The sequence below is a fragment of the Gnatocerus cornutus genome, chromosome 1 (genome assembly GCF_029298725.1).
Source record: "Gnatocerus cornutus isolate USDA-ARS CGAHR chromosome 1, icGnaCorn1.1, whole genome shotgun sequence".
NCBI lineage: Eukaryota > Metazoa > Arthropoda > Insecta > Coleoptera > Tenebrionidae > Gnatocerus > Gnatocerus cornutus.
The window spans coordinates 23,952,353-24,005,477 of NC_142233.1; the positions used below are offsets into that span (position 1 = coordinate 23,952,353).

Here is a 53,125-nt window from a genome sequence, read left to right on the forward strand (position 1 = left end):
AAAGCGACAATTAACCGGTCCTCTCATACTCCTTCTTCCCCATCCTCCTCACCAAGCAAACTCCCAACTTTCATCCCGTCTTCGATCAACACTACAATAAAACTGTACGTTTTTAATTGAATCAATTCGGTTCCAGATGACTTTTTTAAAAAAGGGGATTGAAAAAATGATTGGCTTTAATAAGGCGGCCATGTCTGTATTTGGAAGGGTGTGGGGGTGGATGCGAGGTCGCCCCCGGCAGCCATTTGTCTAACTGCCCCACTCCGTGCTACACTTTTAATTAACAGAGCTAAATCGTTTAATGTGTCCCCAGACATTACTTTAATCTGGTGCTAATTATAACATCCCTTCTGCTTCTCTCCCCGCGACGACCGTATATAGCGCACATACAACCACCTTTGTTCCATCCTAAAACGGTTGGCTGTGTGTTGAATATAGATAGGGTACAAACAAATAAATAGATGATTAGAAGAGAGGGATATGAATGGACAAGGCATCCTTAAAGGACGAAAAATTCAAAACATCAAACAACAAAAATTTATTAAATCATGTTAATCATTACTTTAAAGGAAATAAGTACCTAATTTGCATCTTGAAAACTATACAGGAGTAACTTAAATAATCTAACACAAAAAATAGGTTACTTGTGGGTTTTAAGTTTTTTATTTTATGAAGTAGATGAATGTTAATTAAATTTCTGAATATTTTTAGAATGGGCTTACAGAAGCTTATTAATTAAATCTTTAGTTCAAATTAAATATTTAATACAATGTTAACGTGACATGTAACTTTTTCCGCGAATCAAATGTCAGCAATTGTCAAATTTGATACAACATTTTCTTTGAACATCTTTACCGATCTTCTCATTTTTGGATTCTTCAAATTGGAATTTCTTTGTATTTTTGCCTTTTTTTATTTTTTTTTGTATGGAATAATGTCGTTCAAATGTCGTATTATACAGGGTCCGGCAACACTTGTGTCCACCCCCAAAATCGTCTTTAATTTTGAAGATAAAATTTTAAAAATTTGCATATGCTCACAGTTGACAAAACTCTAGAAGCTGACGCAAAAATTTGATTTTTATCACTGATAGTTTTGGCGTCGCGACGTTTTAAAAATGTAATTTTTAGTTAATTGTGAGGGTTTGTGATATCAACTTCTAACTTAATTTTTTTTTAATATAAATGTGTTAAAAATATCTCAGGTGTTAGGTATTTTAGATTCAATGCAAATTGTCTTCAAAATTTGAGAAAAAAATGCTGTTTTTTATCAAGTTAGTTTCCAATTTCATTACGTCAAAATTGGGAACAACGTTTACACCCATCTGTCAACATCTTGTGTCACAAATGACATCTATCCTTTGGCTCGCTTTAGATTGTAACAAAAGTGTTAATTGGTTGAATTGTCGCTGTGTCGATGTTAATTAACGATTTCGGGTGTCCATAAAGTGCAACATGCCCGTGTTAATCAAAATTAACCTTTATAAGAGTGAATAAATTGACTTGTAAAATTTTGGTGTAAACGTAGTTTGCCGCTGCGCTGTCAAAATTTTGAAAACTAACTTGATAAAACAGCGTTTCAAATAAAAACTCAGATATTTGTATCACAGTTATGTTAAAAAAAAATTAATTCGCGAGTATTTCCGCAAAAACTGGCGACGCCAACCAAACCGTGATAAAACACAAATTTTTACGTCAGCTTCTAGAGATTTGTCAACTATGAGCGTATGCAAATTTTCAAAATTGTAACTTTAAAATTAAAGACGATTTTGGGGGTGGACACAAGTGTTGCCGGATCCTGTAGAAGTGATATTTCTCAAATATCGAAATAATATGTCAAACAAACATAAAAAATAAATAAAAAAAAAATGGCCAATTTTAGTCTAAAACTACAACAAAAAATAACGTAACAAATTTTAGCTAATTAAGTTACAGATATGCATCGTGAAGTACTTATTTAAAAAAATTCACAAAGATTGCTTTTCAAATTATTATAGTACTCCACCTGGAAACAAAATTCTTTCGGCTAATAAATAAAAATTATATATTTTTTGAATAAAAAAACTAAACAAAGGAGTAAATAAAGATTTAAAGACATTTTACAAGTTGTTTCAATTTTTCATATCATTGACATTGTCAGGATCGATTTAAATCTATAAAAAAAGTAATTACTAAGCAAATTTTTATATATGAACGTTGTTGACAGTTTGGTATAAACGTAGTATCCAACTGTGACGTCATGAGTTTGGAAACTAACTTGATAAAACAGTATTTTTCCTCAATTAGCATAAAATTTAATATAAAAATAATGAAATATTTTTAACATAATTATATTGAAATAAATTTGAACTGGCATTTGTTTCATAAAATCTCGAAAATCGACAAAATTACATTTGTCACGATGACAAACTATCGGTTATAAAAAAACAAATTTTTGCATAAGGTTCTAGAGCTTTTCCGATTATAAGCGTATCTAAATAAAAAAATTGAATGATTACATGATATTATTTAATAATACAATGAAATATTGTTAAAACTACATTTGATTGTCGATAGTTTCATTGCTTCAATGACTTCATTTTTTACTTGCCCCCGAACAGATGATCAATCATAATTATTATCGAGATTAACGTCTATCAAAATAGAATAAACTGCGTTGTAATTTTTGTACAAAAATGCCGTGTCAATTAAAAAATTATCACTTACCAAAATATCAGTTGCTGATTCGATACGTGGTTGTCCAGTAACAATGTTAAATACGGAAAATTAAAAATAATATCTCTATTTATTATATTGTAATAATTCTAAACCTTGTTAGTGAGTTGCGATGTCTAAGGACAAGAAGCACTACTTTCTGTTTATTTAAACTAATCAAACAAAATTATCACCCTTCCGTCAAAACTGATTTGTAGTTTACACATCAAACTAGGTACATTAAAACTTTAATACTGTTATCAGTGCAGAGATAGTTTCCCACGCAATTCTATGAAAATTTTTCAACGTTCTCCGTGTTCAATACAGACGGTACACAAAATGCAGCTTTTATCCAGGATTAGCAACAAAATAATGCCAGTTAAGTAATAAACAATGCTTTTGCCACCGATTTTTATCCTGATTTTCAAGTGGCAGTAAATTATTTCTATTAAAATAATTTTAATGTGACAGATGGATAGCCCCAACTGTCAACAGTACATCATATGCTACTGTACACATAAAGCAAATCAGTTGGAAGAGTGCTGAAAATAAATCTGTCATCCAGAGTGAAACTTTACATGGGTCTCTGTACATATCGATAATTGATAAAGTGTTGCAGTTAAATAACACTTATGTTTTAATATAGCCATATTACTGATTATGTCGTGTAAATATTTTTAAAAGCATTAAATTATGTTTCACACGATGGGAGTTTTGTGGGAAATGCACGTCATTTTCGGGCATTTACCTCAAATATCAGAGCGTTAAATAAATAGACAATTGATTGTATCAAATTCGTAAAAAAAATCGAAGTATGTATTAGTTAATGAGCACGATTGGTAATATTAGCCTAAAAACAGAAATTAACTTATAGTGTAAATACTGAATTACATACTTATTTATGTATCTACTAATGAAAAATGCTAGTGGTGAAAATATTTTACTATAAATGACACACCCAATTTTTGGTAAGTAAAAGTATGGCAACGAGCTTAGGATTAGAATGAACAATAAGATTGCTTAGCCATAATACTACAGCTTACAAAATATTGTTTTTTTGACTTATAAGATAAGATTTGCTGTAAATAGGCTGAGATGGAAATATGGAGATGAAATATGAGATTGAATATTCAAATGAATTTTAAATAAAACAAAATCACGTATTTCGTCGTCTAAGTGGCAACTGCCTCTATCTCAATTTTGACGATTTTTCGTTTTTGCTTGTTTTCGAATTGTTTCTTCGTAGGGAATGTCGTGACGGAGTCTGTTTTTTGAATTTCGCTACATTTATGCTCTACGCGAAAATTTGACAACATCCGCTATCTCAATACGTAAGGCAACATACGCTATTTCATTCTCAATTCAAAATAAGGTAGAATAAAAGTGTATGTCAGATTGAGTTAAAAGTGTGTTAAGCGAGAAGAAAAGTGTTTGATAGTGCTTTCTACATAAATCATCCTATGTTCCTTCATATTAAGCAAATATCGTAAGTTAACAATACCTCTTATAAAAAATTAGTAATTCGATTTAAAATAATCCACTCATAGCATCAATAACCATAAGATTTCTATTTTGAAGTAATAAATATACAGATCATTAAATAATATTAAAAAAAACAATTTTTTAAAGCAATGTAATTAATTCGAAAAAAAGGTCAGCTCAAGGGTTTGAACACACATGAAAAAAGTGTCTACCTTTTTTATTATTACAACAATATTAACATATCATGGTAAATGTCATAATTTTTAACATACGGCGAGTTTGTAAAATTATACCTAATCTAATTGCCTAATTGAACATCCACAAAAATGGAAGTTAGCGAAGGCTCTTTATATTATGTTCCAAGTGAACTAATACGTTCTTTTTCACTCATTTTAATTTAATTAGGATCTACAGAAGACACAGTGAAAAAAAATGGCCAACCAATTAACGCTTATAGCTTTTTCTGTCACATAAAATTGGATGTACTTTAAGGTTTATTGTGATTATGACTGATGTTTAAAATAATTTGGAATAAGTTGTCTATTTATGTTATGCTCTCCATCGATGCCAGAAGGTTGTCGATGTCGACGGTGGTCCATTCATAAATTACAGCAATACCCGAAATTCCATGCTCGCAACTGTATTCACAATTGAAATGGTTAAAAGGATGAGATTTGTCATTTAACACAAAAAAGTAGTTTGTTGTTTGTATAGTATTGAAAACGTAAACTGCAACTTGCTCTATCTCCGGCAAAAATTAAGGCAACACCCTCTATCTCAAGCATTTCTTCAGAAAATTGTTTTATTTTATTGAAACTTTTAATAATTGTTTGAAACAAAATAAAAAACAAATGTAGAGGATTACTATTCCAAAAATGTATTTAATCGAAAAAAAAAAAACAGTTTTTTTTATTGTCCTGTAAAAGTTGCAAAAATTGAGATTGCGTAAGTTGCCACTTAGACGACGATTTATCTGTTTCAAAACGTCAGAGTGTATCTGAATAAAGTGCAAAGATTTTAACCCCAATATCAGACACCGCTGTAGATAATGATTCTGCAAATAAAAAATCGAAATTCGAATGGGGCAAAATCTTCTACGATTACCTGTTATTCGACGCTTTTAATTACCGGTTAAAAAAAATAATTTTCAAAAGTGCCTGTTGCGAAAAATTAATTTGTTTGAAGTAAATTGAGCCCTGAAAAGGGCCAATATTTATTTTCATTGGTTTAGAAGGTAATTTTTTTCGAATTGCTTTGTCGATCAAACTGAAATTTTAATTAGGAACGAAGTAATGAAAAAGTTATCCTAAAATAATTACGAAAATTGATCAAATGCCTTCCATTGGATGATCCAATTCAGTTTTATCCATAAAGAAAACACTTTGTAAAACTTTAGGTTCCTCACACCACTTTTGAAGAAACCAGTTACAAAAAAAAATCTAACTCAAAATAATCCAAATTTGAACAATTTGGCACTGTAAAACCCACATTTCTCTATCACAAATAATGTTAAACTGACTGAAACTCCGATAAAGACATTTTTGCTACTTGTTTTTATTCCCAACTCTTCGATGGCCTGGACTGAACTTACTTTGAACCACTGTACTTTGAACTGGCCTACCCTAATAATAAAACAAGACGTCATTGGCGCGTCACCAATTCTGCCTAAAACTTTAATAATTTTTTTCTATTTCGCGTTCATAATGAAGATATTTCGATACGCGTTTGAGCGGTATCGTAATGAACCAATCCCGTGCCAATATTCCCAGGAACATATATTTTTCTTAGGTTTGCAGCAGACAAACCGTCAACCTACCGTCAACGTTGACAATTTAGATTTTGGTTTTGTTAAACCTTGATAAATCGATCAATACACTATTATTTCTTGTTTACTTGACTTAATAATTCATCTGAGAAAAACTCTTTGGTTGCAAGAGAACCATCATGATCATGATCAACATCTTCGCTCTCTTGGCTCCCTTGCGCTCCAGTAACCTCAAAACGTCACACCTGTCAAACTGACTGAAATTGGATTTGGCTACTTCGAATTTTTTCCCGAACATTTAGCAAATGCCAACTACTCTAAAATTCCCTAGATTTCGAAATCAAGTTTTTTCGTTTAAAATAAGGCGAAATAGAAAAAATAGCGTATGATACTTGTTCATAATGCATTTTGCCGCACTTACTACTTTATGACACTACTCGCTGCGCTCGTCGTGTCCTAAAAACGTGCGTGCGGCAAAATGTTCATTATGAAAGGCGTTTCATAATATACTATTTTTTTCCGAAACGGTGACGTTTTGGGACGCGAAATTTGGTCATTATGTCAAACTGCGTTGTCTAATATTGGGGTTAAAATCTTTGCACTTTATTTTGGTTTACCCTGTATTTTATCCATATTTTACTTGCTCATTTGAGACCGATAATAATAGATACAGTTGAACTTCCATACCTAGAACTTCTATTAAACGAATTTTTCTATATATCGAAATTTATTTGATTCCGCTTTCTCTAAAACTTACATACAGGGTGAACCCAAATAAAATAAAAAGATTTTAACCACAATATCAGAGATCGCTGTAGATAATCATTCTGCAAAAAAAAATCGAAATTCGAATAGGGCAAAAACCCCCTGGTCTACCCGTTATACGACGCTTATGGAACTGAATTTCCCAAAGACCGCAAAAATCATTCGAACAAAAAACGTTTACGTTCGCTCTTATCTATCATACCTGTTTAACATGTTATTAAAAACATTTTCAAAAGTGCTTGCTGCAAAAAATTAATTTGTTTTAAATAAAATGTTCCCTCAACAGGACCAATTTTTATATCGATTGGTGGTAACTTTTCCCGATTCGCTTTGTGGATCAAACTAAAATTTTAATTAGAAACGAAATAATAAAAAATTACCTGAAGTTATTAAGAATAAGGACCAAATGCCCTTCATTAGACAATCCACAATGTTATCATGCGTATAAATTTAGTATCAGCAGTAAACAAAACACTTTTTATAACTCTAGGTTTATCACAACATCATAACACTTTTGAAGAAACCATAAGCAAATTTGTTAAAATGGTTCTTAACTCAATTTAAAAAAACAAACCACAAAAGACTGCCAACACAACTGTGAAAAGCTAAAAATTCGGACATTTCAAAAACACCCTGTATTTACCAAAAATCACAAGTTAAAGTAAAAGTAAAAATAAGTACATTTTAGAAATCTAGAATTAATAATAGTACAAAAAATTAAGTTTCGTTGTCTAACACCCTGTAAACAAGAGATGATCAGTAAACGGCACAACCATCTTCAAATGAAATAAGTATAAATATTGCAATTAGCTACTTAGAAAATGAAACCTTGTACAACATTACGCACGTCATGTCATTATTTTTACCTAGAATTCCCTTTATCTCTCCATTGTTTTCAGTGATTGATATTAGTTTATAATTAACACTTAAAGGTAAATCATATGATCACTGAACATACCTGAATTCTCATTTGCCACAATCATCGAATACATCTTAGTCATTCAACACCGACAAAACCACACATGCTACCTTTTCAAGTCCCCCTTCAATCGTAGGTAAATACGCGTCACCTGCATGGAAGATTCTTTAAATCGAATCAATTAACCAGAATATTTACTTTTAACAAGACACTAATAGGTTCTCGAACCCATCGTTGTTGATGTACGTGTCCAAGTGGCAGCATCCCAGAAACGAAACCACTTCTTTATTCCAAACAAAAAATCTCGCAAGATTTCAATCAAAACTTAATCCTTGGTCTTATCCATTTCATTATTTTACAATCAAAACAAACAGATCTGTTAAACTTATCGATAATGTGCGGATTTATTTTTATCGAAACATGTTATCATAGTCAAGCCATCAATCAATTTAAACTAATATAGATCTTTGTTTGATAAACGGATAATACTTAAGAAGCTTCTCGTTGGTGGCAATTAATCTTGTAATTACTTGTAATTGACAAATAAACACTTAGTTGAGTGAGATGATTGCACAAACATGGCCTCAAATCATACACGTTTCGTAACATTTCAACTTATCGCTTCTCAATACAAATTTCAGTGGTTTGAATGTGAAAATCTCAGTTCTTATTTAAAATAAAAGTTACCTTCCGCCATTAAGCACATTGCCTAATTTGTTGATTTTCCTTTCCCACAAATCATTCTTCTAACCTATTAGGAAAGTAATTGAAGTTGCTGCTACAAGTGTATCTCAAATATCATCAAGTGCATTTCATACATAAGAACTCCATTAGTTGAAGGTTTAACTAGTGTTAATTTGTTTGCAGGAGACATGTTATGCCAATAGCCGCATAATTATCAGTGGATTAGTTAAATAATTAGCGACAGTTAAGAGCTTGATGGAACGTAAATATCAGGTCGAATTTACAATATTGTTCGGCTACCGTTTACCAGATGTATTTCAATAACGTTGTTTAAACCGCTGACATTTAAATAAAAAGGTAGGTACGACGACAAATTAAATTTAAAAATAATGTAAATAGTGAATTGGATAGTTAGCGCTGTCAATGACCAGCAAATTGATACGTTTATCTGCAGGAATTTCAATTTGGGTTTTTATTTGAATGCCAATTACAAAAAACGTTTCTAATGATAATGAAATGAACGACTGAATTGGGAAAAAGCACAACATTTAATAAACATACTGTATTGATTGGAAGTAAAGTTTGTTTGCTTAGTTCGTTTATTTCAAATATTATTTTCTCTTATCAGATGCTTAAGGTGCAAATTTCATTATAAACGTTTCTTAAAAAGAAAGTTTTGGCCACTTGCGTTGGCTGTGTCAACAACTTTAATTAATTAAATATGAGATCCTACATTTTTGAAAGTGGGACAAGTGGTTTATTGACAATTTTTTAAAATGATGTCAAAAATCAGGTGGATGATTTTTTATTGATGCTTCAAAATATGAAAACAATAGATCATATTATTTTATCATTTTTATAGTTGCAAAATTTTTTGTTACGGAACAAATAACAATGTAGATTTACAATAAGTAATTACATAGTAGATATGTAATATAAGAAAAGTCTTAAAATAGTTATTTTTCCAGGAATTCTAAAAACTTTTTATAAAAATTTTATTTAGTTTCGGATAAATTGGTGAATAAGTCACTTCCCAAACAACAGAAAAAAATAGTCTATTCCATAACGATTTGGAATGGCTCATATTTTGCACAAGTGTGGCGAATTCACGAGTGGAGAATTGCCAGTTGAACCGAGTCAGCATAGTACCATACTTTTTCTATGACCAAATGATAAAACTCTACAAATACAATGACATGGAATATATTTCATCATCAGTTTTATAGAATCATTGTGGTTCCGTAACCTAAAACTATCACAGACTGTCAATATTTTGTACCTAATAGTCGTAGAAAAAATTGTTTTAATTAGTTCAAGGTGGGAGTCTTTACCATTTTTTAAAAATGACTTAAATTACAGTGACGACCAAAATGGACTAGAACAAGTCTTGAAAGCAATTTTTTCTATACCTATCGGTGTGAGTCTCATTAAATGGAACACCCTATACATATTTTATTTCACTTTAAAATTCTATATGCAAATTGAAGATCAGTGTCTGTATAATGTGCTATACCTAAATTGTATCATTTCTAAAGTATCTAAATTTTTCAAAAAAAAAATAAATATTTCCACACATTTTTTTTCTTCATTTTTATTTTTATTAGACTACCAAATTTGTTTATAAAAAATCCATATAAAATTATTACATTCCAAAGCATGCTTAAAAAAATTGAAAACAAAAGAGTAAAAACACCTTTTTTCCGCATTTTTAGTAGGAAATAGGTAAAGTTAACACTTAATTTTATTGTACGTTTGTATTGATTATTTTCCAATTGACGTGGCAATTTTAAAATAAATTATAGGTTACATATCTCACATTATACTTTAAGTCACCCTTAATTTGGATGTAGAATCTGAAAATGCAATAATATATAGGGTGTTTTATTTTAAACAAGCAAGTTGACTACTACTTCCGGCATAACCGTAAGTGTCACGAATATGTGAATATTGTCATTCGATTTGTCTCATTCGCTTATTTTTGTTTCCAAAATTTCAAATTCTCATCTTTTGTAGTTTATGAGTCAAATGTCAAAACGTATACAGGTGTCCCAGAACTCGTCACCCAGAGAAAAAAGACTTTTGGAGGCAACAGTGCTATACCAAAATTTTAAAACAAAAATTTTTTAGCTCAAAAAATAATCGATTTAAGACGAAAAATGGTCCGATGAACATTACACTCTCGTTGCCTAGGATAATTTACTCCATCTCTAGAATAAGCTTCCGGGATTGGTTGTTAATTTTTTATCCTTTCGCGAATACCATTAAACTTAATCAATTTTTGTTTTAAAATTTGCCATCTGTTTAGCTGTCGGCACCATCCCTGGCTCTATGGGTCATGACTTCTGGGACACCTGTATAAGAGTGTAAAGACGCAAATAATTAAGATTAATATTTTTGGAGTGAATAATTTGTCACTCAAATATAATAGTAGATTTTATCTAAAGCCTTTGTTGGTTGGTAGTACGTGTCCATCCGATTTTCAAATGCAGTTCTGCTTCGGCATTGGCTACCATTTATTTTGTCTTAACTCGATTATTTTTCGAGCAAAAAATTTTTTGTTTTAAAATTTTCGTTCAGAATTGTGGCCTCCATAAGCCTTTTTTCTCTGCGTCACGGTTCTGGGACAGCCCTGTATAATAAATATGTATTATTTGTCTAAAATGAGTGAATAAGTACTACTTTATTAGTGCATTTTGAATAAATTTTGTTTATTTACTTGCATCATACATGATTTTTCTCAATTTTGCAGAATTTTTCAAAAAAGTATTGTTTCTTAGGTAATCCATTTTAAATTTAACCTGGAAAATAAGCATTTTATTAATATAAAATGGATTTTTTTTGCCACAAATAGGTGTCTACTTATCACAAATTGCATGAAAAATGAGGGAGGCGCCGTTTTTTATCTTTAGATTCGGGTTGTGAAAATTTAGTCGTCTATTTTTTAAACACTTTCTAAATAATATAAAATTAGGTAGGTATCTAATAAAAAAGAATATAATATTTCGTTGATGTTAAATAGGTTTCTTTGAAAATTACACGACAAAAATACTTATTATCCTCATTATATGGTATAAAAATAAAAGTTGCTGGAATAAAAATAAAAGTTATTGAAGGCCCTTTGACAATAATCCCGCCAGCATCTCCTCTGCTTCATCCGGCAAATTAATTCGTCTCCCTGTCGTAATAAAAGTAATTTTTCCTGCACCATTCCAAACCCCATCATAACTCATCAGTTTTATCGACAGAGAAAATAACTTTCCAACACATTCAGCCTTACATAAAGGCCGAAAAAACAAGCTACAATTAACCCAAATCGAAACAACTTGCAAAAACCACAAAAATAAATTACCTCTCACCGAAATATATCCCGAATCGGGTGCAAGTTTGTCACGTTTATAGGATATGGAAACAAAAGTCCCAACACAGAAGGCTGTAAGTCCTCTGAAACAAACGAAGTGGTTGCCACGCAACTACGGGGGGTAAAAGGCGTGGTCTGAAACTTTCCAGCCAATCATTGGTGTGAGTTTCCGCGCACTGCTCGAGTGTGTGTAATGTATCGTCTAATGTCGCTGTAATGCATGATATTATTAGGATAATACATTTCAAATCGGTTAGTCTATGTACAGCTCGGCTGCTGCTAAGTTGGCGTTGGAGCGAATTAACACCTCAGGGGTATTTGAAATTTCAACCCTCGTTGATGTGACAACTACTCTCCTGGCAAATGCCAATCATGGACAAGTCAATAGCTTAATGATTATTTAACTGATTTTCATTAGTGTGTGAGAGGTGATTTTGTGACTTTTTCGACACTATGGCTCAATATGTGGAAGAACCTCATTTAGTGCATCATCAGGACTCTTATCAATCGAAACCTCTCAATATGGATACAAAAATCCAAGAAAACAAAGGCTCTTTCTGTATAGATGCTTTACTTTCCCGCACTGACGACCGTCCGACGTCTCCCGATACGTCCCGAAGTATATCTCCTACGTCTACAAGAAGTCGAAGTCCTCCGATATCACCAGGAAGCGAAGAAGTGCCCCAAACAGCTTTTGTGCCGAGACCTGGACTTTTGAACCATATTTATCCAAACGGTGGTAACTTTTATGGATACCAAGCGCAACCACCGGCATCGGCGTTTCATAGTCTGGATGGTGCCATGATCCAGAAGGTTCAATTACCAGTTAACCATCACAACCATAATCAATTACACCAGATGCAGTTGGAGTGGCTAGCAAGAACGGGGATGTTCTATCCAAGATTGCCAGATTTAACAGGTAGGATAAAAAGATGAAAACTTAGTTTAACAAAAAAAAATAATTAAAAGTATCAAAAATATGTCTTACTGCAAGCAATGTCAGCTGTTTCGAGATCATCAAAATTGTTTGTGACAAGAATTATGTAGAATTTTATTAAAATTTGTTAGAACATCTACAGTTAAGAGCAGAAGAAAAACAAAATGTTCTCATTTCTTCAAGCTTTACAAACTATTTCAACACTGATAAGCAAATTTGTTAATATCTAATTCAACCCAATTGTAAGATTATTAACAAATAGAAAAGTAAGATTATTATTACACATACAGGTGTTCCAAAATTGATGCAAAAAATGACAAAGCTGTGTTACTGTTATGTGATTCAACATAATTTCTCGCTAGTTTTAACAAAATTTCTTAAGTCAATTGGTTGAATTTTACCAACTTTACAGCACTATAACTTTTTAAACAAGACAAATATTACTTTCTATTTTACAGTTTGTTTTTTGCGGCAATTGGGGACATCTGTACAATATAATAATTTTTATAATGTATGAGGGTTTATTTGGTCAAGTTTAACTCAATTTACGTGTACCAATGGAAAATTTGGAACCACTTATTAAATTTTATTCTCTATCTAAATACTTTCTAAGATAGGTACATTTATCAAGATAATGATAGCTATGACTAGAAATGATGCAAACGGCCCTCAAATAATTTTGAAAATCAATATAAATTATCCAGAAATGATAGATTATCTTGGAACAGAACAAATAAACATTTCAATAAATCATACTTTTTGCACCAAATTGGTACTAGGCCATCGGATCAGTTAATCAAAGCTGTCAAATTTTATCTCAACTATTTATCAATTAATTAGTGACAGTTTGTCCCAGTTATTAACTTAGAAATAGCTTTGTTACGTCATGATGATACCACAAAAGATCAACAAACTTTTCGTACTTTTTGCCTTACATTTTTCGGTTTTTTTGTCTACTGATTTCCAATTCTAAAAATAGAAAAATGCTAAGGTAAACTTTTCCGTGTCCGTGTGTGGAACATGCGATTATTTTAAAACAAAAATAATACAAATTTAAATTTTCTATACGCAAATGTTGGCTTTTCAAAGTCTCTTAAAAAAATAAAACTAAGTAAAACATTAATCTTGTCTCTTTGACCATTATTAACTTTGACATATGTTTTATCGTTACTAACTTCGGGTAGGATACAAATATTTAATATATTGTAGGTATCAAATCTCCAAATTATTAGAAATTGATTTATGACACTTTATCATTACAAGTTTGATTAAACACTTTATCGGGTGGTTAGAAAAATTTCTAATTAAAATAGGTACTGGAAAATAAAATCATCTCAAATATAACTCATTTACATCTAAGATTAGAAGCTCAAAAATTTAAACAATTTCTTCATTTCAATTAGCTGAACTACTTTTTCGTGCAGTTAATCACGCAGCAGTATTGATTTTAGGTTACTTATTTTGATCAATCTTTTAAGTACTTCAAGTTGGAAGTGCCATCGATAAGTTTGTTTCATAAAAATCAAAAAAGATGTTTAGTAATTGAGCTCAAGTGCTTTAACTTATTGATTTTTATACTAAGCTTCAAGGCGTTTGTTTTTTTTCCCTAATTGTAGGTGTCTTCTTTAATATATCTACAATTAAGTAAATACAATAAATGCATCAAATCGTCGCCTAACTTCATCTAGGTATATCCTGTATATCTGAATAGGTTAAACCTTTAGCTCAATTTGATAACGAGTAATTATTCGGAAAACATACTTTTTGGTCTCAGGAATTGTAAACGTCAAATCAAAATGACATCTTCGGGAACAATATATTTACAAGCGCTCTCGACACTCTTTCCGTACTTGTCTATACTGTGTTTAAAGAACAGATTTTTCTGCAATCTTATATAAAAGTGTGATTAATGACTCTGAAAGTTGATGTTTTTGAACATTTATTTACAAAATTATAAGTCACACAGCTTTGTTAAAATTAACTTGCACTCGGCTCGGGGATCTACATTCACATTCGTGCGAAATTTGGCACTTTCTGCATTGTTATGTAAACATCTATTTTGTACTCACACGTAACCTTGTAAAAATTGAGAGATTAAGGAAATCTATTATACTTTGACTTAACAAAGCCATCCACATGTTTCAATTACAAAAAAGAACCACACTAAAAGATTATATTTCGCTACATCGTAATCTTAAAAAATGTATCTTTTAATCCTTATAAAATCTTCAATTTCTTTGGAAAACCAACAAAACAAAGAATCAGATTATTCATCATCCCTGATCTTTAATCAGCTAATATGCTTTCGCCCTTTCGAACCAGAAAAACAAATTTAATCCATCCGAGGTTTCAGAATCCACTGAAGTAAATTAAAGCTCTCTGAAAATTGCCCCGAAAGCACATCATTACAGTTAAAACGAACGACTTTCAGTAAAATTACTCGCATTATTACTACAAGTGTTTTTGTTACCTCGAATCCTGGCCTTAATTTGATTGACAAGATTATCAATTTCGTACGACTGATAAACGATAATAGCTTTTTGATTGATTAATTGCCAATTCGGACAAGATTTGTTTGTCTTTTTATAGAATCATTTATCGTAATTGTGAAAGTACATTTCTGAAGCACCGATATCGATCTTTTAACTAGTGTATTTCTGTTGCTAATTACTAATCTTTAATTCAAATCGCGTCGTGTGCTGAAAACAAAGCACAAATTTTCGTGGAGTAATCAAGTTAGCTCCGAACTAAAGGAATAAAGACGCAGCGGAACAAAACATTGACAACACATTGTGAACAGATCCCCGGAAAGGGATCTCCCAAATCAAGTTAGCTAATTGCAGGGGCAGAACGAAGCAGCGGTGCTAAAATTTGACAGAAAGAGAGAAGGGGAATGAGGGAGAGAGAAATAACCATTGGCGTAGACACAAATTCCTAGCAAGTGGTTATGTTACATAACAGAATGTTATTAGTCTATTCGTAATTGACAAGTTGAGTTAACATCTTAAGACATTTTGAAACCAACGTTGGCCCATAGTACGTCTCCCCTACATGTTTCTTGATCCGGATTTATTGTCCCCATTTCTCACCTGCTCGTGTCGCCCCTGCTCTAAGACAATGCTCGTAATATCATGTAAATCATTTCAAAATGGACGGATGAATGTGAAATTGTGAAACTCCAGGATTTGCGTAATCCTCTTGAAATATTGTTTATTTTCGTCTCGCCTCTTTCCTTGTCTGTTTCCGCGTCTAAATGATCCATCTTTTTGTTTCAACCGTCAAGACTTAGGATCGATGTTGATGGTGATGGCGCGTTTTTGAGTATGCAGTGGGTGGAGTGTTGCGAGCGAGAGGAGGATCCCGGAGTTTTCCGGTTAGTTTAGCAGCGTAACAGAGACGCCCGGACCTAATGTAGTGCTGATCATGTTAGAATGTGTTTACAAGCCCAATTTACAATCGTCGTCCTCGCCTTGCGACGGCTCGTCAGCGGGTTTGTTTGTCTTACCAATAAGGTGACGCATACTCTGATGGCTGAGGGAGGCTAAATTGAACCACTGCTGGAAGGTCACTTTTTACCAAAAATGGATGCTATTGTTTCAACGTCATAATAAAAACGAACACAAGACTTTTCAAAATGATAAAATTTTTGGGATTTTTTTCTATTCTTTTTTACTATTTAATATTTATATTTGCTTAGAACAATATTTTTTACCAAAATTAGTTCAGCCGACTTGTTTAACTTGATCTTAGATTATGTAAGATGTAAACCACCCGTTTAAAATTCAAGCCTGCCAACCAAAGCTCTACGCCACCATCACAACACCAATCCCCTTTCTAAAATCTGAATGTCAGTAGAACGATGGAAATTACAAATTCAAATCCTCGTCGAGGTCCGATTTCACGGTTACGCGAACTGCTAGCACACGGGCCGTTTAATGCGCATTATATGTGATAATTAAATGCAAATTGCAGCTCATCTAAGCGGCATTGCTGAAAACAGCGCACTCTTGATGAAGTGTAATCAAATTACAGCTAACAATGAACGCGACGCTCGTTCCGGGCTCCGGATCAGCCTTTGCCGCCATCACAAGCCTCGTTCACAAGACACTTAAATCGAAACGAATATGCCGCAATCGTAAAGTTGCGGCAATGTCGTTAAAAAGTTTTTATTCGTTGAAAAGAGCAATAAAGTACGGAGTACTGTTCGAAAATGAAAGACAAGATAAGAAAGAGGGCCGATAATCGATTGGGAGATTGAAAGCCGCGGTAATTTTCTGCAATGTATTGAAAGAATATGATGTTATATTCAGAAGACTATTCTACAAATTACATAATTTTAACTGAGGATATTTTGACTTTATTGACTAAAAAAGAGATAGTCTGCATATTATAGTTTCTCAAAAAAAAATAATGGGGTTTTCCCAAGACAACATGTCGGTATAAAACACCGTTATAAATAAACACGTGGATAATATTTTTATCAAGGGATTTATTGTACTCAGTAGCACTTTTATCACAACACAGAATACTTTGTTTTTTTCTTCTTGAGTTTCTTCTTCACTTCCAGATTTATATACAGAATGTTTTATAAACAAACGACAATTTGTAAACTAGTAGGTCTTTGAAGTACCAAAACGTACCAAAACTTATTTACTATTTGGTGGTAAAGATTCGACGAACAAGACTGGTTTTACGTTTAAGAAAAACTGCTAATTCAAAATGACTAGATTCTTTTCTTTAACTCAACGGTTCTCTAGATCTTAAACAAAAAACGTTATATGTATTTCCAATATAAGGTAAATTAGGGCAAGTTCGAACGTAATTTAGATAAGTTAAGATATTTCAGTCTCTACTGAATAGAATTATGTATCAATTTTAACTAAATTTAAGCAATGATAACTTTGATGTGTACAAAGATTACTTAAAATACTAATATGCTGCACCCATTTATACAGGATCCGGCAACACTATTTGTGTTCACCTCCAAAATCGTCTTTAATTTTAAAGATAAAAATTTGAAAATGAACATACGCTCATAGCTAAGCTCTAGAAGCTGACTCAAAATTTAAATTTTTATTATTGATAGTTTTAGTCGCGACGCCTTAAAAATGTAATTTTTTGCTAATTGTGAGAGAATTTTTTTTCAATATAACTGTTTTATCATGTCAGTTTCCAATTTCATTGCGTGTTTCCACAAAAACTTAAAAATCGCTAAAAATTATATTTCTTAGGCGTCGCGACGCTAAGCAAACCGTGATAAAATATCAAATTTTTATATCAGCTTCTAGAACTTTGTCAACTATGAGCGTATGCAAATTTTCAAAATTTTGTCTTTAAAATTAAAGACGATTTTGGGGGTAGAAACAAGTGTTGCCGGACCCTGTATAAATTGAAAGTTTTTATTATTGCAAAATCGGTGGAAATTATTACTTGAGGCAAATCGAAATTTCTTTTTGCAACTAAAAAACAACAAAATATTAATTGTGATACAAAGAACTTCTTAGTAGAATTGCATTTAAGAGGGTACATGTGGCTGCAACTAGCCTCGTTCGGTTTTACCCACGTTCGGATTTACCCCAAATCACCCTATATAAATTAGGAGTATGTATTTGATATTTTCTTTTGTTCACACCTGTTTATGATTTATTTATACTTATTATTTTATGTATAAACTTTAATATTCTACAATACATCTATATTTTCCATATAAAATGCGAACATCTAAATCTAAATCTAAAAATAGCACAACTGCATTTTTAGATCACACCGGTATGTGTACATTTTTTGTTTTTTGTTGTGACAAATTCAGTAGCAATGACATAACATGATTTAAACCCATCGACACCAGTTTAGATAGCGTTTTAAATGCAAACAAATTTTTAGATAAAAGCTGCAAAAAACATTCCTGGAAAACCTCTAAAAGACTCTTATTGAAGGTGCTATTTATAAATCGCACTAATATTCGTTTTGGATTATCTAAAGCGGAATGACTGATAAACGACCTCAAAATGCAATAAAATAAAAAAAATAAAACCGAGAAATAATCATGATGATTCTAAACATACATTACCTGCAGCGATGTCGCAAATATATCAGCAGGTGAAAAGCGCGATATTAGCGATAAAACTTTAATTAAAAATAATCTGATGTGTAAGCATTTTATTTATTGGCCATCCTGTGCATAAGTAATACAAATATTTGATTATAAACGGAACTCGGCAAATTATGGCTTCTATAATAGTCGTAATTTTATATTAAATTTTGAACCATATCACCATATGTCTTGGATTGAGATAATAATTCAGAAATAGTGTGTCATTATCTTCAAACGAGCTTTAGTTATCGACATAATTGAATATAGGGCTTAATAAATAGGTTTAATTATGATAAGTTCACAATAAAATTGGATTAATTGTTGATAAGACCAACCAATTGTTATATTTTTATTAATTTTGATTTCATGTCAAAATTATTGTCGGCAATATATCTATCGTTTGATCGTGTCTTTTTCCAGCCGATTGAAAAATATCTTCCGTGTTATAACTCGTCAAGGGTGAACAGTCCATAAAAGCTTTAAAACCAATTAATCATAATAGAATTACCGCTTCTGTCAAATAACGTATTGAAAATTCACACACCCCGATGCAATTCACGTGATAATAAATAAATTGCTACAAGTTGAAAATAAACAAAGTGATGATGGGGTGGTGGAGCGACAGATGGCCACCTGCTAATATAACTTGTATAAATACAGGGTGATTCTAAATAGGAGCGAATATCAACAATCCATTGAATTATAATAGCCGACCGTGAAATATATGACACCTAATGGGATCAATTGAGAGCACGATGAGGGGCTTTCGTCCATTATCATTAAACTTTGTTTACAGTCCTCCTAGGCTTTGGATCATGAAATTGCAAACTAACGCTACAATTAGTGCCGTTGTTAGCACCTAAATAAAAAAAAAACACAAGGGTGCTAAAAACAAAGCTAAATAAATTTAATAATCTGTTACAAACGGTAAGCCCGTTAGCTAAATTAAAAAATGATCTTTTTGCGGCTTTACCAAACCGGCCGGGTCGCCCTACTTAATCTCACAAAAAGCATTAGAATTAGTTGTATCAAAAATCAGCAAACCGTTAAAATAGGGGCTGCTAATTTCCAAAACAAATATGGTGGTCCTGCTCATAAAACTCTAGCATCAGAAAGCTTGTGACATATCGTCGAAGCAAATAACACATGTGGCGTTGCGTACGGTATAAATTAAGCGGAGAAAATCCCAGTTAACCACATGGGTTGAGGCGGTAAAAGCGGCCAGCAACCCCCTTCAATTTGCCGTGTTGACGGCAAGTGCTCTCCGATAAATTACTTTAATTGCTGTCATTAACTTTGCTAATGTGTTCCACCAACATTCGGACGGGTTGCATTGCGATGGGTGGAGAATGGGATTTTTGCTGGTTTCAATACACTATAAATAAACAAAACCAATTTAAAAAATATGTATTTATATATTTAAACTACAAATAAAAAACACACTTATTCTAACTAAACAAAACGTGGTGATACAAACACTTGGCACGAAAATGCAATGGTGGAAATCTTATCGTTGCGTCGGCTAAAAGATAATGTTAGGTTATCGAAAAATTCTTTTTGGCCTCATGAATTGTAAACGTCAAATTAACATTCAATTGACATCTTCGGAAACACTAGATTTACAAGCGCCCTGGACGTTTACACACGCCGTGCGGTAAAAATTGCCCAAATCGTCTGCTCTTCAGATGCGTTTATAAATTAAAATCACTTTACCATAATGAAGATTGAACACCAAAGTGGAATCTACCTAAATTCTTATCTGAATTAAGACAATATTTCTATTTTTAAAGTAATATTAAAACGTTTTTTTATACAGCGCCATCTTGTGTACTTTTTGTGCACCAACTACAAAATTGACAGAATTGACAGATGATGAAATTTACAAATGTCAGATGTGACAGTTCTCATAAATTTTGAACAAAACAATTATTTAAATTAAAATTTTTCGGCCAAAAAGTTTAATACAACTCTTGTGCGTTAACCATTTTACAGCGCTCAATCATTAAAGCACTCCGGCTACGCCGTCGTGCTTCAAACTGATTTCGCGCTGTAAAATGTAAGTTACCACACGCAACTGTAAATAACTATTACTGGACGAACAAACGGACAAGTTATTAAGGTATAACGCAGTTATAGTAGTCATACCTATGAGGTATATAATCTTGATTAAGTTTTTCTTCGTATTTGATTCAATATTTATTTTAGGCCTCTTGTACACTTGTAACCCTATTTTAGCCCTGTTAGTGCGGAAAATCTGCAGCAGTGCGTCAAAAAAAAATTACATTGGTCACTCAGCGGTTTTTAGAAGAAAAACAGTCTTTACCACAACAAAAATTATACACCAAAGCAATATTTTGTCGTCTAAGCGGCAACAACCGCAACCTCAATTTTTACAAAGTCATACGGGAGCGCTAAGTACCTACCTGTTTTTTTTTGGCACTGTAAGTATTTTTTTTTCAATGATTACGTGTATCAAGTCTTACCTTAAGGGGATATCTAACAAACTGTAACGGTAAATTCTGCTTCAAAATTCTGCGTAAAGGAAAAATTATATGAAACATTTTAAACATCCAAACGTTAAATGCAGCATCTCCCTTCAACCCTCATTATTTGTAGACGGCACTCTTTTAGTGAGTTACCCATGGTCAGTCTGCTTACTACGGTAATAAAACCATAAATAAAAACTACTTCTTAAAACCCCAGCTCGAGTGGTTTAGATTATTATTACCATCATCTTGTGGTCAGGACAATAGCTAATAGTTTTGACTGCACTGATGGCCAAATTATTATTGCCCATGGCCAGTAAATCTTAAATACTTTGCTAGTTGAGTCCGATACTTTACAAATTACACCCATGAAACTTAATAATTACAATATCTCATTATTATTATTTAATGTTTATCTTCATAAATAAATTAAATTTTTCCCGAAAACGTGGGATTTGTGTAATTGCAAGAATTGAAGAATTAATGGATGCACTGGGATCTTCGAATTTTGTTCAAGATTTTTGTGAATGTAACAAAAAATAGTGAACATAATTATAAATAATTAAATTATATATAATAATTATATTCTGTTGCTTTAGTGATTGATCTATCTTTTAAAACCTTTAAATTACGAAAATTTTTTTAGTCTTTTCACCACCCCAAAGTCATAATTTTGACAACAAGACGTTATATTACTGTCTGGTTGTTCTCAAAATATGTATGTGTGAATTTTGAAAAGTTTACGCATGTAGAATGCTAAAAATTATTTCGCTTTCAGCCAAGTTTTCGTATTTAATTAATCAAAAAGTCATTAAATATTCACTTTACAAAAATTGTATATAGCATTTAACATAATGCACGTTGTACAGATTCATATGCAAAAAACAGAAAGCAATTTACTCAAATAGTTTTCGAGTAATCGTGTTTGGAAAAATACATTGAATTTGCCTTATATTCAAATTTGTTCGAGATCCCCTTAAAAAATAAAGATAAAGACAAATATTTATCACCTAAAACTATTCTAAAACAATTTAAAATCCTAATTCATCAGATATAAAGTTCAAAATTTTGAAATGATTATCCTCAAAGCTACGTTCAGTTTGAATAAAAGAGAAAAATCTTGTTTCAGGCAAATTTAAGATTTTGTGTGTTTATGGAAAAGCTTCAGTTGTAAACTATCCCTTCGGCTACAAAATTGATTTATGGTACCCGCATTTCTACCTACCAGACCTCTCTGGTACAGAGAAAAGAGATGTTACTGCTAAACAAGGATAACATGTTTCGAATATGAAATTTTCCAAACACGATTTCTCAAAAACTATTAACTTTAAAAAAAATCTGTTTAGTCGACATTATGTAAAATTAGTCTACGCATGTGGAATGCTAAAAATTATTTTGCTTTCAGCCAAGTTTACGTATTTAATTAATCAAAAAGTCATTAAAGAATCATTTTACAAAAATTATATATAGCATTCAACATAGTGCACGTTGAACAGATTCATATGCAAAAAACAGAAAGCAATTTACTCAAATAGTTTTCGAGTAATCGTGTTTGGAAAAATACATTGAATTTGCCCTATACTGAAATTTGTTTGATATCCCCTTAAGGTTAGATCTATACAGAAATACAAAAAATAATCTCGACCAGTAAGTTTTCCGCGAAAAATTTATTTGATAAAAAGTAGTAACAAATATTTTTACAACTGAGATTGTGAATGTTGCCGATTTACACAAGTTGTTTCATTATTTAAGTTTTTTATTATAAAAATAAAAATAAAAATTAATCTTATTGGTGGCACCATCAATTAGATTCAAAAATTCCAAGTGACGTTGTCAAAGAATTGTCAGATGAGCCTGATTAACATTTTTAATTAATTTTTAGATAATTGATACGTCAAAATGTTTTTTACAAATCTCGCACTGTAAGGGTTTTACGTCTCTCCAGCAAATGCCGTCTTCGGCCGCGGCTTAAGCGACAACTATTGTTGTCGAACCGTAATTTCCTACTTACAGTTGCTCGAATGTAAATAACTATTTCCTTACTCTATTGTAGTTTATATTTGACAATGATGTCATCCATTCATTTTTATGTTTATTTTTATACCTTCTTTTTGATAAGAGGCAATACACTAAAAATCATGTTTATATTCACCGACTTTAACCTTGATGCAGTTGTACCTCGAATTTGAAAAGCCTTTGCCAACACAAAATGAAGCTAAAGCATGCGAAGTGAAATTAACGTTACATCAAAGCATATGTTTCAACCAAAGCACTACCCCAGCTTAAAATATCACGTAGTCGGGCTTTAGATTAACAATTTTTTGATAATGATAACAATTAGTATACCGACCGACTACCTAATTATAACCTTCCGTTTCACTAAATGCGTTTGAGCTTTTCTAAATCGTAATTTTTCCATAGAAATTTTGTGCAATCAACCGCATAAATACCACACAGTTGTATAAAATTTTATCAGATTTATTAAATCATTGCAGTTATTAAAACTCTGCTATCTGTGGGGATCTGTGGGGGATTACAATCACTGCATTCATCATTGGTTATGGAAAATACGTTGTTCCAGTAATTTTCATTAAAAGTGCCCAATAGTAATGAAAGAAAAGTGTTACGCTGTTACGACCTTCCTTTAAGTCGATGGAGTGTTAGTACAATGCCATTACATAATCTGCTATAAAGTTTAATAGCCGAAAGTCATCAAGTTCTTTGGCAGCGGTTCAAAGACTTTATGACGGTTTTAATAACAATTGCAGACGAACTGGAAAAACATTGCTTCGGAGAAGGAAGTTGGGTCCTCAATTTTGAATTTTGCAACTATGATTCCACTGAAGTTGCAACAATATTAATTGATTTAAGTGGGTGCATAAGTTAAAATGCGTGACCAATGTGTACTTTAGTCGTTGAACAAAGTATTCCCCAAGTGCTTTTTATGACATTAGCAAAACAACAGTCCGTTAAGCGCATCCAATCACCCATAAAATCAGCACCACCACCATCACCTCCAACCCCATAGTCTTAACGCCGCATCTCGTAGGGTAAAATTAGGGTGTCGTTAAATGTATTACGATATTAAATTATCATGACAATGGCACAATCAGGGGTCCCTGTGATAAATACACTGCAAACATACGGCCCTTCTGGCCACAGGTTTTATACGCAATATGCTGACAAATTAGGAGGCCAGCCAGCACTATGAATAATTAAATAAACACGAAGGAAACTCGGCCCTGGATGAAAAGGAAGCCTCCGGCTTCATTTTCTAGTCGGTTCAGCTAATTGCGGCCGAGCGATATTTCACCGGAGCAATAATTTCCGGAAACGTTTTCTTGCAACAAACATAAAACAAGTTAAGGATAATACCATGGATAATGGCTCTGAAACGTGGAATTTCAGCTGTAAATCAGACCGAAACGATCATCAGAATGTTTTAAAGCCCTCCTGCGATTCGGCCGATTGCTTCCTGATATATGGCGATATGCGAGCGCTCAATGCTTATAAATTGCCGGCATTAGAGCGCTCAATCGGACTTGCGAGACGATTTCAGACGTGTACTCGAGCAAAAAATGCAAATTAGTTTAGTCAGGTATCTGTACTGATTTATAAAAGGATCCATTCAAACGACTACTTTCACCAATCAGATACTACTCGGAGAAAAATGTTTAAAGACTTCAATTAGCAAATTACTGAAGAAGGATCACTTCGAATTAATTAAGTGATTCTCCATCTTTGCATCGACAACAAGAAATCTACTGCTTCTAATCCATTTCCACTATTTACTAAACAAATACAACATACAGGCTGTCCGGAAAGTCGCGCACCACTGTATCATCGGACAATGCCATAGATTACCGAAAAAATAAAAAAAAAATTCATGTCTTTAATTTTTCGAGATATGATGGATTGAAGAGAAAAAGTTTAATGCCAAAATTAACGATGTCTGTGCAATAATTTTAGGTTCAATGAATTGGGGACGACCCAATTACCCCCTTTCAAAGTGGTGCGCCACTTTCCGGACACCTGTACAATAATTATTCTTAATGTTATATTTGTAATTTGTAATTAAGTATATATTTGCATTTTTTTCTAACTGATGTTAGCATCCTGAAGCATTTTTCATAATATTAACAAAACAATTAATCATTTTTAAGGTTTTTCCTGATATTTCATAACAGATATGTTTTGATAAACTTAAAATCACTTATTAAAATTTTATGTAAGTACTTTCCAAGATTTTTAATGTCTTAGATATTTCACGATGCAATCTAAGTGATTAATCATGATATTGTCAAAAGATTATTTCAAGCTGTTACCAAGTAATCTGAGCCTTTTTATCAATTTGAAATAACTTATTTTATAAAATCTGATAAAAGATAAAATTTATTTAAAATTACATCGTCATAAAGGAGCAAAATTAATTATAAACTCCTTTAGACCCGGCTTACAGAAGCTAAATTAAATTCAGATTAAATACTTAACGAAATGTTAAAGTAACATTTGTCATCCTATGTCAGCAATTATCCAATCAGATGCGAGTTTAATTTAATCTTAATTAATTTACTGTGCAAACGAGGCCTTAATTTCAATGCAATTAGTTTAATTAATTCTGACTGAACTGCTTTTTCTATATTATGACATCAGAATGAATATAAAATACTAGAACAAGTTTTATTTGTAACAGATAATTACATAACAAGTGCGGAAAGTTCTAAATTTCGCACAAGTGGTAATGTAGATCACACGAGTGCAAGAACACTTTTTGTCCAGTTACACAACAAGTCTCGACAATAATCCATTTCTTATTTATTTGAAATTTCATTTTCCTACGATCGTATATGAAAGTGACATATTTCACACAGTTAAATGGTTGATACTTGCGTGCATGTATTTATTTACGAGAGTAAAAGTCACACGTGCGGTATGAATTTTTCCTACGACCCCACATGAAAGTGGCGAAATATATCCGCACACACCTGTCAAAATTGACAGTTATTTTGAAATACAAATGTAACTCTTGAATTTTTGTCTCAAATATCTAGACGACTCACTGTAAAACAACATGCACATAATGATAAAAATGAATTGGTTAGGTCGTTTCTGACAAATCAATTTTGACAGGTTTGTGCAGATATATTCATATCACACTAGTGACTTTTACTTTCGTAAATAGATGTACAAAAACAGCAACCATCTAACTATGTAGAATACGTCACTTTTATATGAGGTCGTAGAAAAATGACATTTAGAATAGATAAGAACTGAACTATTGTCGACACTTATGGTTTCTTCTTAATGATGGAAGGTCGTAGGAAAAATAGTGTACATAACTCGTCGGAAAGTGCCTTTCTTGCACTGGTTTAATATCTGCAGTCGGCTAGCCCCTCGTGCATCTATTTTTACACTCGCGCAAATTTGGTCACTTTCCGTACTTGTTATCTAATATCTATATCCGCACATATTTGTCAAAAATGTCAGAAACGACTTAACTAATTCATTTAACCGTGTGGTATTTTCATTTAAAGTCGTAAAAAATTGCAGTTTTTTAGTTACCAAACGATGATAGAAAGTCATTTGACGGGTCGAAACCAACAATTGACTTTTAATTTAAAGTTTTAACGAAATCAGGAAAAATTGTATATTGCACTTTTCATGTCATCTAAACTTTAATATCACATTTTTTTAATGCAAGTTTTGAATATGTACTTATTTCTTTTGCATATAATTGTCTAAATTGTTACAGTTTATAAGAATATCGATTTCATTGTTTAGGGCAATTTTGATTTCAGAAATTTAATAGGTCCAAGTTTGTTGTGTTTAAACAAATCTTTTCATTGATTCTATTTAATTATGAAACTAAAACCAGAAACCCGAACAACGTAAACAATCTCGCAACAGCCCACTCGCACTTAATTATCACTAAACGTTCCCTTAAACATGTCAAATGTGCCGAAATGGCCAACACATTTCACACTCGATTGATCCTTCATGCAGCGAGGGAGCCCCAAGCAATTACCTAAATTGTCATAATTCCTCGTATTCATCGTGTCCAGCCATCAAGTTTTCGGATTATCATAGCAATCACATAACATAAATGCTTAAATTGTTGTTTGTTTTCTTTTCTAGGATGCGGACCTGGTCACGCTCTTTTGGGCAAAACGCGCCGCCCCCGTACAGCTTTCACATCGCAGCAATTACTAGAACTAGAAAAGCAATTTAGACAGAACAAATACCTTTCACGACCCAAACGATTCGAGGTAGCGACAAGTTTGATGTTGACAGAGACACAAGTAAGCAAATTTAATTACAAAATTTTTCAACTTTGGTCGGAAGTCAAGAATTCTATAAACTAAATCCAGAGACGTGATAAATTCGCATCACATTTCCTGCAGTTAGTCATCACAATCCTAAAATATGAGTTCTGTCTGTTTGTTTGAAGTTGGGCTTAACCCTGCCATAACTCTCACAAGAAGAAAACAGTTTAGATTTTGTCTTATAGTCGGAATTCCGTTAAATTCTAAACGTTTTTTCAATTCCAGGTGAAGATTTGGTTTCAAAACCGACGGATGAAGTGGAAGAGAAGCAAAAAAGCTCAACAGGAAGCGAAGTCGGCCTCAAAGGATAACGATTCAGTTTCGAATAAACAAGCAGTCACTTCTTCGCAAGCAACTTGTAAGCCTACCTCTTCGCAGGAAACTATAGAAGGTCAAATGACTGACGATCCTAGTCGGAAAATCCAAGATGGTGAATCTCTGTACAGACCGTATGTTGTGTAAAAAGTGATTTTTTTGGGACGCGTGTAGGTGCATTATGACTTCTGTAAATATTTATTAAATAAAGTGTACTGTGAAATATGATCTCAATTGATTCGATAAGTTTTTTGTGATGCTACCTCATTGTGTTGAGAGTTTGGAATTAGGCGAGAATTGTACATATTTTAAAGTTCCTAATTATAAATGATTATGTAAATGAAAAGTGAAGAATAAAGTATGAAACAGTAATTTAACACATTTTTTATTCTCGAAAATATTACGTCTTACTCATAATTTAAACAAAAAAAAATAAGACAAAAAGACAATGGGAGAGAACAAAAATAAATAAAACAGGAAGGTCGCAATAATTTTTGACTTCCTAATCTTATGAATTAAGTATGCAACCAAATAAGAAATCTTTATGTCAATATCTCTGTAATTCCCTTAACCGATATGTGGAATTTAGGATAAATAAAGTTTACAAACAATTTACTCATATTGAGTGCATGTAACGCCAAAAGGTTTTTATCAACTAGAGCGGTTTAAAAAAATGCTAAACAAATTCGCAAAGCTTTACATGCCATACTAATGCAATAAATAAACATTAATCTTGAACTACCAACACTTTATACACCAGTTTAGGTAAGATAATGTCAACAATCAAATGCAAAAATGTTTATAAGCCTTGATAAAACCCGTGTTGTATTTCTTAATGTCAAATCTTTGGCAGTTGCTAATATTTGTTGCGTAAATATTTTTACCATGTGAAAATCTATAACGACACTGAAATCGATCTCAAAACATATATTGACTGAAATATTTTTGCAAAATATTTTATCTATGATGGGGTGTAACCGGTTCGTAGAACTGAGCATAAATTGAATGACAAGAAGCATATTCATAAAACGGCGGGCGTTTTGACTGACACCACAAAAGGCCTGCTTTACATTTTCTTTTAATACAAAACAATAAAAAAAATGTAAGAGTAATTTTAAGATATCTAAAAAGAATCTACAAGAATTAAAAATTTCAAGACAATCTAGAAAAATTATAATGAGATAATATGTATATCAGGTTCAAAAAAAATATAAATAAAGTAAAAAAAATGTAAAGAAAATTGAGCAAGAATGTAAAGCAAATCTAAGAAAAACTTTGAGGGTATCAGAAAAATCTAAAAGAATTTCGAGAATATAAGAAAAACCTGAAGAAAGTTTGGAAAATGTAGAGACTCCAAACGAAAGAATTTATAAACAAAACGCAAAAAATATTTAACAAGGTGCAATGAACGTATAGAAAATAAAAAATTACACAATTCATAAGGTTTGAAAATGAATTATACCTGCCATCTAAACAAAATCAGTATAAAATCTAGAACATTTAAACAAAATTTAAGAAACATCTAAAAAGACTTTAAAGACATTCTAAGGAAAATTCAAAAAGAAATTTGTTGGTTTCAATAAACTAATATTAATTGTAAGGCAAATCTAGAGGAATTTAGAAATCTAAAATTTAATCTAGAACTGATGAATTTATTAGAATAAAATACCTAAAACAATAAAAAAGAAACTGAAAAATTGATTAAATTCTTAGAATTGTAACAAAATCGTGAATGAAAAGTATAATATTTAGGCGACTTTAACTAAAAATGAAATTTTTAGGCCTTTAAAGCGGCCTAAAAGTGAGTCTTTTCTGGCCGCAAACATTTTCGGCCGATCTATGGTGGCGCCATCTATCCATAGTTTTGCATATTACATCAAGATACCGATATTACCCTCTCAATTTTATAATTATTTGACTAAAATCAAATCGACAAACTGCTGTAAAGTGCAACAAAGACGTGTTGACTTATTGAAAATGAACATGTCTAGCAGTGCTGCTGCAACAACATTAAAAAACACATCAACCTAATTCATACAACTTGTGAAGCTACACATTACGAAACGGCAAATGTAAATAAAGAAAATATGAACTTTTCTGAAGGATTCATAAATATTTACAATTATTCAGTTGTTATAATTGATTAAATCAATAAATCATAAATAAAAATTAATTAACTTGTAAATTTAATGATGTCGCCTAAAAAATCTTGTGTGTATCACGGCCAAAAAGTGCCATTTTGCCCTCGCCTTCTTTCTGGCCTCGGCTAGCGCCTCGGCCATTAAAAAAAGGCTCGACCAAAAAAGAGACACTTTTTGGCCTTGGTACACAAATAGCTATTATGAGAATTCAAGACGAGACCACAAGTCGCAGGGAGTGAAGTCGCTGGCCATGGATTTGCATTATTTCGGCCACCAATTTTAAACTTAAAAAAATTCTCAATAGGGATGTTTCTTGTGTGCAATGAGAAGTTGCTCTAGCCTGCTAAAGGTAACTCTGTTGCAGTTTCTCGTCATGCAATTCCTTCGTGGATCTTCACATTAATTACTTGTCACTAATGTCAATCTCAAATAGCTAAAGAACAACGACATTACTTCCATGCTGACAAAAGCATGTCAAAGGTGACTTCGATCCAGGAAACTCCCGATTCGCACAATAATAATAATAATGGTTTCTGTTTTAAAGGATTTTGAAGGTGAGGAAACTGAGTTCAACCTCAAAATTCAGTTAGAAAAAAAATTGCAGCGCAAAAATATTAAACGAAAATAAGATTTCTTTTAATTAAATTACATTTCTGTTTTTTTAATGTTTTATTGTTATGTTCACTCTTATGTTTAATGATTAACATCAAGTTTCACTGTAGGTACTATGTTTTTCATTAATCTTTTATTGTTGAAAATAAATTATTAGTTACAAAAAATTTTGCTTTATTTAAAGTACACATTTTTATTATAAAAACGTTTTTGAAAATTTGTATCTTCTCTATTAGGTAAGCGGACAAAATCTTGACCACCATTGGTGTCCGCTTAAAAGAAGTTCCACTGTAGATGTCTACAAAAGTGCAATTATAAAAATAAAATTAGTATAAATTCTTTCATATTAAAAAATAAGCGATGCTGCTCAACCCTTTCTAATAAAAATTTTACATTCGGCTAGGCAGCAAAATTATTGTTTTCCAGTCCGTACCGTCATCGCTATTACCTAGCCTATTTATCCTTACTTAAAGTCAATTATGCTTTTTCAATTTAATTATTATTTTTCAGTGACTACCATTTCCTGGCATAAATAACTCCCGACTCCCGATGACTCCACTAGAAGCTATGGTTTAATTTCCAAACATTCGATTCATTCCAAACTCATCTTCTGTGTCTAATAATATCAAGTATCCATCCAAAGAACACACCAGCAGCGATCTATTGTTATTCCGTCGGAGTAGATCCAGAGTGCCGTTTTCCGCACCACTACTCTCGCTCGTTGATTGGGCGTCAGTATCTGCGGGGAAACAATTACCAATCAACATCCGCCACGGGCACTTCCGTTCAGGAAACGTTAGCGGCGTCTCGGCTGACTTGGCCTCGCAATTTGTTTCATCAAATTAGGGAAATGTGCTCAGCGATCCCTACTTAGATTCCGATGATGCCATTAATGCCAGGATCAGCAAGGATTATTATAACGCCGTTCATAAAACCACAAAATATGGGAATTAATAAAAACAACCTTAATTTGAAACGTTTTCTAGACAGTTTCATTGAAAATCTTTGTATCTTTGGTCTTAGACAAACAACAGTCTGGCTTCAAAATAAAGTTTCCTTTATATTCTCTTTTTAAATTTTGTATTATTTTTTTATTTTATCAATATAAATTGATTTTACTAAATATAATGCAATTAAAAACATTCGAAAAAGCAAAAAATCTCAAAAGTTTAAGAATAATGAAAGATAGATCCAAATATGCATAAACTCATGACCTTTTTGATAAAATTATACCTTCTGAATCCCTAATATTAAATTACATAGCTTCGTTGGCTCGGAAATCTTTCAAATAAGGGTCTCTTTGATTTTAAATATGCATTTAAATGAATCCTAAAAGAACCGCAATCGGAACGAAAGCACCCCTGGATTATAAAAATTATTCCTCTTTCATTTATGTGTCTTGATTTTCCATCTTTCTTGCTCTGATAAGAGAGGGTGAAACGCGTTTATTCTGAAGGGTAAAATGGCATTTGTAACGTTTCTCTCTGAACGAATTGTATGTATTACAAGTCCATATCGTTCTTGATGTAATTTGCTAAAAGGTTTTGTCTAAAGTGGAGTTCTCGCTTAACTTAACAACTGATTCGATATCATGTAATATGTATGAGGGATAGTCTGAGAAAGAAACTCAGCGATCTTTCGCTCTTAAAGACGAATTTCCATTTATAGGTGAGTTACTACGCTCAACGCCTTCAGAGCGTAAAATTTACAACCAAAGATAGTTCCATAAAAATAAAGAAAAGTTGCTGTAAACTTAAATCAGATGATGAGAAAAGTTTGTTGTTACAGCTAATCATGGTAACGCTACATTTGATTGGCGGCGATGTCGTCACTACTCTACATTTCAATTCGTCTCTAAAAATAAATTATGTTGAATGGTCCATTTTTTCTGTTCGATTTCGAACAACAACGTTGTCGATATTTTCATCCGATAAGGGTCTTCAGACGAGAGACAAGAATTACTTTCCTTTTTTCTCTTCTCTTTGCTTTTTTCATCATAGTGTACTTGGAAACAAGCTCACTGAGGCAATAAATTATGAGTTTCTCGACCAAAATTACTAAGATTGGAACCAATCTAAAAGTTTTCAACCAATCAGTAGACAGCATTACCCCTTCCAAAACGAACGCTATCAGATCACCCTCGTTCGCGCTTCAATTGTTTTACGTATGTTTTATTTGGCTTGCCTTTGGCGGCGCCACCGCATTGAATCATGGGAATACTTTTTGTGACAGGATAGTTTAACATGAAAGAAATCAAGTTAGTCTCGAAATTGATTTTGGATCGAAGACAGTCAATTGGTCGTGCAGATATACGTTTCGTAAATAGGAATAAAATATTGCATTTTGTGTTATGAAAAAACGAAACTAAGGAAATTATAATATACAGTTAAATCTTACTCGTATATCAATAACTTGTGTGATTCGCTAATTATAATATTTATCAAATTAATAGGTACTTAGAATGAACAATTCCGTTAATTCATGTTTTATTAATAAGCTTCTGCAAAACTTAAATGATCCGAAAATTTTTGGAAATCTAATGGATCTTATGTAAGTGCAAGTATGAAAAATTTACGGTCCAAGTATTTATACAATAGTCTATGAGTAATTATAAGCCTGCCTAAATTCAAACTGCAACCCAACATACACTGAAGTGTAGATCTTCAACTACAATTATTTATTTAACGAAATAAGACAGATTAAAACTTCTTAAAAGTTTAGTTTACATTCTGCGTACACTGATGTATAATAACTTAAGTTTACTCTAACAAATATGCGAGATATCGATATCAGAAGTTAGACATACTTTTAGTCATGAATTTTTGCGATAATTTGCAATTTTCGACTGTAGAAAAATTAAAAAACAATTTCTTATGTAAAAAATCGCGAGAAAAACGATGGCGCAAACCGCATCTCAATATCTGAAATAGTTTCCCGAGATATTGAGCACGAATTGTTTTGAACCTTCAAAAATTTGGCACTCTGGCAACAACCCAAAATTTCAAACGACCATAACTCGGTTATTTGTTGACGAAAATTGAAAATTATTATGTTTTTAGATTCAGCGTGAAATTCTGCGTAAAATGAGATCCAAATTTGTTGAGTTTTCTTAAGAAATAAAAGGTATTGGCCAAAAACTGTTTTGGAAACATCATTTTAGGGTAATTTTCAATCAATGTTTACAAAATGAAAACGACGTTTATTAGCTTTGAATTATACATCAGTCGAAAGAGGAGCTCGAAATCTATCTAATGACTAAATTTGAGATCGATCGGACAAATAGTTTACGAGTTATGGTCAAAAATAAAAAAAATGAAAAATTTTCATCGTTTGAGTCGGAATTTTTTTTCGCGAAAAATCGACTATCGAATTTTGGGTTTTTGATAACATTTTCTAACGTAAAATGAGCCGAGGAAACGAATGGCGCAAGCCGCATCTCAATATCTCAAATAGTTTCCGCGATATTTAACTTAAAAAATTACGAAAAATGAGAAAAAATGAAAATCAACTTTCCAAAACTTTGATCGACCATAACTCGGTTATTTGTGGTCTGATCTGAATTTAATCTATAGATTTGGAATCTGCAGAAAATTCTGCGTACACTGATGTATATTAACTTAAGTTTACTCTAAAAAATATGCGAGATATCGATATCAGAAATTTGGCATAGTTTTAGTCATGAATTTTTGCGAAAATTTGCAAATTTCGACTGTAGAAAAATCAAAGAACTATTTTTTCTGTAAAAAATCGCAAGAAAAACGATGGCGCAAACCGCATCTCAATATCTGAAATAGTTTCCGAGATAACGAGCATGAATTGTTTTGAACCTTCAAAAATTTGGCACTCTGGCGACAACCCAAAATTTCAAACGACCATAACTTGGTTATTTGTTGACAAAGATGGAAAATTATTATGTTTTTGGATTCAGTGTGAAATTCTGCGTAAAATAAGACCCAAATTTGTTGAGTTTGCTTAAGAAATAAACGAGATATTGGCCAAAAACTGTTTTGGAAACATCATTTTAGGGTAATTTTCAATCAATGTTTACAAAATGAGAACGACGTTTAATAGCTTTGAATTATACATCAGTCGAAAGAGGAGCTCGAAATCTATCTAATGGCTAAATTTGAGATCGATTGGACAAATAGTTTACGAGTTACGGTCAAAAATAAAAAAAATTAAAAGTTTCGTCGTTTGAGTCGGATTTTTTTTCGCGAAAAATCGACTATCGAATTTTGGGGTTTTGATAACATTTTCTAACGTAAAATGAGCCGAGGAAACGAATGGCGCAAGCCGCATCTCAATATCTCAAATAGTTTCTGAGATATTTAACTTTAAAAATTAGAAAAAATAAGAAATAATGAAAATCAACTTTCCGAAATTTTGATCGATCATAACTCAGTTATTTGTTGTCGGATCTGAATTTAAATTCTAGATTTGGAATCTGCAGAAAATTCTGCGTACACTGATGTATAATTACTTAAGTTACTCTAAAAAATAAGCGAGATATCGATATCAGAAGTTTGGCATAGTTTTAGTCATGAATTTTTGCGAAAATTTGCAAATTTCGACTGTAGAAAAATTAAAGAACAATTTCTTATGTAAAAAATCGCGAGAAAAACGATGGCGTAAACCGCATCTCAATATCTCAAATAGTTTCCGAGATATTTAACTTTAAAAATTAGAAAAAATAAGAAATAATGAAAATCAACTTTCCGAGATTTTGATCGACCATAACTCAGTTATTTGTTGTCGGATCTAAATTTAAATTTCAGATTTGGAATCTGCGGAAAATTCTGCGTACACCGACCGATATCAGAAGTTTTAGTCATGAATTTTTGCAAAAATTGCGTTTTGTATGTAGGTGATGTACCTATTTGTCGAATATTTAAATAACAACGGGTACCGTTCATAAACGCAACAACACTCTGGCGAATCTCAGAGTGTTAATCACATCACTCTGACGTCACACGCTCCAACGGACGTCTCACTTGATGAACACACCTCAGTGCGCGACTTTCCGGACACTTGTACAGGTGTCCACCCCCAAAATCGTCGTTAATTTTAAAGATAAAATTTTGAAAATTTGCATACCCTCATATAGTTGACAAAGCTCTAGAAGCTCACTCAAAAATTTGTTTTTTTATCACGTTTTGTTTGGCGTCGCGACGTTTAAGAAATATAATTTTTAGCGATTTTTGAGTTTTTGCGGAAATACTACAAATTCAATTTTTTTAATATACTTGTGATACATGATAAATAGGTACATATCGTTGTCTAAGCGGCAAATACCGCATTCTCAATTTTTACAAAGTCAAAGTCAAAGGAAGCGCAAAAAATCTGTTTTTTTGGCAATGTAATTTTTAATACCATCTAAATAATTCTAACAAAAACCAGTAAACAGTTTTATTGTTTGTTTTAAGCAAAAGATTTTTAGCGAGGTACAAAAAGGTTGAAAATTATAGCCTGTACTGTCGGACAGTACTGTTCCTAGTGTAACTACCGCTGCTCTGATTGCACTCATTAAAAATTGTTTGAATTTTGTGGATTAATTATTTAAATATTTAAATAAGTTTTTTTTTCTTTAATTAGTAGCAATCTCGTCTTGGTAATTAAAGATTTTCCTTAATTTTTTAAAAAAATTTTAGTAAACTTTACGTAGCGCTATCTGTTGGTAGACGCTCTAACCAACAAAATTATCGCACAGTTTTCTACTAAATTTATTTTATTTACATCTCTTTTGTTTATCTGTCACTTCACTCATAACCTCAATTTGTGTTATCATCTCAAAACGAGAGGACTTCCCAAACCCCAAGTGTTAATGTTTTATTATTAAAAGTGCTTCAACGGTTTAACGAAAACTTTGAAATTTAGTGATGAAGACTATTGTTGGCAAAGTAGTTGTCTTGGGTCATCAAGGTAGAAAAAACCCGTTTTTTACAACCAATTCACGTTATTTTTAAAATATTTATCATTCAAAATAATAACATGAATCTAATTATAGCTGTCTTGCAACATCGTTGTGCGTAGTTGTATTTATGTTTTTTTTTCAAAAATAATAGGACAAAACATTGCACACAGAAATACATTACTTTTCAAGTTTTATTATCTTTCTTGATAAAATTATCAATTACGTTTTAATCATTTTGTTTTAGGCGTTGGGAAAACCAGTACAGTAATTCGTTATGTTGAAAACTCCTTCAGTCAACACATTACTCCCACAGTTGGGGCTTCCTTCTTCAGTTGTAAAATAGAAGTGGACAACATCACTGTCAAACTCCAAGTAAAATGTTACAAAACATTTCTTTTTATTTAAATTGATTATAAAATATTTCAAGATATGGGATACTGCTGGGCAGGAACGTTTTAAAGCTATGGCCCCTATGTTTTACCGTAACGCGAATGCTGCATTGATTCTCTTTGATATTACATCTCAGCAAAGTTTTGAAAGTATGCAAGGGTGGGTCATAGAACTTAAAAGAAATGTTGATACTCCCATGGTTTTGTGTGTGGTTGGAAATAAAATAGATTTATCAAAAAATAGAGAGGTGACTAATCGCTACTATTCATATAATTTTTTTAATTATATTTTTGTAGGTATCTAGAGATGAAGCCATACAATATGCCATGAGTATAGGTGCAACTTATCATGAATGTTCTGCAATGCAGGATCAGGTATTTTTTGAGTTGATTTTAATTTGTATTATAATCATTTTTTCTGCAGGGTGTCGGTGTTGTTTTTGAGGATGTAGCTCATGGTTTGATAAGACTACTATGCAATTCCAGTGACCATAATTTAAAGGTCTATGACAATGAAATTGATAACATTATGGCAAATTCGACAGAACTTGAAGCTACTGATACAGGAAAAGAAGAGACTGTTAATCTTAGTATAAACAGTATAGCACATGGGAGTAGTGTCAAATCAAAATGCTGTTGATTTTGCGTTTGAAACTATACTCCTCAACTGCCATATCCTGCAATAACATGCACAATTAACGATTGTGATTTTAGAACAGTAATTTTATACATGAACATACATTAATTTAGCGTAGAATGAACTTTGCATGTAAAGATAAGTTTCTTGATATAATGATATTGTGATAATGATTAATGAGATCATAAGAAGCTTACGCAATTAAATACATAGAGGAGGATTATTTATTTTTTATGGACTGAAATTTATTTCATTGTAATTTTATTGTCTAGCATACTGAGTATTAGCGTTGTTAAGTGCTGTTAAACTGTTTTGATAGTAACACTGAACTTTTACCATTTTAGGGGAATCCTTATTTGTAGGTTTACTATAATTTTATAATTATTTTTCTATGATTTTCATTTATATGGATTTATTTTAATAAAAGTTATTAGAAAACTATCATATTCTTTACTAGAAACAGAAATGTTAAAGTAACACTGCTTACTTATTAACCCTTTAACTGTTGTAAACGTATACAGGGTGGCCCATCTAAGACTTTCGGGCTCAATATCTTTGTTATTTATGAACGGATTTTTTCAAAATTTAAAATATAATTTCTTGAATAGGTAATGATGATGTGACATTACCAGCGTCATCCTTGTCTTAAAAATGTTAATTTTACGTGTCTTATTTAAAATTTTAATTAGTTAAAAGTTATGTCATTTTATAAAACAGCAATAATTATACGCGTGTGCCAAAAATCAACCGTCTAGCAAATCAAGTTGCCGAGAAGAAGTCAAAAAAGAACCTCAACATTTCCAAAAAGATACAAACTGGTAGTCGGCTATGAAACAATCGACTGCTACAGCGAGTTTAGATTTTGGACATCCCTGACTTGTTGATCAATCCGTGACGTTCTTGACATTTGTGACATTTATTTGAGGTTATATTTATTTTTGAGCATTATGATGAGGACTATTGATTTAAACCTGCACATTCACGATTTGTTATCTCGATCTTTTAGTAACTAATCACAATGCATTGGACCGAGCATCGTTTCTCGACATTTGTGATATTTCTCATTTGAGGTTATGTTTACTTTTAAGCATGATGATGAATATCATTGATTTAAACTTGCGCAGAACGATTTATCCCGATCTTTTGAAATTGAAAACTAATCACAATGCATCAGACAGCGTTTTGGTGCAAAAATTTCGTAGGCACAAGGAAATGTGAGCGAAAAACTTGTTGAAAGTTGGTCGTCACCAGAAAAATGGTTGCAGAATGGTTCGCTATGAGGTGCAACTAGTATTCACGACTTCTTTAGCAATGTCACAGGTTTAATGTTTAAAATGGCATAAATCTTAACTAATTAAAATTTAAAAAAAGACAAGTAAAATTAACATTTTTAAGACAAGGATGACGCTGGTAATGTCACATCATCCTTACCTATTCAAGAAATCATATTTTAAATTTTGCAAAAACCCGTTCATAAATGACAAAGATATTGAGCCCGAAAGTCTTAGATGGGCCACCCTGTATATGCGTTTTGCGTTTTTTTGTCAGAAATAACAAATGATGAGAATTTGAAATTTTGAGGACGAAAGTAAACAAATAATGCGAATCAATGCGAATCGAATAAATAGATTCACATTTACGTGGCATTTTCGGTTATGCCGAAAGTAGTAGTCATCTTGCTTATACTAAATGAAACACCCTATATTTTTTTGCATTTTTGAATTCTATATGCAAATTGAAGATCACTTTCTGTATAATGTGCTATATAAATAAATAAATTGTATTATTTCAGAATAATCTCGGTTTAAAAAAAAAATAATTTGCATTTCAAAAAAAAATATATTTACATAAACATGTTAGAGATTTTTTATTTCTAATACATCACCAAATTTGTTTATAATAGTTATTTATGTAGTAAAGGCATAATGTGGATGTTTATGTTCAAAGGAAACTAGATTACAAGGTCGAGGGCCTTCGGCCTGAGACTTTGTAAGTTGCCCGAGATACATAAACATCAAGTTATGCCCGTGGTACATACAACGTTTTATGTCTTACCAATAAATTTTGATTTTTCAAAAATAAATAATTTCTCCACAAATACAAATTTTTGTTCTTGAATTTACATAAAAACTATAAAAAATACTTCACATGTCGTTTTGTGTTAGTTTTAGATTTAATCATTTTAATTATAGTTCGTACAGTGAGAGTTTGAATGACAGAAAAGTCACTAAATCTACGCAATAAAAAGTGTTTCATACGCGCGAAATTTAAAATAACAAAGTAACCCCAGTTAATGACAACCCTGTCAACCCATTTCGCGTAGGAATTTAGTGTTTTTAGTGTATTTTGTAGCATAATTTGCTGCCAACCTATATGTCAACTGTCGAAATATCCCAATCTCTCACCGGATATACTATACTAATTTCTAATTTAATTACTAACCTTTAAAAAAACACGCGCGCCCAGTGGAGCATGGCTAGCTATGCAACGCAGCGAACTGCAAAGCATGAATGTGTTACAGCCTCAAAAGTGAGAATTGAGGACAAAAAAAACATTACAACCAGTTCATTTATTCAGTTACCTTTTGAATTTGACTGTTTGGTGATAATTAAGTTTAAATGCAATTTGAATGTAGCGGGCAAAGAAAGCAAGTCAATTCGTAGCCAGTCGCTGTTTGTTGTGAGGTTGCTATGACACCTTAATGCTCTAGGGCGTAATTGTACCTCTAACGCACCGCAAATCCGAGCCATGAAGAGCCAATAATTAAACGGTAAAACATAAAAAATAAAATTGAATTGTTACCATTCCAAAGTATGCTTAAAAAATTTGGAAATAAAGGAGTAAAAGCACTTTTTTCCGTAATTTTAGGAAACAGGTGTTCAATACATGAAGTTAACGCAAAATTTAATTGGTCGTCAGTATTGTGCTTATTTTTTAATTAACGAGATTTGCATTATGGAATTAAGAGAAAAATCCATGACAATGAAAAAATCGTTCACATTTCGGTGTCGCCAATAGTACATACAGTGACCCCTAATTTGGATAGAGAATCTGAAAATGCAATAAATATATGGGTGTTTCATTTCAAATAAGCAACTTGTGTATTATACAGTGTCCCAGAACTCGCGTCTAGCCGAAGAAGGTCGGATGTCGACAGCAATCAGGACGCCAAAAATGCAATTTGTTTTGTCCTGATGTGCATGTATTTTAACTTGTGTCATTTTATACTTGTCTTTTTGTAATTTTATACTATTGTAATGTCTTCGATTTTAATCTGTATAACCTAAACCTTTGGTTAAACCTTACAGGTTTCTTTGGCAACAATAAACATTACATTAAAATTGTGAAATTGCTTAACGAAACTGACAAATCCTAGAAGCTCAAGCACAAATAATATTAATGTTGCTAGGTTTCATAAATAAATCCTAAAGAAGATAACGTCGGCTTAGGTCGTTAAGTTGCTAAGTCCATTTTGTTTTTTTTTAACTGTGGTCGAGAAATCTTATTTTTTACATATTTGTCCTCAAATCTGGGATTTGAAAATTTGGGGAATGAAAATAAAATGTTTCTTAATACTGAAATTATAACAAATAAATGGATCCAAGACTGTAACATTTTGTTATTATGTTTTAAAAATTGAAAACGCATTTTGTTCAAAATTAGACTTAACAACTTAAACCGACGATAAGTTGATTTGGTTCACTACAACCCCAATCGAACTGCACTACTATGCAGGCCCCTTCAGGACACAATACATTTTAATACTTTTAGCCCAGTTTTCAAAGTAACTTTTAAAAAGTTAAATTTTTTAAAGAATTTGACCGGTTTTTCCAAACGTGCCCTTTTCAATAAGTCAACATTTCAAGCAAAATACACCGTTTTTTCAAACAAGAATACGGTTTGGTTCAAACAAATTTCTCTTTCAAAAACACTTAAAATTCGTCTTTTTACCCTGTTTTTCTGTTGGACTACTTCAGAACAAAAATGAATACGTTTTTGGCCTGGTTTTCAAGATAACTTTTGAAAAGTTGGTTTCGGCCAAAAAAAGTTACAATTTAAATATACTTAAAATTCGTCTTTTAACCCTGATTTTTCTATTGGGCAACATACCCTTCAGAACACTTTGTGTTTTTAGTCATTTTGCCCTAATTTTGAAGGTATATTTAAAAAAACAGATACCTATTCTACCCTATTCTACCCTTTTTTTTTAAGGTAGAAGGCATACTACATATACAAACTCGAAATAGTGTTTATTTGTAATTGAATTTACCGCCGCGACTAAGTTGGTACTAGTTATCAGTGGTGTCAGTCATCTTTTCTTAGTTTGGTTACTTTGAGGCTTGAGATCACCGGCTTGAGTTTTGGTTTGCTGTGGGTTCGTACACGTGGTCGCACATCGGAATCAACTAAGTAAGTAGATGAGTTTAGCCAATTGTATTTAATCTTAGGTCTAGATAATAGTGGTATTACCTAATTTCAACAATAAAAATAAAAAAATATTTGACATCTTGCATTATTAATTTTATTACAGAAAAGCGAGCAGAAAAGTGTTTACACAAGCAAAAAATTGGAAATTCGGACAGTGTCAAACGATAAAAATTATTAATTATAACTCCATTTTTATTAGTTATATGTACTTAATTTAGGCCTGGTTTATTCATCGACAACAAGATAGATAGAAGACTGGTACGCCAACTCGGTAGCCATTTTGTGTCGTAATTTTGGGCCCAGGTTAAACACTCGCTAGGTGTCGCTAGGATAGTGTAGGACTGTCACCGTACTGACAATTGTCAATTAACTGTCAATTTTAAACTGAAAGCCGTTACCTCAACCCGTAACCTAACCGTTACTAATAAAGGACACAGTTTTTGAGTTCTCTGTACGGTGATTTTGTGTTTAAACATTAAACAATAACCTTTTCACTGCGCAATGTTTTTTGGAAAATTTTGTAACTCTGCGTGGTTTGTCAGCTCCTGCGTTAATATACGTTCCGAGCAGTTGATCGCTGTTTTGCCTTGGCGTATATTAACGTCTTGAGCACTGGGCCGATTAACTAGTTTTACAAATGTTCATAGAGATTTTAATTTTCCACAACGTCAATATATTAAACAAGGTAACATTGAGATGAGACCTGATTATTATGGTGATATTACCTGGCCCTTAGTTCGGACCACGGGGTATTAGCTTCGAGGCGAATTTGGTTTATAAATTATCTAGTTCCAAAAATGGTCAAACAGGTGGCGTCTCAGACAAATGCAGGAGCTGAGCATGCGCGAGGTTTGCGCGCTGTCGACAAATTTCACAGGCGACCCTCTTTACAATTTACCTTATTTTAAAAACTGCAATTTTGACCGATTTCCTTGAATGAATGTTTTTATTGTCAATATGATTGTTCTTATTGATTTGTTATGGTTACTTGGTAATTTAGATATATCGCTCACTTACAATTATTACAAGAGTGGAAACGGTGTCTTTACCGTTTTTTCACCGAATTACTATCGCGGAATCAAAATTTCGAACATCACTTCTTGACATGGCAATGTAAAGCAAGCTTTATTGTCATTGTGATTGACATACAAAGTAAATTTTTGACACTTGATGTGCCGTTTATAAATTTTAAGGTTATAAAGACAAAGGACAGTTTACAATTTTTAAACATCAATCAATTTGATGTTCGAAATTTTGATCCGCGATAGTACTATTCATTCATTACAATTAAAAAAAAAATCAATAATATACATATTTTCTATGTCCCCTACAACTACGTAGTTGTAAGGGCCATCATTTTTTCCTATTGTACTACTTCTTACTTAAAATCTTGTAATGTTGAATGAGCAATGCTAAGAACTTTTCTTTCTCAGTATATTGTTAATATTAAATAATAATATTATTAATACTGACGCTAGTGATCGTTAATTTTATTGTTGGGTTGATTTTTAATTAAAATAGTTTATTTTATTAGTTTGTACTTATTGAACTATTCAAGCAATCACATCACCCAATTTCTTTTGGTATTGTTTCAATCACTTTACAAACAAATTGGTAACTAATGATTACAAATAAAAAAAAGCTTAACAAAAATGAATTCAACGGGATTCGAACAGGTTGACTCCTAATTTCTGCTTTGAAGTTCATAAAAATTATGCAAGATAGCGCTTTAACATTACCCCTTCCAATTCATCTTGTCTTCAGCCAGCATCGAGAAATCTTGCAAAGTGCCAAGGTTACAAACGATTATTCAAGCTGGAAATACCATGCATTGCATCAATTCAACAGGAACTTGCGTGGCGCAGAAGTCTGCGTGGTAGGCTCGGAAACGGTCCGAATGAGTAAGCGAATTGGACTTGGGTTCGAATCCCGACGAGATCTTTTACACTTTTTTTTGCGATTTAGTACATGAAAATTATGCATGATGGCGCTCTTTAGAAACAGCTTGGAACAATGGAGTCAGTGTTCTGTATTACCTATTCTGTGGTTCGGACCTACTTTTAAACTGCGTGGATAAAAAAATGCATGGAATAGATTTCAAATGAATTTTAGTCGTAGACGGATATATACTTTCTGAGCAGGGAACTGTAAAAAAAAATGTATTTAAAAAAACTAAAGCTATTGTAACTGTGTTTGTTTTGAGCAGTTGACCATTGCAATCAATGCGAATATATCCGTTCGGAACAGTTTGAGCGAAATATTATTTTGTGGATTTTTCCGGGCCGAGCAGTGTAAAGGTTAAAAATGAAGAAGTGCGTCATTTGTGGACACGTTAAACTTTTAAACAGTGATGTTTCTATTTTTAGAGTTCCTTCGGTAATATACACCTACATATTTATTTGAAAAATTACTCCTTAATCAACATGAAGATTGGTACAAAATTTTCTTAACCTCAAAATCACAAATTGACAATTCGCGATGCAAATAAGGTCACTAGATCAAAGTGTCTGTTTTATAAGGTACCGCTGTTAGTTTTCAGTGCGCAATTCAAGAGAGACAGACATAGTCCATAAATCAATGGGTTAGAACGAGACGCAAGATTCTAGGGAATTGTCATAAAATTGTTGACGTAAAATTTGTCATTGACAAAATTTAAGGTTATCTTAAATTTATTTGTTTAAAATACACTTAAATAAACCGTGGGTACAAAAAGAAAATAGGTTCCAACATTATAACAAACTATGTGAATACGTAAGAGGTGAGCGAACCGACATTAGAACCGATTCCATTTTAGCACGTTAAGGAGGTGCAACACTCAGAAACGGTCTCGGACTTCAAGCACTGTCTTTTCTAATCTCCAACGATTCGACTTGTATGCAGTAACGCCCTAATTAGAATATGCTATTAGCACTTATTATATTGTAGCTTCTCCCGACGATGTAGTAACAATGATGAGATGTTAAAGTAACTGAGAGAAAGCATTGCACAAATGGAAGTAGCAAATACATGAGCAGAAAATGAAGTACATGAGATATTTTAAAGAAAGAATTTACAAGTTTGAAGAAGTAGACATGTTTAAGATCTTGAATGAGTTTATGCAAAACAACTGCAACAAAATGAATATCAAGAACAAATATTAAGGTTATGGTAAAATCATTTACTTAAATCACCCTGAAATACAAAATTACATCTATTTTTAACACTACAGGAGACCATTTGAATACGTAAGGAGTAAACTAACATTTCGATCAATTCCATTGAAGTGCGAATAATGTATTTTAGTGCTTTGTTCGAGTTCTTGAGCCTCCAGCGTTGTATTTGGCAGTGTTTCAACGATTCGACGTGTATTCAGTAAGAGCATAAATGTAATTTGTTATAAATACTTTATATATTGTGTACTTTAGCGAAAATGTAGAATTATCATATCTAAAAAAAAACTGAGAGCAATGGAACATGGAAAATAGAAGGGGCACATATAGTGAGGAAATAAATGAGCAGTATATGAAAAGAAGAATTCTGAAACAACAACCACAAATGCAATCAAGAAGAAGTAAAGAATGTGGAAAGAAATTTAAGAACTTAAGATGAACAACACTGTATGCAGATTGTTGCAATGAAACCTTGAAATTTTCATATAAAGTAACAAGAACCAAGTGCAAGTTTATAAATGAATAATGAGACTGATATTAGTCATAATTGTGAGTAAAACAATAAGATGGTGTAGAGGAACTGCTAAGTAGGTGAGAAATATATGTATTCACTAAGAACTGGGGTAGCAGTAGTTAAGAGACATCAAAGTTTAAGGACCTTCGTACGTCACATTAAACTATAGAACCAGTTTTGCATATCTTATGTATATTTCATGTCCCATTGCATTTTCAGTTTTCACATTCATTATGAGGAAGTAGCAGCGGCTTCAAACCAACCATCTTCTGCCGCTGATGTTGAAAGCGATGGTGTGTCTTCCTCATGAGACTGTGTATCTGCACTGTTCAAGTGATGAGTGCAATGACTGTGTCTTGTCCACCTGCTAGTTTATGAGGCCCCGCTGTTACATTAAGGATAGCAGTCAGTTGGTCCTACAACACATTTTGAGAACGTTTACCGTTGAGGCCGATATACTTACACTTTACAATATCATTGCTTGTGTTTTAGGCATTTGAAATAATATTTCTGTCCATAACGCAGGTTTTGTGATGTACCACATGTGAGTGGTCTTCCTTCTTCCATTTTCTTGCCCATAGATTTGATTTTCAACTCATATTAACAATAAGATGAACGAGTTATTCGCCTGAATGCAAGAAGTTCATGTTGGTATTGGGGCTATTGAAACACAAAAGCGATTGAAGACAAATTGGGGGAACATTATTTAAATTTAGTTCACGGAATTCGTAAACTAACAGGTACAAAATTCCATAACCTTATAAGAAGTACTCAAGGGTTCATATACAAAAACCAACTTTAGTATTCCCCCAATACGTACTGCTTAACCAATGTCACAATGATTGTCGGCTTTGATAGGGCTTCCATCTACCTTCTATTTGGAGTTTTCTGAAATTAGTGGAAAGTCGTCGTACATAAAACGTCAAATAGTATTTACTTACGGCGGAGGAAACAAATACACCATAACGATTCGTGTTGAGAAATCGCACATTCAAACATTTTATTACAAACGATATTTGACAAGAATTGACAGTTCATAAAGCAATGTGTCCACACAAACAACACAAAATTTAGTGCGCATGTAGAGATAGACAGAAGATATCGTTGTCTTTCTTTTTGTCACTAATAGCCATACCTTATAAAACAGACACTTTGATCTAGTGACCTTATTTTCATCGGTATCTTGATCGACAAGTATCGTTAACTGACAGATGGTTGCCATGGTTCCCAATGATATAAAATAGCAATTTACTTGACGGTTAATTTTAAAGGGAAGTGAATAAACCGGCCCTTAAACTAATAATAATACCTATGAACTGTTGTCATAGGTCGTACAAAAGATTTTTTATTCTACACACAAAAAATATTTTACCTCTTTTTTTTGTTTCAGATTGAAAAAAAAATGTCTAAAAAAAAACGTCCGCTACAAAACGAAGCCCGAGATACAGAAGTTAGTATGACAAATTCTGCCAATAAGAGGCTTAGAACACAGATGCAGAACACAACTAATGTAAGGTTACATCGCTATCCAGTGTTCATCTAGTTGTTTGTGCTGGTGTTTGGCTCCTTTTGTGTCTGTGTTTCTATGGCATGGTTTTATCAAAAATATTGTTATCTCTAACTCCAAGCTGAAGTGATATGTTATTTTAACTTGTTCTGTTAATTTCATGTTAAGTACAGTTTGTATGTCTTATCAAAAAAGTAATTTATGTGGAAAACATTTATCCCATGTCTGTCCTTAAATTATATGTATGTTGCATGGTTATTATTACAGGTGGCTTCTTTTAAAGAAAAATTTGCCAAAGTGGAAAATGAAAAAATGACCATGCTTTGTGACATCCTGACCAACATGGAAAGGTCCATTGAAACGTCCATTCAAGACTCCGTAAAAAAACTGAAAGAAGAGCTCCGCGCTATTATCCACGAAGAAGTAACATCTGCTGTAAGAAAGGAAATTCAAAACGAATTGAAAAATGTAACTTGCAATGTAACTTGTAAACTTGTCTATGAGCCAAAGTGAACTTTTTTGACTTATTGTTTGTACCTATATAATAAATAATAATTTTTATAACAAATCTTGAGTTTATTTTCCAATTATTATTAAATTATAGTTTCCAATTGATTCATTATTAATTAACAACGAAAAGGATTAATATCCAAATGGTCTTGTGTCAAAGTTTTCTAGAATAACCCTCTTGTCATAAACAAAACCAAATTCCTTTGTTTCTATTTTATTTAAAAGTTCTTTAGTTTTAGTATCTCTCTCTATCAATTTTCGTTTAAAATCTTTATCTAGATGAGTTCGAAAAACCAGGCAAATTCTTTGAAAATTTTAACTTATTAAAAACTTGTGAAAACCAGACTAACTAAAAGCATTAAAAACGTATTGTGTTCTGAGGGGGCCTACTAGTACAAAATTCAAAACAGGGTAAAATCATTGAAAACAAGGTAAAATTCCTAATTTTAAATGTTTTTAAATGGTAACTTTTCTTGGCCGAAACCGTATTCACGTTTGATAAAACAGGCTATATTTCTTAAAATTTTGACTTTTTAAAAAAGGGTGAGTTCGAAAAACCGGGCAAATCTTTTTAAAATTTTAACTTTTTAAAAGTTACCTTGAAAACCAGGCTAAAAAGCATTAAAATGTGTTGTGTTGTGACGGGCAACAAAGTATTTCGAAAAACCGAGCAAATTCTTTAAAAATTTTAACTTTTCAAAAGTTATCTTGAAAACCAGGCCAAAACCGTATTCATTTTTGTTCTGAAGTAGTCCAACAGAAAAACAGGGTAAAAAGACGAATTTTAAGTGTTTTTGAAAGAGAAATTTGTTTGGACCAAAGCGTATTCTTGTTTGAAAAATCGGTGTATTTTCCTTGAAATGTTGACTTTTTGAAAAGGGCACGTTTGGAAAAACCGGTCAAATTCTTTAAAAAATTTTACTTTTTAAAAGTTACTTTGAAAACTGGGCTAAAAGTATTAAAAATGTGTTGTGTCCTGAAGGGGCCTGCATAGTAGTAACTGCGTTAACGTAATTTTGCGCCACTGACTTGAAATCGGGCCGTCAGAATCTTGATGGAACAAAACGGGTTTCGGACTCAGAATCAAGAGGCAATTCCAGTACAATCTTTGTGAAATCACTTTCAGATTAGAAACAGCACAAATAAAATGCTAAACTCGTCAAGAGGATGAATTCATGTTTTTTTCTAACGTGAAAATGTGCCAGAAATTTCAGAATATAAATCTTAGCTACTGATTTTATATAAAAAAAATTGGCAAAGACTTCCAATCTCCCACAAAACAATTATTTTTGAAAGTTGTTTATTCCAATGTTTGCATTTTTCTGTCGCCTCGGACTAAAATATACGTTCTCATTAATTTAAATCACAAACTTTATGTGAACTATATTTTCTTCAAGAAATGATTTAAGATTCTTACCTGTATCCGCAACGCGAATAATTTAAACCCTCAACAACTTTAGACTATAAATTATCTTTTAATCTTAAATTAAAATTTGCCATAAAGTTCCAATTTTATTCAAATAATTACAGCCCTAATTTATTGCGACATTAAAAAGCTTGTTTAATGCGAGATATACGTCCGGTTTAATAAGCTAAAATTATAAACACGTGTTTAAAGTGTTTAATTCTCACCTAAAAGTCAAACCCAGATGGAGTAAGACGGCAAAAATGGCAAAAGAATTGTAGAAATGTGAGTTATGATTAATTAATTTTGAATAACGACAGTCCCTTTCTACAATTTCAAATTACTGAAAAAGGAAGCGACACGTTAAGGGGATATGCACCATTGGCTTTGTGTTACATATGTTTCTTGTGAAGGAATCCACCCTAAGGCAACAGAAGACGCCACCAATTAACTGAATGTCACAAGCAAATCAAAACATCTCTAAGCAGTTAAGGAGAAAGAATAAATGCATAGAACGATATTTTTATTTGCGAATGGAGTCAAAAATACAGTCTGTTTTTTTTACAAATAGATGTTCTTTAATAAGTTATCTCACGTTCGTTTTTTTGTCATAGAAACGTAATAAATCACTTTAGTTATTCGAGCTACTGTATAATTGGAGCTTGAAAGTCTAGGAATTCACGAAATTCTACAACTATCTTTGGAATCCCTTTATAATTTGACACTGCGAGGAGTCGTGGCGCCTGAATATCCGGAATTTCGCAGGTTTGAGCAAAAAATATTTATTTTAATATTAAACTTCAAGCTGTTGAAGCTGTTGCGACGTCATTATAATTGAGGAGTTATTTTTCAAAACTCAATAAATCCATTTCATAAATTTTGACAAGGGATTAGAAAAAACGATAATGTGTTCAATTTTCTTCAAATTTACTTAAACTATTTTAGCATAAGAGAGTAACACAATGTTTTAGCAAGAGATTTTTCATTGAATAAAAAATACACATTGTTAGATTTACCCAAAATCATCCTAATTTCACTTCAAACTCAATGTCACTCAGAATTGGATTTATTGAGTTATGAAAAACTCAATTAATGTAACTCTTTAATTATTAATGTAAGCAGAAACACACAGCTGAATTAAACTAAACAACAAAACGAAAACGAAACGAAGTTTACGGAACAAGTAGTAATACAGATAATGCATTTATTACAAAAAACGAGAACAGCAGGAGCTTTCAACACATACGAGGTGGCTGACTAAAGAGCTCAGTATCTGTTATTTGTTTCAAGATTTTAATAAAAATTACAACGAAAATTATCGAATACGTGACTTAATTTCACATTATATGAAGTATTTCAATGTTAAAAATGCAATTGAAGGGGTCAATTATAATTCAGTGCCGCAAATCGGTTACGCAGGAGCAAAATTGCCGCACTGTCAAATGCTAAATAAAATGATGCAAAAGGCGCTAAAGCGTTATCGAGTGGCGTTATTTTTTTAAACATAGGGTAGACAAGCACTTGAGAAAACGACTTGCATAATCTCATTCTCGTAGTGCTAACCAATTTAGCAAGATTTAACTCTAAAATTTAGGTAAAATGAAGCCGAATGACAGATGCCGCAATATCCATGGTAACCACGGTTTGCCTTAACGCAAAATCGAATTAGAATTAGGCCCTAAGGGTCAAGGTCAAAATAACAAACCATAATAGAGCCTGAATAGCCTGAATAGGCTCTATTATGAAGTACCTATTTGTAATTGAAATTAATCTGACCATAATATCAAATGAGAAATATCAATATTGACAGATTGAAACAGATGTCAAGGATGTCCACAATTGCTCTTGATTTCATAGCAGAAGATGATTTTGTAGCTTTTGGAAATGTTAGTTTAGTTTTTGCTTTTTTCTCTTGGAAACTGGACCTGCTAGACGGTTTATTTTCAGCCCACAGTCTAGTTATTATTGCCGTTTAATTTTTCAGTTATCTTAGTTTTAAATTTCATTAAAATCTCTTTATAAATAAGAAAGATATTGGACTAGAAAGTTGTAGGTAGATCACCTTGTATGACAAAATAAATAGTAACTTGTAAGTGGTAAAAGGTGTTTTTTTTAACGTAAAAAAAGAAATTGAAGTTTGAATGTAATACTGATTGAAATGTTTTTGCTTACATTATTATTAGATATTATACCAAAATGCAAGTGTTCAAATTCAATTCTTTTAGAATTGCAACCAACAGATTGTTTCGATCAAATATTGTATTTTATTCGAGTATAATAAACATTTTTCCTCAGTCGTTAGATCCTCAAAATCTTTTACTTTTCTCTATAAGATGTTTCACCATTTTTAGCTCCTTCAAATCTGTTTTATTCAATTTTATCATCAATTTTAAGTTTTTAGTTTTTGAAATATTTCCAAAAGTTTTTGTGCGCCTCCGTCATTTTTCATGAGATTTGTGATACTCATTTGCGGCAAGAAAATCACCTTTTGAATGTCTAGGCAGTCAAACGTGACATTTCGAATAACTGGTTATATTTTGCAAGTTGGCAGCGCTGCATAAATGTCAATTGTGTCAATTTGTGTGCCGATTTGGAGGCCAATGACCTTCGAAAATAATAAAGGTAAATTAATTAAGTAAAGATACTACAAAAATTTGCTGAAACACATTTGAATTAATCTGCAATCGTTTGATTTGAATGGAGTGCTACCAACCTATTTCCCAGCTGATGAATTCCCCTAAATGAGAAAATGACGTTTCAAATTCAAACCAAAGTCAAAATAAATAACTATTAATAATTGTCGGCGCACAAAATTTGGTGTTTGACACGGCTAGAAAATGTTTTGGAAATGCTCGGAAATTGAAATCCTCGCCCTCCGGGCTCGGATTTCAATACTTTCTCCGCATTTCCAAAAGGCCATTTTCTAGCCTAGTGAAACAAATAACTATTAATTCACCTAGCCAAATACATAATAGATTGGTATTTTGGCTTTTTAAATTTTAAAATAAAGAATAGGATGATTTCAAAATATGCAATAATTTAAAATACAAAACTAACGAAAAAATCCGGAAAAAGATCTTGATAAAGAATGCAACAAATCTAAAATTAGAAATTTTCAAAAAAAATAAGGAATCCAATAAAAATGAAAAAAAGAATTCAAATTTTTGAAAGTCTTCAGCTGAATGAGTTAAATATCTACCTGAAGATTTTGAAGAATAATAAATAAATACATACTATCCATTCTCATAACATAAAAATTACTAAGGTTGGCGATACCAAATCACTCTAAACGGAACAGTTGGTAAGATTGGCAACCAAAATGGACATTTGACAATTATAATGCTAAAATTTCAAAATAAAGTCATTAATTTCGACACAATCTGCAAGAAAGCGTAAAAAATAAAGGATTTCTGCGTTGGAAAGTTTCAACAAGTTCTCTAAGGTAAACTAAAATTAATTCAACAAACTGAACTAACATCGACAACAAACTTCAAAGTTTCAAAGTACAGTCCCATAAAATTCTGAATGAAAAATACATTCTGATTTTACAGAAATCAAAGGTAATTTGATTTTTACGTTTTATGAATGGATTTGATTATAATTTTGAGTTTCAAGTAGGTACATATTTTATTTACGTTTTAAATATTCAACTATGTAATATTTTTGAAAGATCTTGCACATTGTCCACTTTTGTTAGTTCCAATTAAATGTTCAATCTTCTGGCTGCATAATTTTCAACGGATTTTGAACATTTTCCAAATTCAAATTCAGAAAACAAAATTACGCTAATGGGTAGACCTACCATCCAAAAATCGATCAAAAATATCTAAAGCAAATGGTTTCTAAACTTTTTAAAATATTTTGTTTGTGTTTGGAATTACCTAACGTGTAGTATAGGAATGTTTTTTTTTCAAACAAAGTTCCGTTCCGAGTTTCCTCTTTGAATAATGAGTTTTTTTTATTTATACCTATAGTTTTTTAAAAAAAAATAACTAGAAGATGAAAAATTCTCATGGAAACTTCTCGCGTCAAAAATCTAAATCGAGCGACAAAAAATTGAGGATGTAGTAAATAAAAAATCGTTAGTGGGCGTGTTAAAGT

General features: G+C 32.1%; 2 protein-coding genes and 1 long non-coding RNA gene across 7 annotated transcripts; all 3 read left to right on the forward strand.

Annotated features, from left to right (window-relative positions):
* Window positions 1–11,923: 11,923 nt before the first annotated feature.
* Window positions 11,924–28,193, forward strand: LOC148180875 (uncharacterized). The gene is made up of 3 exons (XM_088042922.1): window positions 11,924–12,585; window positions 27,319–27,482; window positions 27,732–28,193. Exons 1-3 carry the CDS (start codon window positions 12,120–12,122, stop codon window positions 27,966–27,968), a joined length of 867 nt encoding a protein of 288 aa, XP_087899048.1. The 5' UTR covers window positions 11,924–12,119; the 3' UTR covers window positions 27,969–28,193.
* An 8,257-nt stretch (window positions 28,194–36,450) lies between these two features.
* Window positions 36,451–37,914, forward strand: LOC148180876 (uncharacterized). The gene is made up of 5 exons (XM_088038491.1): window positions 36,451–36,493; window positions 36,730–36,857; window positions 36,913–37,122; window positions 37,172–37,249; window positions 37,299–37,914. The coding sequence occupies exons 1-5, from the start codon at window positions 36,451–36,453 to the stop codon at window positions 37,512–37,514; spliced, it is 675 nt and encodes a 224-aa protein (XP_087894617.1). The 3' UTR covers window positions 37,515–37,914.
* Window positions 37,915–41,797: 3,883 nt separating this feature from the next.
* LOC148180877 (uncharacterized) lies at window positions 41,798–47,677 on the forward strand. Of its 5 annotated transcripts, XR_015770370.1 has the most exons (6): window positions 41,930–44,811; window positions 44,865–45,163; window positions 45,222–45,290; window positions 45,344–46,342; window positions 46,993–47,112; window positions 47,377–47,677. It is a non-coding gene; the product is annotated as an uncharacterized LOC148180877 (long non-coding RNA). The 5 variants fall into 5 exon arrangements; XR_015770371.1 differs by having other exon boundaries at window positions 44,865–45,679; window positions 45,822–46,342; XR_015770368.1 differs by having other exon boundaries at window positions 44,865–45,290.
* The last annotated feature ends 5,448 nt before the right edge of the window (window positions 47,678–53,125 follow it).

What these genes read in the sequence shown, in the direction of transcription:
- LOC148180876 (XM_088038491.1), top strand. Translation starts at nt 36,451, where the DNA reads ATGAAGACTATTGTTGGCAAAGTAGTTGTCTTGGGTCATCAAG. An exon ending in AGTTGTCTTGGGTCATCAAG is followed by an intron (nt 36,494 to 36,729) that starts GTAGAAAAAACC and finishes ATTTTGTTTTAG; the next exon opens with GCGTTGGGAAAACCAGTACA. An exon ending in ACATCACTGTCAAACTCCAA is followed by an intron (nt 36,858 to 36,912) that starts GTAAAATGTTAC and finishes AAATATTTCAAG; the next exon opens with ATATGGGATACTGCTGGGCA.
- LOC148180875 (XM_088042922.1), top strand. Translation starts at nt 12,120, where the DNA reads ATGGCTCAATATGTGGAAGAACCTCATTTAGTGCATCATCAGGACTCT. An exon ending in AAGATTGCCAGATTTAACAG is followed by an intron (nt 12,586 to 27,318) that starts GTAGGATAAAAA and finishes TTTCTTTTCTAG; the next exon opens with GATGCGGACCTGGTCACGCT. An exon ending in TGATGTTGACAGAGACACAA is followed by an intron (nt 27,483 to 27,731) that starts GTAAGCAAATTT and finishes TTTCAATTCCAG; the next exon opens with GTGAAGATTTGGTTTCAAAA.